Source organism: Vombatus ursinus, unplaced genomic scaffold, assembly GCF_900497805.2.
Source record: "Vombatus ursinus unplaced genomic scaffold, bare-nosed wombat genome assembly UNPS02014893.1, whole genome shotgun sequence".
In the NCBI taxonomy this organism is placed as follows: Eukaryota; Metazoa; Chordata; class Mammalia; order Diprotodontia; family Vombatidae; genus Vombatus; species Vombatus ursinus.
The window spans coordinates 2,818,126-2,880,202 of record NW_020954671.1 but is presented as its reverse complement, the minus strand read 5'-3'; the positions used below and the strand labels follow the sequence as shown (position 1 = coordinate 2,880,202).

The window sequence follows — 62,077 nt, the reverse complement described above, 5'->3', positions numbered from 1 at the left end:
TGTGTGTGTGTGTGTGTGTGTGTGTGTGTGTGTGTGTGTGTGTGTGTACACAGATATATAGATAGATCTAATCTGGATACCCTTCCTGGAAATAAGCTATGAAAGGAGCAAGCACACAACCTTTCTCTAGCTTTTCTCAAGAGGGAAACCAGTCTCCTCTGGAGAGAGGTGGGCCAGATTTCAGAGACATCTATTTATGCCACCTACTAACAGGTCACATTTAGATAATCCATGTGTCCCTACGCATCTCTTATGGGCATAATAATTATATCTTACTTATGATTATGAAGATACGGTATGCTACAGAAAGCTATATGTGATAATCTTTGAGTTCTCTTCTCGTCTTATTGCATTTTCATTAAGAATTTGCTGAATACCCCCACAGATCATTCTCATGATGATTGCAAAATCTTTGACGGGAAAGCAGGCACATTAGTCCATGTATACTAATATTATTTTGGTCCTCATTTTAAAAATATTAATATTGCCCGTGGTTGGTTTTTTTTCCATTTGTAGATGAATTTCCCCTCTTTGAGATATGTTGAAAATAGTTCCCAACACACTAATACATTGTTGGTGGCAAAGTGCTCCAACCATTTTGGAAAGCAAAATTAAGCTTAAAAATTACTAAAATGTTCATACATTTTATCCCAGAAATCCCATTACCAGCCATATACCCTAAGGAGATTAAAGACAGAAAGGATTCATATATACCATAATATTCAAAGCAGCAATTTTTTATGGAATACTCATTAATTGGGAAATGGCTAAATAAATTGTGTTTACAATCATGTGAATGTAATGGAATATTGCTGTACCATAAGAAATGAAGAATATAAAGAATTCAGAGAAGTATGAGAATACATATAATATGAACTGTTAAGGATTGAAGCAGAAACAGGGAAATATTATACACAATGACTATGGCAATATAAATAAAAAGAACAAAAAAGTGAAACTGGACATTATGTAATTAAAATGACCAAGTTTGGTCCTGGAGAAAAGCTGAGAAAATATATCTCCCCTCCTTCTTTGTAGATGTAGACTATTATATAGTGTGATATGTATAATACATTAATGGTTGTTTTTCTTTGTTCTTGAAGAGGACCAAAATGACATCACTGAGCTAGAGTCAAGTTTCAGTGTGTCCGACTGTAGCTGATCAGACCAATATGAGCTTGGAATGCTCTACCACAGGTTGGGCACAAATAGTCCATGTGAACATTTGGGGTGGATTCTCTAAATCTATGCATCTCAAATTTCTTTTGAGCTACTTCAATTCTGCTTTGCTCATAGAGCACACACAGCACCTTCTCTGATGAGGGCAAGCCATGTTGGGCAATCTGTGCCAGTGTCTCCCATATCACACAATCAATTCCAAAATTCTTAAGAGAGACCTTGTAAGTGTCCTTGTATTGCTTCTTCTGACCACCACCTGAGTGCTTTTCCTGTGTGAGTTCTCCATAAAATAAGTCTTTTAGGCATTCAAACAATGTGGCCGGCCCATTGTAGTTGTACTCTCTGCAGAGGTTCAATGACTGATCCAAAGTTGCATAATAGTGTAAGAACCTCCAAACCAGGTATCCTGACTCTAGGTCCAGTGGTCTTTTCTCTATACTACATTACCACTCATACGAATGAAAATGATTTCTTTGTACTTGTGTTTCAAAGGGATAAAAAATTTCAAGGTAGTTAACTAATAGACTCTAAATCACTAGCCTCCTACTTCATTGATAAGACTGCAATCATCTAATAAGGGTGTAATGGGAAGAGCCCTCAGTTTCGAGTCAGATAATTCTATTCAAATCCCCTCTTATAATGCCTTCATTTCCCTGGACCTCAGTTTTCTTCTCTATAAAATGAAACAGTTGGACTGCAGACTTCTAACATCCTTTCCAGCTCTCCTGTAGCCCTATTAACTTCTTCCATTCCTTAAAACTTCTTAACCTCATCACCCATTTTCTCCTCCTTCCCTCTATTCGCAGAAGATGAGGAATCTCTACAGGTCACTAAAGCTAATTCTTTTGCCTGTACTCTCAATCCCATTCCTTCCTGTCTTCTCCAGGATATTTTTCAATTGTTGTTGTTGTTCAGTCATGTCCAACTCTTTTGTGACCTCATTTGAGTTTTCTTGGCAAAGATACTGGAGTGGTTTGCCATTTCAGCTCATTTGACAGATGAGGAAATGAAAGCAAACAGAGTTAAGTGATTTGCCAGGGGTTACACAGTATCTGAGGTTGGTGTCTGAGGATAGATTTGAACTCATGAAGATGAGTCTTCTTGACTCCAGGCCCAGCACTCTATCCACTGCACTCTAGCAGTTTATTGTTCAATTAGCCATCCACTATTTTGGAAGTAGCTTCCTATCTTCCTACAAATAGACTATGGTTTCCCCAATCATTTAAAAAGAAAAAAAAATTTCCCTTGATCTCTTCTGTACAACTACTATCCATTTTATCACTTTCCCCCCTTCACCAATAAACATCTTGAAGAAGTTGTTTAAAAACAACCAGTTAAGATGTGACACGAAAGGTTCTAGCCGAACCCAAATTCCTTGAAAAACACCTAAAAATAAAAATGTGTTACATGAAAACACAGAACTAAAAAAAATACTATTCTCATCTCTTGTCATCTTTGCCAATTTGCCAGTTGTGAAGTGAGACCTCTCAGTTGTTTTAATTTGCATTTCTCTTATTATCAGTGATTTGGAGGATGCTTATATATAGCTGTTAATAGTTTACAATTCTTTTAAGAGTTGTTTGTTCATGTTCTCTGATTGAATTCTGAAATTTAATCCCTTTTCAACTCATTTGATAATTTATAGGCAATCCCTGGATCATGGCCAAGTGTCCAGGGTCCATCCAAAATTTATTCTTGTGCAACTTCTTTTTAGGTCAAAGGCCTTTTAGTACTTAGTATAAGACCTATGTGTTACTGAAACATGTTCTTACCTAGTTAACTAAAGGAGCTACAACAGTGTAAAAAAGAACTCGCTATTTCTCGCAACTGGGATACATGAAAAGAGTATGCAAACATGGAATAAAATGTAGGAGGAGTGGGTCAGAGAGTCTCACTCTGACTTGAAACTGACAAAAAAGGTAACTCACATCTCCTAGTTCTTGGACATCCTGTTCTCTCATTCCCGGGATTCTCAAGAAGTTTCCCTTGGGCACAATATAATTTCTTTGCAGGGGCTCGTTGTTGAGACATGAGACTGGTCTGTCTTTATTTCACTATGTAAATCCTGCCACCAGCTGATCTGAGGATGTGGTAAGGACACCAAAGGGAAGGTAGGAGGTCTAATATCCTCTGGACCCTTCAGAGGAGGAGATCTGGCCAAGGCTGAAGCCAACACCTGCTTTCCCTCCCCCTCCCCCCAGGCAGTTCTTTCTCAGGGATATGTTAGAAAGCCAAACTTGTTCTATTTTTCTGAAATTTGATCCCTCTTCGACTCATTTGATAATTTATAGGCAATTGACGGGTCAAAGTTAAGTTTCCCAAGCCTATCCAAATTGTATTCTTGTGCAACTTCCTTCTAGGATCAAAAGCCTTTTCAGTGCTTAATCTAAGGCCTATGTGTGACTGAAACACCTTCTTACCTAGTTAAGCAATCAGAGGCTAAGATGGGGTGGGGTGGTTTCTATCCTATCATTCATAAAAAGTCATGTCAAGTCAATAAACATTTATTAAACTTTCACTATATGCCTGGAACCAGGGCAAGGGCTGGAGATACAAAGAAAAGTAAAACCATTACCCTGACCTCAAGGAGATCACATTCTAATGGTGGAGACAATATGTAAAAAAAAAATTGTCTACAAACAAGACATATACAGAGTTAATTGGAGGTGATTTCAGAGGGAAGGCACTTAGCATCATTGTGGGGGGCTGGGAAAGGCCTCTTTCAGAAGGTACAATTTGATCTGAAGCTTGAAGAAAGACAATGAAACCGGGAGGCAGAGACAAGAAGGAAGACCACTCTAGGCAAGGGTAACAGTCAGTGAAAAGCTTGGAGTGGCAGGCAGAGTCTTGTGAGAGAAGGAGCAAGAAAGCCAATATTTTTTTTTCATCTTTTTTTTTTTGTTTTTTAGTGAGGCAATCAGGGTTAAGTAACTTGCCCAAGGTCACACAGCTAGCATGTGTTAAGTGTTTGGTCTGAGGCCGGATTTGAACTTAGGTCCTCCTGACTTCAGGGCCGGTGCTCTATCCACTGCACCACCTAGCTGCCCCAAGAAAGCCACTATTGCTGGATTGTCTAGGGCATGCAGGAGAATAAAGTAGAAGAAGGCTGGAAAGTTAGGGAGAGCTCTAAAAGTCAAACAGAATATTTCATATTTGATATTGGAAGTGATAGAGAATCACTGGAATTTATCGAGTAGGGGATGACATGGGCAGTCCTGCACGTTAGGAAGATCACTTTGGTAGTTATGGTAGAGTGGGGAGAGACTTGTGACAGGAAAACCAATGAGTAGGTCATTGCAATGTGTATAGTGTGAGTAGAAGTGAGGGAGGTCAGGGATGAAACTAAGGTTGGGAGCCTGGATAGAATGCTGAGCCTGGAATCAATAAGAGCTGAAATCTGTGATGTATAAAAGTTCAAGAGATGTAGTTTCTGGGTAATCAATCATTATGCTAGTCAATAACTAATAAAAGGGGTCAGTGGCACTCTGGAATGCCAAAGACCCCTCATAAAATCCACTCACTGCTTATGTGCCCTTGGAAGAGTGGGTGTTCCTTGTCAGATCTGAAAACAAATGAACAAAAAGTCACAGAGTTTATGTAACCACTATTAACTCTGAAAATACCACAGAGCTCACACAAGTTATCACAACCACAGTTAACTCTAAGAAACCATATCAAATAAAAACAAAACAAAACAAAAGAGCTAACAGTGATCATAAGCAAAAAGTTTTCTTTATTCCATTGGAGGAGGGAAACAAGACACAGATGCTGGGGCCTCCTCTAGAAGGAGACCCACTTTAGTGAGGTTAAATCTTAATACATATAGCAGTGGCTACACAGTGAGTTGTAACCGTGACAATAAGGGGTAACAGCAACAATGAGACAAGTTTGATTCATAGCAGGACTTATGACTGGAACACAGGTCCTCCTGCAGGTGCTTGTAAGTTCAGGGACCACTTGGGGCTGGTGTGAAATAATTCTGGGATTTTGTGTGGCTAAATTCATCCAGGGGGTGAGTGCAAAGGATTGTTGTCATGCCAACCTCAGGACATAGCTTGCTTGCTGGGCCTTAGCTCTGAAAAACAGGATGTCTGCTAACAGTAAAAAGAGAGGAGTAAAAATAGAAGGGTGGTCTTGGCATGGAAAGCCTGACAGGTGAAAATCAACTCTGATTGGTTAACAAATAATGAGAAAATGAATATTATAATGAGAGGTGGGCTTATTCTAATGAGGGTCTGGAGCACATGACTGATCACTCAGTTTTGGACAAAGAGACTTATTATCTATACCCATACCACCTCATCTAGGGTAATCTAGATAAAAGGGGGAATCTACTTCCACCCAGACCAATTCACCTAAACTAAAATTTCTTTATGTTTTAATCAGATCTAAGTTTTCCCAGTTTCCCAAGATTTCATCTCATTATCAGCTCTGCACTTCAAAGGCTGTCTGAATAGCCTGCAAGCGTTGATTTCTGAATGAGGAAATGGAAGGGTAAAAATCCTGGATCTCCCCAATAGTAAATTGTTATTAATATCAGAGAGAAATATCATTTCTCTCAGTTCAAATCAGATACTTGCTAACTGTGTTAACTTGCTGTTACCCTGAGCAAGTCACTTAACTGCTGTCTGCCTCAATTTCCTCAACTGTAAAAAAGGGATAATAATAGTAAACCTACCTCCCAGGGTTGTTGTGAGGATCAAATGAGACAATATTTGTAAAGCACTTAGCACTGTGCCTGGAAAATTGTAGGTGCTTAATAAATTCTTATTTCCTTCCTTTCTTCCTGGGAAAATGGTGGAGCCATTTGAACAAAGAAGGGAAATTAGGAAGAAGAGATGATTTGGGCAGGGCCAGGGGAGTCAGGGGAGGAATAATGAGTTCAATTTTGAACACGTTGAGTTGAAAATATCTATGGAACATCCAGTTGAACATGTCAAATAGGCAGTAGGAGATATAAGAATGGAGGAAAGGAGAGAGGTTAAGAATGTAGATCTAAGAATCATCTACAGAGAGATGATAAACAAATCCATGGGAAATGATGAGATCACTAAATGAAATAGTCGAGAGGGAGAAGAGAAGGGGTCCCAGCACAGAGCCTTGGGGGTACCCATAGCTAGTGAGTGTGACCTGGATAAAGATCTAGTAAAGGAAACTGAGAAGGAATGGTCAGACAAGCAGATAAAGTAATATCATAAAAACCTAGAGGAAAGAAAATGCCAAGGAGAAGAGGGTGATCAACAGTGTTAAAGTTTGCAGAGGAGTCAAGAAGGATGAGGAGTGAGAAAAGGCACTTAAGAGATCATTTGTACCTGGAGGGAGCAGTTTCAGTCATATAATGAACTCTGAAGCCAAACGGAGGAGTTTAGAAAAGAATGAAAGGAGAGGAAGTGGATCAAATTACTGAAACAAAAAATGAAAAAATGAGAACTTATAACAAGTGAAGAGGAAATAAAACAGAAACTGTTTCACTCAGTTATATTCTAGCAAAACTGATAGCTTAAAATAAATAGACTAATATTTACAAAAATATAAAATACCCAGATTAACAAAACAAGAAACATAACATTTAAATAGCCCAATCTAAGAAAAATACATTTAACTGGCCATAAATGAATGGCCAAAGGGGGAAAAACACAACTCATGTCCAGATGGATGCAAAAATGCATTTTATTTATTACTTTATTATTAACATATTAATTATGTTATATTAATATTATGTATTCTATTGAAAGACATTATATTAATATGAATATTATAATATTATTTTATTTATTTAATGCTTTTAAACATTCAAAGGCCAACTAATACCACATAAATTGTCTGCAAAAATAAAGAAAGAAGGAATCCCAACAAATTCTTATGAAATAAATATGGCCCTAATACACAAACTGGAGAGACATAAAGGACAGCAATAAAGCACAATATCTCTAATAATAGCAACTAGCATTTATACATAATACTTCAAGTTTTGCAAAGTGCTTTGCAAACATTACCTCATTTTTTTCTCACAACAATTCTGGGAGATCTACATTCTACAAATAAGGCTGACAGAAGTTAAGTGACTTCTGCAGGGTCACACAGGTAGTAATGGGCTTTGAGCTCAGGTCTTCCTGATGGTCTTAACCTCTCTTCTTTCCTCCATTCTCATATCTCCAGCTGCCTATTTGACATCTTGAACTGGATATCTTCAACTAAATATGTTCAAAATTGACCCTAGGTACTGACTCTAGTTCTAACCCATACATTCTGTCCACCTTCACTTCAGTGGTTTTTCGTGACCATATCTGGGGTTTTCTTGGCAAAGATACTGGAGTGGTTTGTCATTTCTTTCTGTAGTTCATTTTACAGACAAAGAAACTGAGGCAAACAGGGTTAAATGACTTGCCCACGGTCATAATGCTATTAAGTATCTCATGCCAGATTTGAATTCATAAAGATGAGACTTCCTGAGTCCGGGCCCAACATTCTATCCACTGTATCTCTTAGCTGCTCTTCTATCCATCTAACTGCCTCTACTATATTGATGCAAAAATATTGAATAAAATATTACCAAGAGACCAAAACAACATATTAAAAGATAACTAATTATGGTAAGGTTAGTTTTGTATCCAGAATGAAGGTTGGTTGAATGCTAAGAAAACTATAAATAGATCTTATTAATAACAAAAATAATAAAAATCTCATTATTTTATCAATAGATGCAGAAAAAGTCTCGAACAACATGCAATTCTCATTTGTTAAAAATACTAGAAAACATAAGAATAAATTCTTGGACAGCATTATCTACATTTGGAAAGCACTAGAGTTATTTCCAATAAGTTTAAGGATTAAAGCATTGCTGTCCATTGTCATCACTACTCTTTGATATAGTTTTAGAAATGTTAGCTATATCTAAAAGATAAGAAAAGGAAATTGAAAGAAAAAGCATAGGCAAAGAGGAAACAAAATTATTGCTTTTTGCAGATAATATGATTACTTAGAGAACACTAGATACTTAGCTAAAATTAATGGAAACATTCACTTCAGTAGAGTGGTGGAATATAAAATAAACCCACAAAAATCCTTATCATTTCTGTATAATGCTAACAAAACCCAACAGGGAGAGATAGAAAAAATAATATCATTTGAAATAACAACAGAATGTTTAACATATCTGAAAGCACACCTACTAAGACATAGTCAGGACATACATAAATAAGACAAAAAACATTCTTTAATGAAATAAAAAAATACTTAAATAATTGAGGAGACATTAATTGCACATTTTGGATGATGCCAGTATGATAAAAATGATGATGCTACATAAATTAATTCATGTATTGAATATCACACCAATTAATTACACAAAAAGTTATTTTATAGAACTAGACAAAATAATAACAAAATTCATCTGGAGGAACAAAATGTCAAGGAAAATACTGAAAACAAGTAGAAATGAAGGGGGCTTAGCAGTATCAGATCTCAAATCATATATTAAAACAATAATAATTAAAATTATTTGTTAATGGTTAAAAAATAGGAAAGTTTATCAGTGGAATAAACTAGGTAAACAGGTCCCAGAAGCAATTGAACATAGTAGCCTAATGTTTGATAAATCCAAACTTACCAGAATACCAAATACTAGGGTAAGAATTCCTTGTTTGATTGGGAAAACTAGCAAGCAGTTTGGCAGTAATTAGGCTTAAAAAATATCTTACATCATATATTAAAACAAATTCCAACCAGATACATGGCCTAAATGTAAAAGAAATCATGAAGAAATTAAAAGAGGTGATACCTTTTATACTTATGTCTTTTTTGATTGTTCAGCCATTTTTTCAGTCGTGTTTCACTCCTTGTGACCCCATTTGGGGTTTTCTTGGCAAAGATACTGGAACGGTTTGCCATGTCCTCTCCAACTCATTTTACAGATGAGGAAACTGAGGCAAATAAGATTAAGTGACTTGTCCAGGTTTATTCAGCTGATAAATATCTGAGAGCAGATTTGAAACTCAGGAATATGTTATGGCTAGGGAAAATTTTTTTAACCAAATAAAGGATAAAAGTATTATAAAGGATAAAATGTGTGGTTTGATTACTATAATAAGGGAAAGGTAAATTAAAACGACTCTGAAGTTCTACTTTAGACTTTTAGATTGGCAAAGATGAAAAAAGTTGATAATAGCCATTTTTAAAGATGTCATGGTATGACAAGCACTGTAATACAATGTTAGTGGAGCTGTTAATTGGTTTAAACTTTCTGGAAAATAATTTGGAAATATACCCTCAAAGTCACTAGGCTACAAATATATTTTTATTCAACTCTACTTCTACTAGGCCCATCACCCAAAGAGACCAAGGACAATGAAAAGGGACCTGTACTTAACCTAAATATTTATAGTAGCAAAGAAATGGAAAGAAAATCAGTTCCTCTCAAATGGAAAATAGTTAAATTGTGATACATAAATACAATAGAATATTAATGTTTCCTAAGAAATAGATATGGAAAGATTTTTATGAACTACTGCAGAATGAAATGAGCACAATGTAGTTAGTTTTCACAATAATAGTGTAAAGAGAAACAACTCTGAAAGACATCGGAACTCTGAACCAAAACAGTAACCAGTTGTGACTTCTAAAAACTATTTATGGAACATCTTTTGGCAGAGAGATTTGCTTGTTTTTCAAAACACCAAATCTATATTTACATATAACATACCTTGACTAAACTGAAATTTATCATAAATTAAATAAGTAATGTCTACTGTTTGACAAACTTAAGTTTTAACAATGAAAAGAAATCAAACTGGAATGAAATAAATATGAACAAAAATCCAACAAATTGTATCTCTATGTAAATGCATTGTAATCTTAAAGGAAAAAATACAAAACCAATAGTATCCTAATAGTTAATACTGATGGGAAAAAAAAGTTCTTTGATGTACAGAATTGTGGAATTATGACATTTGTTAAATGTGGTAAAAAAAAAACCCTGAAAACTTCTGAAAATTGCAGCATAACATGAGTTGATAGTTTTCAAATAGATTTGGTAAATTTCTTTTTTTTTACAAGTTTAAATTTCAGCCCTCTGTCACAAACCCCTTAATATTTGAATATCCTTATGGCATGCATTCTGTAAGATTCAGTAAATCAACTATTCTCAGGCAGAGGGACTAGAGATACAGAATGGACATGAACAGTGTTCTAATTTGTTTTGCTTAACTATATATATTTGTTATATGTAGAAGGGAGGGCTTCTACTTGGAGATGGGGGGTGTGATAGGCTGGTGGATAAGGGATAGATTTGAAAAAAAAAGAGCATTGATACAACACTACAAAAAATCAAATGAGATAATATTTGTAAAGTGTTTAGCACAGTGCCTGGCACTGGGTGCTATATAAAAGTTAGCTATTATTTATTTATTAAATGCAGTGCAAAAAACAAAAATAAGTGGATAAAGGGACACAAACAAATACAGCAATTTTGTTGCTCCTGCTACACACACATGCACATATAATTCTTCAAAAAAAAATTGTACAAATAGTTAATGACTTTTTGGTTCTTTGTATTTAGGGTTAGGGGTATTGAGATGTTTGTGGATTTTTAAGTTCACAATAAAGAAAAGAGAATATTTCAAATTATGAAAAAGAAAAAAAATTGTCTAAACACGCTGCCTTTATTTCTAGGTTCTCCTCTGCCCTTCTTGTTTAGCTGTCCATGTCCCGTTCTTCCCCACTCTCCCCCACTACTCAATGTCTGTCAAATCCAGTGGCCTTTTTATGTTCTTCACTTTTTCCTCCTTCTTTAAGGCACTTGACTCTCCTGACAACTTTTGCCTAGTGAATACCCCTCCTCCTCAGACACAGAGACACCGCTTTCCTGATTTTCCTCTTATCTCTGTAACTGCCCCTTTTATGCCCCTTCATTAGATCTTCACTCTCTCCCTGTTCTCCTAAAGTGAGTGTTCTCCAAGAGACTGCCCTTTGCCCTTTTCTGTCTTCTGGTCAATCTCGTTCTTTGTCCAGCTTGTTATCGCCTCCGTATGACTTCCCGGACAATACCTCTAACCCTGACATTTCTTCTGGGTTCCAGATTTACAACATTCTCATGATTCCTCAAATGCATTGTAAATTGGAATTTTCAGAATTAAACTTATTTTCCTAAATTCCTCCTAACTCCACTATTTCTGTCAGCTCCCTTTGTTTCCTTCACCTCACCTAGACAGTTATCAAGTCTACCTATTCAGCCTTTTTCAGGGGTCTACTGTGTTACTATTTGCTGAGGATACAAAGACAATGAAAAAAGCAAACAAACTAAAAGGTTCTGCCTGCTCTCAAGGAGCTTACATTCTATTATATTATTTCATAGCAAAGTTATTTTGTTATGTCATTTTCTAACTAGACAATAAACTCCATGAGAGCAGGGACCACATGTAACCTAAGCTTTTTCCGCTTACTGAGTCTCTGGCACAGTACTCTTTAGGCGGTTGACGCTTAATAAATGTTTATTGATTTAATAATCATAGCTTTTATATAGCTCTCTAAGATTTACTCTTAGCATTATACTCACATTATCCCATTTGATCCTTACAACAACCCTGGGAGGTAGGTGCTATTATTATCCCCTTTTACAGATGAGGAAACTGAGGCTGAGAAAGATCAATGGATTTCTCTAGGGTTACAGAGCTAGAAAGTGCGGTGAGACTGGATTTGACCTGCTGTCTTCCTGACTCCAGGACCATCACTCTGTCCCACTTGCACCCCCTGGCTGATTTGAGGTGCATGTCATCTCCCCATTGAAGGGTAAACGCCTTTGAGCACACACCCTTTTATTTCATCTTTTTATTACCTGTGGCTAAGGTTTTGCACATCATAGATGCTTATGGATTTTGATGAATGACAATGAATTAACTTAGAGTTTTCAGTTGTTCACTTGAAGTGGTGATTTATTTAGTCTTGTGAACAACAGATAATTTTAAAATTATTTAATAAAACAATCCTTGCTGATCTAGCACTTTTGGAATATCGTAGCTCCAATAAAATATCTCAAAGAAAAAAATAACCTTCCTGAAATCTTGCCCTGGGTCGACTTTTCCCAACTCGCCCTCCCTTTTCCGGCCTTTCTTTCTTTCTTGTTTGGTTTTGGTGTTGTTTCCCCCCCATCTTAATGAGGCGGAGTTGCTTTCTATTTTGCTGCTTTTACTCCATCCTTCGCGTCCCTGGTTTTTACTTTCGCAATGGTCCTTGTCCTACTTCTCTTCCCTTCACTAGATCTTAACCCAACATTCATTGCCCGACCCTTTTCCCCTATAGGATGTCTGAGATGACGCCAGAGCTTTGACCCGGTATGCCTCCCAAAACTTGCTTCAGCGATCTTCCAAGCGCAAGCACACACACACAAAAAAATCCTTAATTTCCACTAACGTATTGTGGTTGGTGTGGAACGGAGCGTTTTACTCATTTTGGCTCAAAAACAAAAACAAAATTTGCAAGGGGGAAAAAAAAAGTTGATGACTCATGTATACCTATCAAGAAAGCAAAAAAGTACCCACCTTCTAGGATTGCCCGGCTAGCTCAGTCGGTAGAGCATGGGACTCTTAATCCCAGGGTCGTGGGTTCGAGCCCCACGTTGGGCGTGAAACTTTTTCCATCGCTTCCATCTCAAGAATTCCCTGAACAAATCGAAAACAAATCAGGATTCCGTGTGTGTTAAATTTAATTTAAACCGGGTGAAAGGAAAGCTTTCCTGGAAGGTTAGTTTCATTTTGCAAACAGGAAGGGCGGAAGTTTTATTGCGCATGCGTATCAAAAGCCACAGTACCCCACCCTGCCTTTTTTTTTTTCTGGCAAAACTTGAAACCGATTATTTAAAACATAACACAACGCAGCAAAACAAGAGAAAAAAAACAAAAACCCAACCTTTTGAGAATATAAAGTTCACTCCCGGAAAAATTATATTGTTATGCATGATCGCTGAAAGGGGTTTGTTTGCAAACAGAACGCTGAATCCCCGATTGTTGCGGTGGCGGTTCTGAAATCCAGAGCTCCCGCGTTAGCTGTTCGGGGACGCGGAGAACAGAGGTCCGAGACTCACCTCATTCATTCATTCATTCATTCATTCATTCATCTACTCATCCATCCACTCGTCTCCTTCCTTCCTTCCTTCCTTCAGTAGTCAGACTGAACTGACAGGTGACACTGCCTCCCTAAGGTGGGTTTTACTTTTTCCTTACTCCCCCATTTTCACTTTTTAAAAGTGAATAGGAAGCAAAAGAAAACTTGGCACAGTAGAGAGATCAGAGATTGGGAGAGTGGATGCATGTCAACAGAATGGTGGCAGTCTCCATCCAACATTGATGTTTTTTACTTTTCTTTTATCTTCAACGTTTAGCAACGTTGTGCCTGGTACATAGTAGGCTCTTAATAAATGCTGTCAGCAAGCATTTATTAAGTACCTACAATATGCCAAGCACTGTGCTGGGGATTAAAAAAAAAGGCCAAAACAATCCCAGCCCTCAAGGAGCTTACGTTTTAACGGGAGAAACAACATACAAACATGATGCACACACACATACATACATACATACATACATACATACATACACACATAGGATGGCTTGGAAGTAATCTCAGAGGGAAGGCACTAGCATTAAGCGGGGCTGGGAAAGACTCCTTGCAGGAGGTGAAACTTTAGCTGAGAATTGAAGGCAGGAGAAGAGGGAGAGAATTCCTGACGTGGTGTAAGCAGTAAGCAGAATAAGCTAATAGATCTTGCCGTACAAGGTTAGGGATTCAAAGACAGCAAAGCAATCCTTGTATTGTTCTCTGAGGGAAAACAACATCAACAAAGGTAAATCAATACAAAATACAGGAAATTTCTGGGTGAGAAAACTTCCTCTACCGAAGCCAGTTATCACTTTCTCTGCAATTTCCCGTTTTTGCCTAGGGCACTGAGAGGTTGTGACTTGCCCAGGGTCTCACAGCCAGACTCGTGTGAGCCAGTTTTTGAGCGGAGGGGTCCCGAGCTCCCCGCTATCAGACGCAGTGAGTGCGTAAAGCCAGCTGAGAGCCTGACAAAGCGAGGAAGACCGGGCTGAATGAAGTCCGTATACTGGCTGTGTGACTGTGGACAAGTGTGGGAGGGCCAGTAAGCAAACAAACAGAACTACAAAGCAGAAGAGATGGAGGCAGTGGGGGAGCCCTTCGCTTCTGGAGGATTGGGGCACTTTCCGTGGAGCTCAGCCTGCCCTGGCCCCTTCCTGTGGACTTTAAGGTTGGGCCACTTTGAGAAACACACGTGCTCTGGCCCTAGTTTCTAAAGGGCACTTGAAACCGGAGACTCCCGGTCTTTTGTGGGGGAGGGAGTTTCCAAAGGATTTGGCACCAACTGCTTACTCTGTAGGCTTCAAAGGAGAGGCCAAAGTCCCTTTCTCTTTTTCTTTCTTTTGAAGGAGTGGCTTGAGATTCCAACAAACTTCCATGAAAGTTGAGGGGAAAACCTCTCTCTCCTTTCGTCTTCCTAGCAGCGATTATGGCTGCCTAAGCACATTGCAGGAAGAGCACGTTTGTCTAGATGAGCTCATACTGAAACTTAAGTCCTTCCCTGCTTCTTCTAATTTCTATTTCTTTCCCTGAGTGAGCACAAGTGACCAGCGATCCTGAAAAATGGCTCTTTTTAGTCTTGGTGGCTGTCTCATGAACTAGAGAGGTCTCGAGTCCTTAAGAGGTTCTGGGTTGGCGATGCTTCCTGAAGATATATATTCTTCTAAGAGGAGAAAGTGAGCAGCACCTGGAGGATGAATTATGCATGTTCTGTCAGCCTAAAGATGTGGACTTGAGTGAATTGCTCAATACAACTACAATGAAGGCTGAAGTTAAAGTGAAATCTATTCACAAGTCCTTTAGGAATCTTTCCTGCCTCCCATGAGAATATAATAGTAATTATGGGTTTTTTTATAACCAATTATTTTTAGTTTTCAACATTCACTTCCATAAGATTTTGAGTTTTCAGTTTTCTCCCCCTTCCTCTCCCTTCCGCAAGATGGTATGCAATCTGATATAGGCTCTACTTGTACATTCATATGAAACATATTTTCACATTAGTCATGATGTAAAGAAAAATTAGAACTAATGGGAAGAACCACGAGAAAGAAGAAACAAAACAAAACAACAGAAGAAAAGGAGAGCAAATAGTATGCTCCCACCTGCATTCAGACTCCAAAGTTCTTTCTCGGGATGTGAATAGCATTTTCTGTCATGAGCCCATCATGAGTTGTCTAAGATTCTTGCATTGCTGAGAAGAGCTAAGTCTATCAAAGTCAATCATCAATTATGGGTTATTGTTTTATATATTTGTCAATGTATGCTTCTATGTACTCTTGACCTCTTTAAATTCATGAAGCTGCCTCCAAAATTGAACATATCTATCTCAGGATCACTGTTTGTACCCAGAGAAGAAAACACAAACTGGAAAAGACAGCCAGGGACACAAGGTCCTAGCTCAGCTCACCTACCCAAACCCTTGCTTTTTATATCACAATTTTGCATGCCACTTTGGGCAGGGACCATGTCAAATTTTATTAATTTTCCTTTTCAAATATTTTTATTTCAGTAAATATTTCCTAATTACATTTTTAAAAATTTTCAATTATTAGTTTTTTGAGTTCCAAATTCTCTTGGGAAGGCAAGCAATATGATGTCAGTTAAACATGTGAAGTCATGCAAAATGTTTTTTTCATATTATCCATGTTGTTAAAGAAAACACACACACAACAAGAAAAAGAAAGTGAAAAAGTATGCTTTAATTTGCACTCAGAGTTAATCAGTTCTCTCTCTGGAGGTGGATAGTATTTTTTTTTTTTATCATGGGTCCTTTGGAATCACGTTGGATCATTATATCGATTAGAGTAGCTAAGTGGTCCACAGTTGATTATCATTACAATATTGCTATTGCTGTGTACAATATTCTGGTTCTGCTCATTTTACTTTGCATCAGTTCATATAAGACTTTTCAGGTTTTTCTGAAACTAACGTGTTCATTTCTTATAACACAATAATATTCCATCACAACAATCATATACCACCATTTGTTCAGTCATTCTCCAATTGATAGGCATCCTCTCAATTTTCAGTTCTTTGCCACCACAAAAAGAGCTCCTATAAATGTTTTTGTACAAATAGGTTCTCTTCCATTTTCTTTTTTCTTTTCAGGATACAGACCTAGTAGTGGTATTGCTGGGCCAAACAGTATGCACAGTTTTATAACCCTTTGGGTATAGTTTCAAATTTTTCTCCAGAATGATTCGTTCACAACTCTACAGACAGCACCAAACTTTGTTAATTATCTGCTGTAGTATTGAATTCTTTCTCTCCACCTTGTAGTCACAGCAACATCTTGCCCACAAGATGTTTTCTCTTGGAAAGTCAATCTGACATCTTGAATTTCATTGTCCTTAAGGTGATCATAGACATTTGACTTCTTAGTGCCTGAGGCAACTAACTAAGCCTATGAATTATGGAGAAACTGAGGTCTTCAGTGAGACATGCTGAATTTCCCAAACAGATGAAATCACAGTTTTGTAGCATCCCTTGGTCCCTCTTCCCCCCAAAAAATGTAAAGTAGAAACTTTTTATAGTTAGTTAAGCTAAGTATATAATTCAAAGTCTAATCTTGAGTGATATTCTTGAGAATAAAAGCTGGTAATCAATTACGTAAATATGGATGAGCAACATTAGATTTTAGAGAAAGTAAGTGTGGTATGATGATGTATAATAAACAGGAATACATAATAAAAGTACTAATAAGTAAAGGTCTATACACAGCTTAGTAAGACTTGTTGGAATACTACAGCTAATTTTTGGTTGAATTCTATAAGGGGCTGAGGTAAAATTAAAAGAACTCAATGAAATGATTAAGAGGCAAAATTTCGATCCCCTAAGGAAGGTTCTACTTTTTTTTTTTTTTTTTCCACCTAGGCAATGGGATTAAGTAACTCGCCTAGGGTCACGCAGCTAGTTAAGTGTTATGTGTCTGGGGCGGGGTTTGAACTCAGGTCCATCCTGAATTCAGAACTGGTGTTCTATTCACTGCGCCACCTAGCTGCCCCCGCTGTGCCATATAGCTGCCCCATGGAAGGCTCTATTTTAATCATTCCGCAAATGTGCAACACATTGTCCTAAACTCTGGGAATATAAAGACAGTAAGTAATCCACAAGCATTCATTAAGGCTTACTGCGTGCCAGGTACTGTCAACAGTGAATACAATGAAAGGTAAACAATAGGGGAGATAATACATACATAAATAGATACAGGATATATACAGAGTAGATGGTAATCTTAGAGGGAAAGGCATTAGAAACTGGGGGGACCAGGAAAGTACTTTTGCAGAAGGTTGGATTTGAACTGAGTCTTGAAGGAAGCCAGGAAATAACTAAGAGTTCTGAAGGTGAGGGGGCCCAGGACTCCAGGCATGGGAGACAGCTAGTACAAAGTCATGCATATTAGAGATAGAGTGCCAGGTTGGAGGAAATGGATTGGAAATTGAATGGAAGGAGAATGAAGTGTAAAAATATGGGAAAGGTAGGAAGTCAGATTATAAATAGCTTTAAATGCCAAAAAGAGATCTTAATATTTGATTCTGGAGGTAAGAGAGCACCATTAGAGTTCACTGAACAGGATGACATGCTTTTAGAAAGACTACTCTGGCAGCAGAGGTTGGATTGGAGTGGGAGAGACTTGAGGAAAGGAAACGAGGTAGAAGGCTATTTCGGTAGTCCATGTAAAAGGTAATGAGGGCCTGAATTAGGCTATATGAGTGGAGAGGAGGGTCCATACATATATGTATGAGAGATGGTGTGAAGGTAGAAATGATGAGATTTGACAATGGATTGGATATGTGGGATGAGAGTGGTAAGCTGAGGAAGACACTAAAGTTACAGGTCTGGGAATGGGTAATAGAGAAGGAATAGGAATAGGGAATTTGGGAAGAGTTCTGTTTTGAATATGTTGAGCTTGAAATGCCTATGGGATATTCAGTTCAATATTCAAAAGGTCACTTCCTCTCAGCACTGTTGTGGACAGTCCTGGTCCTGGGCCTGGCTAGGTGCTACCCTATTCTCTTTCTTCCTCTTGCCTTCCCTCCTTACCATAACTGGAGACCTTGATGGAGGATGCTCCTTCAGCACTGCCAGTTGGCCAGCTCCCTGCCCTTCCTCTCTGTCCAGTCCTGGTGTAAGGACCAGGGCTTCTTGGAGTGGCCCAAGCTGCTGCCCAGAAGGAGCAGGAGCAGCTGCAGGAGGTCATCAACAACCCCATGGCACAGGTAGACCCCAATTACTTGCATAGGGTGCATGTGGCCTGTGGTACATTTGGCCTTTATGGCATCATACCTTGTAACTATTTCTTTTTTTTTTTAAATTAAAAAAAATTTTTTTTTTAGACAATTGGGGTTAAGTGACTTGCCCAGGGTCACACAGCTAGTAAGTGTCAAGTGTTTGGTCTGAGGTTGGATTTGAACTCAGGTCCTCCTGACTTCAGGGCCGGTGCTCTATCCACTGCACCACCTAGCGGCCCCTCTTGTGACCATTTCTTAAGCAGTGCCTGTCAAGATGGCAAATCTATGTAGCACCAAGGAAATACAGGAGACTGCACTGGGACATTTTTGGGTCATAAGGGTGCTCTATGGGTTGCAACATTGAAGAGAGATGCTCCAAAAGTAGCTACAGCAGCCTCAGATTTTATAGGCAAAGCGTGGGATGCTGTTTCAAGATGAACATTATTAGGTGTGGGTTTTACTTAGGATAACACCTACCTATTGACAAGTGGACAGGATATAAACTCCTATGCACATGATTTGAACAAACCTGAAGCAGGACCTAACTGGTTGTCACATCTCTGGTATTAAAAAGCTTTATGGTACAGAAGATAGATTGTTTCAGCTGGTAATAAAAACTTTCTGCCTCTGCATATATATGCTAACTGAATATATGGAATATATTCCTGAAGAAGAGATTCTGGTAATTACACATGGGAGATCTATGGCTATTAATAATGTAGTAAGTCTGGAGTCAGTTAAATCCTTTGAAGCTCCTGCTCCAATCCATTCTGTATCTTTTCACTTACAGAATTTGTTGTTGCAGGTAGTGAAGATTTTAAGCTTTATAAACATTATAATAGTGGAGATCTGAGCAAGGACACGTTGGCCCTTCTACTGTTTGAGATTTAGTGCTGTTGGAGAACTGTATGCTCTGAGGATGAGAAATGGAGACCATGGCAGACTGTGGTAGGGAAAAACATGTATCCTTTGGAGATTTCATTTCCAGAGACAACAGAAGTGCTGGAAGATATTGGCTCATAAAATTCAGACTGCATCTCAATTGTCAACTCCTAACGTTAAGGCTTGAGCGTCTGTTGTATACCACAGATGTTATGCAACATATGGACTAAAACAAACAAGCAGTAATTAGCATAAGCCCTTTTGGAGTTAATCTCTATGTAAGGCAAACATAGGCATCATTCGATGGGGAACGTGAAAGTGAGCTCTACTGTTGGGACTAGCTTTCTTTAAGTGAAAACTGAGACTATATGTGTGTGCATGTACATACACGTACATGTGTACATATATATACACATATGTGTACATATCATATGTATGTGTATAACAGCAGAATTGTGCTCATTTCATCCACTATTGTACTGCCTTCTTGAATGAACACGTGCAAGCCAAAATCCAATTTCTCTTACTGCAATTACATTTTTTAACCTTTATTATGGAGAAAAATGTAAATGGCCTATTTTATTTTTTTATCCTGAAAACGGAAAGTCTTTTGCTTTAGCTGTAAAGAAGGGAGTATGGAATAAATTATTTACCTTGATTTCTCTTTCACTGCTTCTGAATAATGAATTGTTTTCAGTTGTCTAGATAAAATGCTTCTATAATAACAACAACAACAAAGGCGCTTGGAGATGTGACTGCAGTTCAGCAGAGAGACTAAGATTGCATGGAGAGATCTAGGAATCATCTGCACAGAAATGACTGAACCCACAGGAGCCGATGAGAGACCAGATGAGATAAGTCTAGAGCCAAAAGAGAAAAGGGTGCAAGACAGGGCATTGGGAGATATCTATGGTTAATTGGTGTGACATGAAAGAAGAACCAGGAAAGGAGAAAGAGAAATAGGAGAGAGCAGTACCACAAACATCTTGAGAGGAGAAAGTGTCCAGAAGGCAAAGATAATCGACAGCATCAAATGCTGCAGAGATGTCAAGGGGATGAAGACTGAGATTTTTAGATTAGTTTTTAGATTTAGCAGTTAAGATCTTGATAATTGGTAACTTTGGAGAAAGTGGTTTCAGTTCAACAGTGAAACTGGAAAAAGAAGAAAAAGAAAATAATGTGTAGTACTTTGTTTCAAGAGGTTGCCAATTTTGTAGGGGAATCAAGGGACAAAAAATAATTATGACACAAATTAGAGTAAGAGGTACATATAAAGTGTAGTACTTATCTTCAGAGAAGACCAAATAAAGAAAATACAAGCATAAATTTCAGCAAGATCGTTTATACTTAAAAATTATGACGCTAAGCACATATTTAAGGAAGTATGAAAAGGAATATTTGGTATGCAGAGTGTAAGATTGATGAAATGATCAGCAAAAGTCCTTTTAAAAACTGGGGTCTGGCAAAAAAATATAAATATGTGCTCCATCAAAAACTGCCTCTGTTTCTTCATCCTGTCATATAGGTAACCCTGGGTGTATTAAGACTATGTGACTCATGTAAGATTTGGCAAGTTGGAGGCTTAGGGTAGGGGCCTGGCAACAGATAATTTGTATCTTCTTTTGAGTACTAGACTAAATTCAGAAAGTCTTCTCACCAAAGGCTGTTTTTTTTTTTTTTTGGTCATAGAAATTTAGGAAGACCCTGTATTATGACAGAGCAAGATGGTTATTTGTTACTATTATTCTTCATTGTGAAATTAATGCTTGAGAATTTTCATATTTTATATACAGTAAGTGCTCAAAAAATGTTACCTTATATTTAAGATAATATTTTCAGCCAGAAGGGTCAAAGATATTTTAATTTACCTAAAAATCTAATTGCTATAATATATATTAATAGATGCTGCCCACTGCCCGAATCATGAAAAAATTCATAATTTACTGGCCACAACAAAACTTTTTTTGTATATATATACTTTAATATTTGAAATAACTAGTAATATTTAACATTATTCAATATTCAAATGAATAAACATTAAACATTATGACATTTTCAACAGACTCTCCAAAGGCTGGAATGGGTGTTAAAAACTGCAGGGAGAAAAAACTGTTACCCTTTTCTTGTAATAGACTTTCTAACAAACTTCCAAAATTAAACTGCTTTGTAAATACTATTTATATAAATACAGCAAATCTCACAAGGGTCACTTACTGAAGCTCCTTAAGAAAAACAAAAAGGTCAGAAAAGAAAACACAAATTTGCTTTCACTTACACTTAAGTTAACTATAACACAATATCCTATATACTTTGTGCAACACATTTGTAATTGGGTTGTGATGATCTATTCTACGTATAATTGGATCTTTTCTCACGTCAAGTGCAGCTGCATTTCATTCAGGCTTTTATTTTTCAGTGGAAAATGCTCTCTTCATCAGTGGGGGTGGAGCTTTACCCACATCAAACATCATTTCCATAGGGGGGTTATTGAGTGAGCACCAGTCAGGAATTCGGCCTGTCTGATTATAATACTCCTTTGAAATGGAACGACTCCCAAGTATGTCCTGCAGGGCTCCAAAAATAGCACCTGAATTTTAAAATGATAAAAATCAAAGAATATGGTGAGTGAAAATTGTGAGACATTTAAAAAAGTTTTTACACTCAGAATATTGGGAACTCCTGGTTTAGATTTTTCTCTTTCAGATTTTATTTTGCTTCATCCCAGAAAACAAAGCTCTGAGTGATGTAAGGCTTCATCACCAGGCACAGCAACTAAACAGATTAAGAGTAAAACTGCAAGCCCTATTTAATTTAGAATGTAAATTAAAAACACAAAAACAAAAAAACAAAAAACTAGTTTAGATACTATGGACATGATACTTTTAAATTTTGCTACATCAATATTCAGTGATACATAGTCCCATACCCTTGGTTAACTTTTATGTACATTTAGAAATAATTTGTTCCTAATTTACTAAAATAAAAGATGAGATTCTACTCCATCACATATGATGAAATACATATATATATTTCATTTTTGAAATAAACATATATATATATTTCATTTTGAAATAAACTTTTGTTATAAGTAGCTGTAACTGGATACAATCAACAACACTCTTGGTTTTTGTAGTCCTATACTTCATTAATGAAATTGCACATCACTTCTAACTACTGAAGCCTCATTATAGTTTTGTCCTCAATGTATATACCTTATGCTAATTTGTACTAAGTCTACAAATCATAATGTTTTTGTTTTATTTTATTTTTAACTTTGGCAGCTAACCTGCCATGGACTGATACTCAAAATACCTTAACTGAAATATTCAGTGATTTATATTTTCATAGCACTGCGAACATAGCCTGCTCTAAGACTCTATGATTCTACCATTTTATTTTCACAATAAATCTTCCAAGTTTATGTCCATGTTAAAACACTTTCCATGAAGTATACATTTGCATTTTTAATTTAAAAGTTACAAAACTCAATTATTTCTCATTTCAGAATCTCAAAATTAGTTTCCTCTCCACGTATAATTAAATTTTATCATTATCATTTATCAATAATGCAATCAATGGTGTCATCTCTGACCAGAAGAGTAGCAATGAAAATATAATAGATTCTAATACTTGCTCTGTACTTGTATTCTGTATTTGCTTGTACTTTTGTTCACATATACATTTTTAGAAGAAAAAATCAAGAAAAATGTTTCCCTTCATAAAAGAGGGAATTACAAAATTTCAATTTTTATATTATGAAATTACTTTGTAAATGAGACTTCTAAAAAAACACCAGAATTTATAACGACATTCATACTGATGCTCCCTCACACAATCTAACCTCTATCAATGTTCTCAAATCTCATATCTACTCCTCCAATACACCTCTGCTTACCAATGGTCACACCCTGGATCTCACCATTACCCATAAGCATTCCATTTCCATGATCAAAACCTCTGATATTCCTCTATTTGATTATAACCTCCTATCAATTCATTTCTTCCTATGCCATATTCCTCTCAAGCCTATTTTAAAACTGTTATTTGCCCTCACCATGACTTTTTATCACTTTGTCCCCAAAATTTTAAGAAAAAAATTTTTAATTATGAACTTGAAAAACATACATAAAATTTCTCTATTTGTATAGCTTGCTGCTTTTTAAAGGCATATATTAAATTTAAGTCAGTAGGTCCAATAATACCTGGCTTGTCTATGTCCCCTTCTGAGCTCCTCTGTGTATTTTTAAAAATGTTTCACTGATGCTCTTCCTTCTTTTTTTGGGTGTATCGAAATCATTTCTTTCATACTTCTCCTATCTCTCCCCACAAAATAAAAGCTCTTTTCTTGGCCCCTTTAATCCATTACCTCTGCCAGGAGGTCGGAAGCATGATTCATTATTAGTCTTCTAGAGTTGTGACTGGTCATTGCACTGATCACTATTTTTAAGTCTTCACAGTTGTTTTCTTTTACATTGTTTCCTTTACTATTACATTTTACACATGTACTATTTACATTTAAGTACATTTACACTACATTACAGTAATCACTGTAAAAGCTTCTATGGGCTCTGTTCATTTTAGTCTAGATCAATTCATTAAGTCTTTCCAGGTTTCTCTGGATCTTTTGTTTTTCATAATTTCTTTTGGTATATTATTAAATTATATCCTTAAATCACAATTTGTTCAGTCATTCTCCAACTGATGGTTATCCATTTTTTTTTCCAGTTCATTGTTACCACAAAATATGCTGTTATATAGATATTTTTGTGCACATGGGTCCTTTTCCTCTTTCTTTTATCTCTTTGGGAGTACATACCTAATAGTATCACTGTGAGTCAGATGCTATTATATATGCACAATTTCATAATATTTCAGGTATAGCTTTAAATTGCTTTTTAGAACAACTCGATCAATTTATACTCTATCAGTATTAGTGCACCTGTCCTCCCATAGTGGCTCCAAAAATAATTTTCCAACTTTGTGAATTTTGTCAATCTAGTGGACGAAAGGTATAACCTCTGGGTTGTTTTAATCTGAATTTCTCTTATTATTATTAGTGATACGATTGTTAACAGCTTGCATTTCTTCTTTTGAGAACTGCTTATTAATTTCCTTTGACTACTTATGGATTGAGGAATTGTTCTTGTTCTTTGTATTTATATCAATCAAAGAAATGTGATGCAAAGATTTTTCTCCCAGTTAACTTTCGCTTTTAATTCTAACTTAATTTTGCTTTTGCAAAAACTTTTCAATTTTATGTAATTAAAATTGCCCATTCTGTCTCCTGTGATCCCTTCTATCTTTTGTTGGAACATGATCCCTCTCTTACCATATTTGTGAAAAGTATTTCTTTTTGTGTTCCTTTGTTTATAATACGATGTTTTACATTAGACACTGACTAGCTGAGTGACCACGAGCAATCACTTAACCTGTCTGCTCCAGTTTCATAGCACCTACTTCCAGGATTATTGCAAGGATCAAATCAGATGATATTTGTAAAGTGCTCAGCACAGTGCCCAGCACAGAGTAGGCACTACACAATGCTAGCTATTATCATCATCTAGGTCACCTATCTGTGTGAAGCTTATTGTGGTACGTGATTTGAAATGTTGGTCAAAACCTAATTTCTGCCAGATTCCTCTTCAGTGTTCCCAGTAGTTTCTGTCACATAGGACTATCTGAAGTAGCTGATTCTATCAAACATTATGCTACTATATTTGATTGTTTCTGGGTCTCATGTACCTAATCTGCTTCTATTGATCTACTTTTCTATTTTTTAAATTGAACCAAAGTTCAAATTTTGATGATTACTGCTATAGAGTATGGTAATATCTGGTACTGCAGGGCCTCCATCCTTCTTATTCCTCCCTTCTCCCCCATTTATTTCCCTTGAGATTCTTGACTTTTAGCTCTGCCAGGTGAATTCTGTTATTTTTTTGTCTAGTTGTATAAAGTCACTCATTTGGAAGTTAGTATGGCACTGAATGTGTAAATCAATTTAGGTAGTATTTTCCCTTTTATTATATAAGCACGAATCAATTATTTAATTCTGCCATTATGTAGAGTGTTTTGTAGTTGTATTCATATAATTCCTATATGTTTTGGTAGGTGGACTCCGAAGTATTTTATACATTCTGTAGTCATTTTGAAAGCAATTTCTTTTTCTATTTCTTCCTGCTGGCTTTCTGTTAATAATATATAGAAATACTCATGACTTTTATATGCTTATTTTATATCTTGCTACTTTATTGTTTCAATTGATTTTTTGGCTGATTCTCTAGGGTATTCTCAGTAAACTATTAAATTATCTGCAAAAAATAATAATTTTGTTCAGTCTTTGCCTATGCTTGTTTCTTGAATTTCTTTTTTTTATCGCTATATCAAATAACGGTGGTGTTAATGGACATTTTTGCTTTATCTTGATCTTATTGGAAGGATGCCTTATAGCATTACACTGTCTCTTTGTTTTAGACAGATACTGTTTACCATATTAACAGTGTTGTTGAGTCATTTTTCAGTTGTGTCTGACTCTTTGTGATCCTACTTGGAGACTTCTTGGTAAGGATACAGGAGTAGTTTGCCATTTCCTTCTCCAACTCATTTTATAGATGAGGAACTGAGACAAACAGGGTTAAGTGATTTGTCCAGGGCTACATAGCTAATAAGTATCTGAGGCTGGATCTGAACTCTGAAGAGGAGTCTTTCTGACTCCAGGCCTAGCACTCTAACCACGGTGCCACCTGGCTGTTTCATATTAACAAAGGATCCATTTATTTCTACACGAAAATACTTTTAATGTAAACGGCTGGCATGTTTTGTCAAAATAATTTTGTTTAACTACCGATATATGATTTTTATTGTCTTTGTTATTAATGATTTTTTGATTATGAATAGGATTAATATCTTTGTTACTAATATGTTTATAGACTTCTTAGTACTGAGCCAACCAACTGTACTCCTAGTATAAATCCAACCTTGCCATAGTGTACAATCCTTTAAATAGATCCATACTTTACAATGCTTACACCTGACTCCATAAGCTCCAAATGATTCTCTTTTCTTTCCAAGATAAAATATGAACGACTTTGGTTTTTTAAAAGCCTTTCAAAATCTGGCCCCAACCTATATTTCCAACCTCAATTATATATTATTTCTCTTGTATTCTATGGTAACACGAAATTGACCTTTTCTCTCTTTCTCACATGCAACACTCTATCTCACTTCTCTATTCCTTTCTAACAGCTGCCCCTCACACCTGAAATGCACCCCCTCCATTGCTGCTTCTTAGAAGCCATATTTTCATTCAAAGTTCAGCGTAGGTGACATCATCTCTTCCTTCTACCTGCCTTCCTTTATTCCCCAATTGTTAGTTTTGGCTTTTAAATGAGTCTAGTTCTTTAAATAAACCATGTTACTTTATACCTCATGCCGCCCGTTGAATGACAAGAGAAATAAATTTATTAGACAATTGTTACTAATTAAACATTCAAAGTAAAATATGTATGTATGCATTTTTATGGCACACTTAATGAACAGTTCTGAATAAAGAATTACTATTGTAGTTTACCACGTATCAACACCATTAAAAACAGTAATGGTTATTGAATGAACAAGTATCACCAATACAAGAAAAAATTAAGTTCTGAAGATGTAATAATTTGTAAATTTATTTTTAACATTCTAAACGTAGAATTTTAAAATTAAAGTCTTACCTCCCAACCAGGCCACACAATTAGGCTTTGCAGGTGGAGTATGAATTCGGAATGTCTTAGTGCCAAGTGCTTTTTTGTATTTTGGCTTTTCGACCAAATACTTGATTTCTGCCATCAATCTGTGCAAGAATCCTGGCAACATAGCAGTGCCACCTATGACTACCAAGTTCTCTGCCAGCTGCTTCCTTGTGTCTATTGGGCACTAGTATTAAAGATAAAGGAAAACAATTTATTTTATGTATAGGTACAACCTGATATTTAAAAAAAATGATCATAATAATATAAGAATTCTCTTACATGATACAGAATATAACCCGTCCATGATTGCCCATTTTGTATGTGATCATTTGTATTAAGAAATGATTATGTGATTTACAAAATCTTTCAGTGGAGATTTCTTCTCACAAGTGATGATAGTTGGAAAAAATTATGACACTATATATCAATTTTTCTCATTAAAAGAGAAAATAAAAGTAATTTCCTTGAAACATTCCACTCTAAAAATGAGCATGTGCATCTTTATTTATTCATAGGTGTTACAATAGTAACAAAAAGTACTCTACAGAAAAGGGATCTAAATGCAAACACTATTCTCTAAGGCAGTGGTACTCATAGTTTTGTGACCCTGAAGTGAAGCGTGCAATCACCATTATCTGATAATATAATATTGATAATATTCTAATACAGATATACGAAGTCTTACAGAGACAAAGACTCCTTGAGAAACAAATTGTATAGGGTGCTACTATCCTTCTAGTCACCCAGGTTTGTAACTTCATTACCTTGACTCTTCCTTCACTCTCACCACTCATATTTAAACAGCTGCCGAACCCTACTGATTCTACCTCCACATCTTGAATCTATCTCCTTCTCTCATTCACAGTACCACCATCCTAGTTTAGGGCCCTATTACCTCTCACAACTCAATTTTCCACCTTCTTTGTACATAAGCCATTCCCCAAGGACCTTGCTCCGTTGCTGTTTCTCAAAAGCCATTATCTTCATTCAATGTTCAGCTAAGGTGATATTATCTCTTCCTTCTCCCTGCCTTCTTTCATCCCCCCCAATTATCACTACCCTTCCTCTCTCAAATTACCTTGTATTTAGGCAGTTGTGAATATGTTTATCCTCTAGTAGAGTGTTAGTCTAAGTTCCTCAAGGGCAAGGCCTCTTTCATTTTTGTCTTTGTATTGCCAGCACCTAGTACGATACCTTGTAGGTAGTAGGTAATTAATGTTTCTTGAATGGAATTGAATGAACAAAATAAAACCAGAGTATGTGGGAATTTACAATTTCTGCACATAGTACGCTCTTTGTAAACATTTGCTGAATTATATTTGTTATACTGAAATATATCAGTTCATTAAAATAATAGGAATACCTGTATAAGCGAATCCAATATTAAAGTGGCTACCGATTTCTCTTCATTATCTTGCTCAAACAGAACTTCCACAACAGAATCTCTAGTGAGATAAAAAGAAAACTCTATTAATATCATAGCAATTACTGTACTGAATATAATATAGAAATAATTCTAAAACGACACAGTATAATTCAATGACAAAACAGGTTATTAAATGGATTTAGAAATATTTATGATCTCAATGATTTAAGAATTCTCTTACATGATACAGAATATAACCCCTCCATGATTGCTCATCTCGTATGACTCTTGTCTGTGTTTTCCCACAAGTCTGCCCCGGGAGTCTGCCCAATGTACATTTTAAGGCTGCCAATGGAACACTAGGGCTGTCCACCTGGCATTTCTTGCTCTGGCTACATGTCCAGCCCTGTCATACAATGGCTTGATGGTGTCCTTTATTCCTGTTCTTTGGAGTTCTTCACTTGCAGGAATACTGGGAAAATATTAGTTTTGAAAACAAACAATAAGTCTTTGCTTTCATGGAAGCTTTGAGGCAGTAAAAGAGCTTTTCAGTTTTCTGAAATCAATCGAGCCCATTTTCCTCCTGTTTAATTTTGGGTCCAATTCATTGTTCATCAGAACTGTCTGTTCTAGATATAATAATACATAAACATTCATACAGTAAGTTAAGGTTTGCAAAGTGCTTTAATATTCATTTGATCCTCACACCAACCATGTGGACAGAGTAAATACTATTATTAATCTCATTTTACAGATGAGAAAAATGAGGCAGGTAGAGGCAGACAGGTCAAGTGATTTGTTCAGAGCCACTGCTAACAAGATTTGTCAGGTCTTGATGACTTCAAGTTTCACAACAGAACCTAGTTGCCTCAAATATATTATACATATGCACATATATGCATACATATATCTGAGCATAACTATATTTACCTCAGGTAATCCTCCAAGGCCTTCATATCATCCAGCCTTTGCTGGAAGACCTCCAGTGATGGGGAGCTCACCACCTCCCAAGGCAGCCCAGCCCAACTTGGAAGAATTCTAATTGTTAAGAAGGTTTTCCCTTGACAATGAACCCAAATCATCCCCTTTGCACCTTTCATCCACTACTTCTGGTTCTGCCTTTAAGGACCAAGCAGAACAATCTGGATCCCTCCTCAGCATACCAGTCTTTCCCATGTTAGAAGACAAATTTATGGGTGAAGCCTGTCATGTTCTCCTTCAGTCTTCTCTGACTAAGAGAGGCAAACATGATCGAAAGGATGGAATTTTCTCAGTAGTGTTTAACAATTACTAGACTATTTTAATTCTAATATGTAGAGATTATGAAGCTTTATAGATTTGCTCATCGAACTAAGAGATGTCTCTTTAGTAGAAGTGGAAAAGGGGAATTGTAAGTGAAAAATATTATGGCTTCCATAGGAACGAAAGGATGCGATTTTCTCCCAAGTTGTTTATATTACTTGGATTCTTTTCATTCCAATAGGTAGAGACTGCGAGGCTTAATGCACGAAATGGAAGACCTTAGAAATATCTCTTTAGCAGAAGTGGAATTGTGGAAATGTAGCTCAACAGTACTCTGGCCTTTCCCATCTTCAATGAACAGTAATATGGGCAAATACGATCGAAAGGATGGAATTTTCTCAGTAGTGTTTAACAGTTACTAAGTAAATATACACACACACATACTATTAGATAAATTCTAAAATCTGAGCTATGGGCATTGGATTTGAAAATGCCATGTGTCAAACTATGTTGTCCAGAACATGACAACTCTTGATGGTAAGAATCTACATTCCCAATATAGACAGTTCTTGTTCAAAACAAGAAGCTCTTTCAGCAGGTGTTAGTTGCAGTAATCATAATTTCCCTTATTTTCCCCAGATGCTGCTAGCGGTTTCCTTCAATTCAATTCAACAAACATTTATCAAACACTAGGCATAGTTACAAAACCAAAAGCAAAATAGCCCAACTCTGTAAGGAACTTACATTCTTGGCCCCTGATCAGTATGACATGTTCTTAACTTGCCCTTGTGTTCTTTTTATGTTCCAGAGCCTGCCCAGGTGGACTAGGCTTCTCCTCACCTCCACTGTCATTGCCTTCAACCCTGAAAAGGGGTTTAATCTGACACTATTCCCACTCAACTCTACATTTCAAACAACATCCCTTTTCTTGGTGCTCTTGTCCTTTAACCTGATTTCACCACCTAGCAAAAAGGGCAAAAATACAGTATAGTGAAATGGATTCAGAATTGGTTAAATGGCCATATTTAAAGACTAACTGTCAACTGGACAGGAGACTTCTAGTGTAGTGCTTCCAGGGATATGTGCTTGGCCCTGTGTTGTTTTGAAATTTTTATCAATGACTTGGAAAAAGGCATAAATGGCAAACTTATCAAATCTGCAGATGACACATAGGAATAGCTAACACGCTGGAAGATAGAATCTAAAAAAATCTTGACAGGGTGGAGCACTAAGTTGAATCTAATAAGATGAGATTTAACAGAGATTATAAATGGAAAATTTAACAGCTGGGTTCAAAAACTGACTTTACAACTACAAGATGGAGGAGGCATGATTGTCTGAGAAAGATCAGTAAAGTAAGCAATGTAAGTCAACAGTGAGATATGGCGGCCAAAGAAGTTAACTTGGCCCTGGGCTGCATTGAGAGGGCAGAGCTTATAGAACTAAGGAAGTGACAGAACTTATACAATCTTCTCTGTTTAGACTACGTCTGGAGCACTGTTTTGAGCTCTGGATACCACAATTTGGGAAGGACATTGATGAGCTGGAGTATACATGGGACAAGCAATCTGATGAAGGGCCACGAGCTATATATGCTATATAAAGAACAATCAACCAACAAGCATTTATTAAACATTTGTGTGCTGAGCACTCTGCTAGGCACTAGGAATTCAAAGATAGAAATGAAACAGTTCCAGCCCTCAAAGAGCTTAGGTTCTATTGGTAGAGGTAACACAAACATATGTAAGCAGAAATAAAATATCCAAAATGTATAAATATGAGTTAATTTTGATTTTCTTTTTTTGGGGGGAGGCATGTATAGCTGGGAAGTTCAGGAAAGGTTTCATATAAAAGGTGGTGTGTGGGCTGAACTTTGAAGGAAACTAGAGTTTCTAAATATTGGAGGTGTGAAGGAAGGAAACTGCAGGCAAGGGGGATAACCTGTGTAAAGGCATTGAAACAAGTGAACGAGCAATGAAGAGACGGATGAGTAACAGCCAGACTGGCTGAGAAAGTGTGTGCAGGGAAATGAAGTATATAATGAGGGGGAAAGGTAGACTGCAGCCAAGTTGTCAGGGGCTTTAATTGTCAAATAGAAGGGGTTGTAATTAGTCTGGAGAGATGGTTATCCTGGAGAAGAGAAGATTCAGATTGGATATGGCAGCTGTCTGCAGATAAGGGTTGTTCTGTGGAAAAGGGATTAAACTTGTTCTATTTGGCCCAGTGGGCTGAACTAGGGCAAATAGTGGATGCAGAGAGGCAAATTTGGGCTCCAATATCAGGAACAACTTTCTAATGATAAGAACTATGGGTTGCTTTGGTTTTTAAGTTTTATTGATGTTTTTACATTTACAGATTACCCCAACTCCATGAGGAGTGAAACAAAGTGAAACATATAATGCAGTGACCTCCACTACCTCAGGAATTGCCTGAGGAAGCAATGTGACCTTTCCCATTGGAGGTTTTCAAGCAGAGGATAGGTGCCCATTTATCAGGTACATTGTGAGGATTCCTTTCCAGCTATTAGGTGGACTTGTTGAGGTCTGAGGTTCCCTCCAATTAAAAAATACTGTTACAGTGTCACTCTCTAATCCCACTGCCAGGGTAAAGGAAAATGAATTCCGCCTATCTCAAGGTGGAAAGCAACATGTTTTCTCATGGAAACGTACTATTTGGCTGGCTAGGCAGTAACAATCATACTAAATATGCCTAATGAATGGTAGGTAAGTTCTAGAATGGTGTTTCCAAACTAATTTTTCCATGGGCTTAAAATATTCTCAGAGAAGTCATAAATGCTGGTCAAGAGACCACTGTGATAAGGGTGAGCTGAGTACGCTTCCTCCCTGTCCCACTAACTCCCTGAAAGTCACGTCTTGTCTAGTGAGGAACTCAATTTCCTTCTCACCTTAGGATGGGAACACAGTGACAGCGGTGGAGGAACAGAGTGAAAAGGCTTGTAAGTACCTTCAGATATACTGTCCAAATAGTAAAAAGTCATATTCATATATATGTTACAACTCTTTTACTAATGACAGAATACTGTTATGCTATGAGAAATGAGGAAAGAGATGATTTAAAAAAGATATAGACTTTTATAAAACAGCTCAGAGTAAAGTAAGCAGGTTAGAACAATTTATACTGTAACAGCAATATTATAAAAATGAACAATTTTGAAGACCAGTATAAACTGATGAAGAATAAAATGAGCAGAACCAGGAGAACAATTTATACAATAATAACTACTGTAAATCAACAATTTTGAAAGCTATAAGAATTATGATCAACACAATGACCATTCATGATTCCAGAAGACTGATGATGAAACATGCTATCCATGACAGAAAGGTGATGGATATAGGGTATAAACTGAGTCATTTATACTTTTGCATATAGTTACTGAGGGAATTTGTTTTGTGTGACTGTGTATTTGTTATAAGGAATTTGTTTTTTTCTTTTTCCCCCCAATAAGATGTGGGCTATCAAGGAGAGAAAAGGGTATGGGAAGGGTTTAGGGTGGAAGGCATCACAGATGGGAATGTTGCATGCTCTTTCAGATGAGGTCACTGCATTATATGTTTCACTTTGTTACAAGAGACTTCTCATGGAGTTGAGGTAATGTGTAAATGTTTATAACGTAAAAACACATCAATAAAGCTTAAAAAAAGCAAAACAGTAAGATATCAACCACTGTCCCGAAGAACAGGGAAGGAACGCTTGTCTTTAGGGCATAGCAGAGCTCATCTAAGGAAGGCTTACATTCAATCAGTTTCCAATATAATATAATAATGAGATAAGTATAGTATAAGGTCAAAAGGAAAGGTATTACCGATTTAGAATCTTTGGCAGGGTTAGGTCTTACTCTGTTAATGGCAAAATTCTCTCATGGAACACTAGGGGTCTACGGAACAGGGAAACAAACTTCAAGTGCTATACTTCAGGTACATTGTAGGTTTCTGGGACTAAGCATGAAACTTAACCACCATTTATATCAGTTTATGGGGAAAGTCTATTCTGAGTTCCAAACAACTTTTAGAATGCAACCATTACTTATTAGACTTATGTATAGGCAAACAATTTATGAATAAACAAGAGACAGAAAGTGAAGTTAAGTGTAAAATGGATCATTTTGATTACATTAAATTGAAAAGTTTTTCTACAAATAAAACATATGTAGCCAAGATCAGAAGGAAAGCAGAAAATTGGGAAAAAATTTTTATAGATAGTTTATCAGATAAAGGTCTCATATCTAAGATTAAGTATAGAACTTTGTCAAATCTCCAAGAATATGAGTCATTCCCCAATTGATAAATGGCCAAAGCATATGAACAGGCAATTTTCTAAAGAAGAAATCAAAATAGTTTACAGTCACAGAAAAAATGCTCTAAATCATTATTGATTAGAGAAATGCAAATTAACAACCTTGATATATTATTTTACACCTACCAGACTGGCTAACATGATAGAAGAGGAAAGTGACAAATGTTGGAGGGGATGTGGAAAAATTGGGACACTAATTCATTGTTGGTGGAAATTGTGAACTAATCCAAACATTTTGGAGAGCAATCTGGAATTATGCCCAACGAATTATTAAACTACGTATGTTCTTTGACCCAGCAATGCCACTACTTGGTCTATTTCCAAAGATAATTAGAGATAAAGGAAAAGAACCTGTATGTTCTAAAATGTTTACAGCAGCTTTCTTTGTGGTGGCAAAGAACTGGAAATTGCAGGGATGCCCATCAATTGAGGGATGGCTGAACAAGTTGTAGTATATGGTTGTGATGGAATACTATAATGTGCTACAAGAAATGATAAACTCAATGATTTTAGATAAACATAGTAAGACTTGAATGAAATAATGAAGAGTAAAATGAGCAGAACCAAGAGAACATTGTACACAGTAACAGCAATACTATTTTCAGAATAATTCTGAGTGAATAAGTTATTCTGACTACTATAAATACCCAAATTAACTACAAAGGACGTATGAAGATAGATACAACGTGAATCTACAGAAAGAACTGATGAATAGCTGTATAGAATAATACCTATTTGTATCTAATGGTAGCCATCTCTAGGGTGTGGGGAAGGGAAGGATTAAAAAAAAAAAGACATAAGATAATTTTGCTGTATATTTGAAAGGAATAGCAAATTATGCATAGTAGACTTACGGTTTCAGATGCAATCATCTCTTTTATTGTCCTATGTTAATGGAAATGTTTGTTTTATTCCATAAATCAAAAATAAAATTAAAAAGAACATAACCATTCCCCAACTAGGGAGATTACCTAATACTGTTAAGCTTATAATGTGAGGGTAAATTCTGTCTTTTAATATAAGAATTTTAAAAGCTCTGCTGTCTGGAAATATCTCAAATGTAATGTTGGACCATTGGTTGGAGGAGATATTAGCAATCATTTGTAAATTAACTGGACAGAAAGTGTTAACAGGTTGGTTTCCCTAACTCATAATGTAATTTTCTATACTATTCACTGCCGTTGCTGTTCGTCCTTCATTCTTGAAGAGGTCTATGACTTCAGGGAGGTGATGCATGACATGCAAGTGAACTAGATTTACGTGAGGGAGGGCTGTGCAAAGTCACCAGCCTCACTTTTTCCTCCAGAGCCATCTGGGTCCAGTGGCCAGATATGGATCAGGACAACTGGAGATGGCCCAAGATGCAGTAGAGATCCTTGGCCTTTTCAAGCTAAGGTCTTTAACAGGTCTCAGTTTGACTATTCACTAGCAAAAAAGTGAATCTCGGTTAAATGAAAAAAATTTATCCTAAATCATTAACAAAAAAAAAAGCATACATGAAACTACAAACTTCTATTATTTACAGTTTGCTTTTAAAAATGTATATGTAACTTTAAAAAGATAGTTACTGTAAAATACTTTACAACTATCCTTTTGTCTCTTTTCAAATTCCTACTTCTCTCTGTATTTTCTGGATTTTGCTTTGGTTCAGTTTTCTTCACTCTGTAACATTTAATAAATTATTCCCATATTTCTTATAACACATTTCTTATGGCTTCAGGCAGTAGGGAAGGCACTAGAGTGGCTTGGATGGAAACGCCCAGTTAATTTTTAAAGCGTGTTTTCTTATTCTGTATCTGAATACTCAATCAACAGAGAATGTATAACTGTGTATATAAGTGTATAAACTACATGTGAGATTAAAGAGGCAAAATGGACAGGGGAGAGAAGAATAAAGTTGACTATTAACAAGATTGTGTTTAGAAACAAATATTATACTTTTAAAATTATAATTAGTTGGTTCCATCACTCAATTGGTAGAAGACCAGTGCCCAAGCTTATACTTTCACCACAGATCCTATGGCTACAGGCATAGGAAGTATCTATTCTACAGTGTCACCAATCTCAAAAAACAACAATGGCTAAGTCCTCTGTTAGTACTGTGGCCCTACACCAGGTCTCTAGCAGATGGGATCTGATCCAGGACTACGACCTCAGATACTAGGCTTGGAAGCCAAGTACAACCTCTATGTGAGGTATATCTTGGGGGTAGTGTGTCATCTTTCAATCAAATCTAGCCCTCTACTGTACATTATTCTTCATTCATATCATTCATATCAATCTGTGACAAGATTATTAGTATATTACAGGATTTGATTTTTTTTTATTTGAAGAAACATTTTATGGGAGAAATGACCCTTTTGAATGCTGGAAAAAATGTTGCATTGAAAGTCTGAAATATCTTTGACAGTCTAATTTAGGCTATGTATGTATATACTGATACATTTTAAAGAACTATACAAATTCATTTTTAACATTCCAGTGTGGTTGCAGTTTTTAGTTTAGTAGCCACTGAGTACTGTTAGTAAAGAACATCGTTTCAACGGAATGCCTTATATTTAAAATGTTTGTAGAGCGCTGATTATTTTTGACATACAAGTAGTGACCAGAGAACAATGCATTCTCTTAACTCAAAAATTTTGTCAGGTTTTCATCTAAAATTTTTTCTTCCTAGAAACCTTATGTATAGGAAATGGTGTTCTGGGGTTTTAAATTTTTGTTGGGAGCTGTGATTTTCTTGGGATAGGGAATTTTTGGAGAAGAAATTCCTTCTACCAATGCTTTTTAGTAACTCTTTTGCATTTTAAAATCTTAGAGAGTTGCCTGGAAACTAAGACATTAAAACATTCACCCAGAGTCATACAGTCAGTATGTGTCAAAGGTGGGACCTGAACCTAGGCATTCCTTCTTCTGATTACAGCTCCATGCTGCCTCTTAGGGAAAAGAGGGTGAGAGGGTGGGGGGGGAGAGAGAGAGAGAGAGAGAGAGAGAGAGAGAGAGAGAGAGAGAGAGAGAGAGAGAGAAAGCGAGGGAGAGGGAGAGGGAATGCGTGTGTGTGTGAGTGTGTGTGTGTCTGTGTGTGTTTTATTTGGTGAGACATTCAGAAGAGATTAACTATCTTTTTGCAGGTAGTCTTCTTGAAAATAAAAATAAATCTTCTGATTAAAGGAAAAAAAGATTCTATATCTCATACCTTACATCTCTATCCATCTACTGGCTATACGAAGATAAACTGTTTCCCCATACCATTTAAAAAAAAAAAAACAACAAAAACTTTGCCATCTCCTCAAACTATCATCCAGTTACCCAGGTGTGCAAGAAATTTTTTCAAAGCCAAAATCCTAAAAAAAGTTTATACTTGTTGTCTTCATTTCCTTGACTCCCATTTACTTCTCAACTCCTTTCCACATCACTTCCTCTACTGATTCTTTCTCCAAGGTTACCAATAATTTTTTAACTTCTGACCCAAAAGCCTCTTCTCAATCCTCAACCTACTTGACCTCTCTGCAGCTTTTCATATTATTGATCACGCCCCCTATTTTCTCCTTCTTTTCCTAATATCTCCTTCACAGTTTCTTTTGCGGTATTATTATTCATCTCCTGTTCTCTAAGTGTGGGGCCCCCTGAGACTCTCTCCTGAGCACTCTCTTTCCTCTACACTCTCTCTGGTGATCTGATCCACTGCCACTGTCCAATGACTGTTCTATGCAGATGACTCTCAAATGGATACATCCAGGCTCCATCTCTCTCCTGAACTCTCTGAACTGTCTTCTTGGACATCACCACCTGGATGTTTTGTAGGCACCTCAAACTAAACATGTCTAAAGTAGAATTCGTTATCTTTCCCCATGAATCGACCCCTCTTCCAAACTTCCCTGTCCATGTAGGGAGCGTCACCACCCTTTCGGTCATCCGGACCCAGCCTAGAAGCCTTCCTCAACTCTTCACTTTCTTACTGCCCGTGTTCAAGCAGCTGTTAAGTCTTACTGATTCTTCCTCTAGAGCTTCTCTGGCATCCACCCCCACTGCCACCCTAATCCAGGCTCTCATCACCTCTTACCTAGACTGCTGTGATAAACAGCCTCCCTGCTTCCAGCCTGACTCCGTTCTACCTGTTCTTCACACAGCTGACAAAACAATCTTCCTGAGGCACAAGTCAGGACTTGTTACTTTCCAGCTCAAAAATTTTCAGTGGCTATTACCTCTGAGATAAAATATAAACTAGTTACTTAGCTTGGCATTCAAAGTCCTTTATAGTCCATCTCTAACTTATCTTTCCAGATTTATTTCATAATATTCTCTTTATGTTTTAGACCAGTGATTCTCAAGCTTTTAGGTCCTTTTGTAAAGGATCCCTTTGCATTCTTAAAAATTATTGAGAACCTTCTTAAGAGCTTTTGTTATGAGGGTTATTTATATCTATCCATATTTATTATATTAGAAATTAAGACGTCTTAGTATTACTAAGAAAAATTCTGACTTCATGGATCTTGTTTAAGGGTCTTAGGGACCCCAAGGGGTCCATGAACAACCCTCTGAGAACCACTGTTCTGGACAAAATGGCCTACCAGTTCTGGGCATTGAGCACTGCAAATCCAAACCTTCATTCCAGACTGTTCCTCTTCCCTAGAATGCAATCTCTCTACACTTCTATCTGTCCTAATCCCTGGTTTACTTCAAAAGACTTAGCTTGGGTATAGCTTCCGATGAAAGCTTTTACTGAAACCCCTATTTTTTATTGCTCTTTCCTTTTTCTAATTAATTTAGATTTACTCATCACTGTATACAATGCAGTTCCTCAGTACAATATAAGGTCCTTGGGCACAGGGAACTGTTTCATTTTTGTCTTCAGTGTTCAGTACAGAACTTTGCACATATAGGCACCTGATAAGTAGCCACTTGCAGAATTACTGAAATCTAAAATATTAAAAGTTTGCATGCCACTATTAGAAAATAAATTTAGTGAATAATAAAGAGTAAACTCAACCATGGGTTATTCCCACAATCCATCCTCCTCTGAGTCTCTTGTGTTGCTGAATGGAGCTGGTGCAAGTTATGCAACTGTGCTAACTGGGTCCACTACAAATGTATATCATCTAATCTCAACTGGGTCCTCACTCTGGGTCCCGCACCCACCCCCAATCGACTCTCTTTTCCACTCTATGACAGCTGTTCTAACCTCTTCCTCTTTCCCTTAGCCTCCCAGAGCCAGCACCATCCCCTCACCCTCTCAGCTAAGGTCCTCATTTCAACTTCATCAAAAAACTGAAGCCATTCACAAAGAGCTCCTTCTTTCTCTTTCCTCATCTCACAATTCCTGATGTCATCCCTCAGTATTTTCTCATTTATTCTAGTTTGTAATAAAGAGGTAACCCTTCTTCGTGCCAAAGCCAACACTTACTTACAACCTTGAGCTCATTCCCTAATGTCTTTCTGAGAATACTATTTGCACTCTCATCCTCATTCTCTCCCTTGTCTTCAACTTCTTCCTATCAACTGTTTAACACTCTCCTGTCTCCATTATACTAAAAAAAAAACCCCTCACTAAATTCCATTATCTCTAACTATATTTTTTATCTCTCTTCCTTTCTCATTCAAGTTCCTTGAAAAAGCCATATATATTTGGTATCTCTAGTTCCTTTTCTCTCATTCTTTTCTAAACTACCAATCTGGCTTCTGACCTCATCACTCAACTTAAAATTATTTTCTCTAAAATTATTAACGAGTTGGACTAGATGCAACCAAGGTTGCTTCCTGCTATAAGATTCTGATTCTTAAAACAGTGTTTTTTTTTTTTTGTTTTGTTTTGTTTTTGGCTAGGCAATGGGGTTAAGTGACTTGCCCAGGGTCACGCAGCTAGTAAGTTTTATGTGTCTGAGGCCGGATTTGAACTCAGGTCCTCCTGAATCCAGGACTGATGCTCCATCCACTGCACCACCTAGCTGCCCCCTTAAAACAGTGTTGGTAAAAGACTGATGTTAAGCTAAATTATTATAAAAAAACTTATAAATCAAATTCTTATGAAAAAGTATGCGAATAAAAATTTAATTTAAGCTTGATTCATTTTTCTGCTTAGGAAAAGAACATCCAACCTGATCGATCCAATTACATGCAAAATCTTCTCTCCATCTAATGGGTAGTCTACATCTGGGGGTGGCGAAGGTCGCTGAAAATATAAACAACAGAAGCGTTAGGTGAGATATCATGACTTCGAATCTTTGAACAAGTGATTAATGTGTAATTCAAGCTCACCTCAGCACTGCCATCAATGTTGAACTTTGCTGCCTGCATTTTTAGCCCCCGCTGTAGATCACTCACAAAACAAGTACGTACTTAACAGAAAAGAACAGTTTGATGGTAAAAATGGTGAATAAGCTTTGTGTTTTGAGATAAATCAAATACAGACAAAACAAATAAATCATTTACTTGAACTCTCTACAGACATGTCTGATACATTTACCTAACTGTCTTATGTTTTCAGTACTTTTGTATTTATCATTTTATTCTCCCAACAACAACCTGAAGGTAGTTTCAGATAATGTACTATCAGTGAAAGGCCCAGATTTAAAAAAAAAAAGGCTTTAATTACAGTTGGCGATCAATCACGCACTTTGAAAATTTAAAACAGGGTGTTTTGGAAAGACACTAGATTTGGAGCAGACAACTGAGTTCCAGTTCTGTTACTAGCTGTGTGAACCTGAGCAAGTCATTTAGATTCACTGGGCCTGTGTCTCTTCCTTCATAAAATAAGAAGTTGGACTAAATGAACTCTAAGATCCCCACCTCCGTCATATTATAAGAAATAACATAGGTATGTAATGTGGTATGGCTGGGAGTCAAGAAATAGAGTTAAAGCTCTACCAACTAACTAGCTATGTGATTTTTTTTGTTAAGTCACTTAACCTCTGGGGTTTTCACTATTTTGGTACAGTGGGAAGAATATGGGCTCTGGAGTCACAGAACCTGGGTTCAAATCCGACTTCTGACGCTTACTGTCTATGTGCCCTTGGGTTTAACCTTACTGGGCCTCAGTTTCTTCATCTGTAAAATGAGGGGGATGAACTAGATGGCCTTTGAGGTCCCTTCTAACTCTAAAATCATCTTATGTTTCTCACCTGTAAAATGAAAATTTTGGATTAGATTTTCTATTAAGGTCTCAACTATCCCTAAAATTCCCTCATTCTATGATTACCTATGCATTTAGTATATGTCTTATTATATCCTAGGTCATTCATGTTAGTCTTCTATAAAACTTCCAAATATCTGTGATTGCATCAACTCGAATACTCTCTCGACTGTTGGAGATCAAAAGTCCTCCATACAATAGTAGTCTTATTTCATAAGCTGTAGCAATCAGAGTGAATCTGCCACCTGGTGGCCAACTTTGAGGTGATGGGCCTCTTCCAAAACGCGTTGGCATTTGGATGGCAATCTTTGGCTAGGTTCTATTTGAAGCCTTGCCATCCTGATAGGACATGACAAAGCTTGAGATCTGCTGGCACAGTCTTCAAGAATCTAGGGCCCTTCTACAACATGATGAGGCATTGTCGTACACAAAAGATAAATTATTTAGAAAAAATATTTTACCAGCTTACATTTTTTGGCGAATTAATGGCAAACAGAGAAAAACTGGGAACATTCTGATAAAAACGCACTATTAATAAAACTGAAAGTTAAAATAATTTTCAATATGTTGGCAACAGCAAAGTAAGAATCTACATACTTGGGCTGAATCCCATAATTCTTGAATAGAGAGCCAATCAAATTGACAGTATACAATTCATGTAAGGTATTATACTAAGTCAATAAATGTAAAACAAAGAAAAAAAAATACCAAAGTCCTAAACAACATTAATATAATGCTTTAAAAAACAAACTGTCATTTCAAGTCCAGTTCATATCTTGATCCCTATAAAAATATTTGTTCTCTAAAGAATGCATAATAGTAGAATTCTCTCAGTAAAATACCATGAATTACTGACACAGGCCCCTACAAATCTATCTGTAAAGGAAGAAGAAAATATTTTAAAATGGCCATATGATTCTCGAAATGGAAGATGGACAGTACAAATGCATTGTGAAAAAAGATGGAGTGCTCTGTATAAGGAACAGAGAGAAGGTTAATTTGGCTGACTTGCAAAGTGTGGGAGAGACAGTAATGTCCAGTAAGGCTGGAAAAAAAGGGTGGAGCCAGTTTTCAGGCTTTAAAACCCTAACTGAATTTATATTTGATCTCAGAGGCAATGGGAAGACACTGAAGTTTATTGGTTATGGGTATTACATGGTCAAATTTGTATCTAAGGAAATTTATTTTGGCAATGTATGCAGGATGGACTGGAATATTGAGGTGAATCTGAGAGACCAATGAGAAGCAAAGTACTCTTCTTAATTTAGAGTTTTAATAAATGTTTTTTTTTAAAGGTAGTATACATTATACTGTATACATTAATCTTTTCCCTAGCAAACTACACACACATAAATTTATTTATTCATGTATTATGAAACTTGAAACAAAATTAACATTTTAGGAGGGAATGAAAAAAATCAGAGTTTAAACAAGTATAAAATATTACCTTTAATGTCTTCTAAAATAACTTCTGGAATTGAGCCTAAGAGAGAAATTATGTTTAGAATAAAGAATTATAATAAGTAAAATTACAATAGGTAAAAATAAAATATATTAATATTTCTATACAAATAAAATAACTACAAATGTTGTTAAAAAAAAAAAGAGAAATAAACCAAGTGGAAAAAAAATAACTATTTTGGTAATAAAACTGTGCATGATGATAAAAGGTACTTGCTACTTTTTAAAATTCATCAGTCATCAGCCCTAATGCCCCAGCAGACATCTGATGAAACTGTCTTGTGATGCTATACTTGGTAAATTATTATTAGAGACTCTTAATACTTCTAGTGCCAATTTGTACTACATTGCAGAGAAGCCAGTTTATATTTCAATCTGGAACTAAGGAAATTGCATATCAGTCTATATCAGGGATTCTTAACCTTTTTTTGTGCCATGGATTTTTTTGGTAGTATGGTAAAGCTGAAGGACCCCCTTCTCAAAATGTTTTAAAAATGCATAAAATAGGAGCAGCTGGGTGGTACAGTGGATAGAGCTCTGGCCTCGGAGTCAGGAGGACCTGAGTTCAAATCTGGCCTTAGACACTTGACATTTAAGAGCTATGTGAACCTGGGCAAGTCACTTAACCCCAACTGCCTCACCAAAAACAAAAAGAAATGCATAAAATAAAATAAAATATATAGGGTTACAAAGAAAAACTAATTACATTGAAAAATAGCTATCAAGATATTAGGAAAAAAGTGCATGGTCCCAAATGAATAATCTCAGGTCTACAGAATTAATAGTGCCGTTACCTTACTGGTGATAACAATAAAGAGATACATATGAGAAACAAACATTTTCAACATGCTTAGATTAATTTAAACATTTCTTACTCATTACTGATGGGAGACTCTGTCCTTCAGTTGCACCTATGTCAACAGTACATTGCTCCAATAGCTGAGTTTCCAACTCCCTGAAGTTTTTAAAAATAAAGTTAGTGATACAAGTACACTGTATCCTAAACTTAATTTGAAGTATCTTTTGAACAAAAGATGAAGCAAAAGATCTAAAAAATATTTTATCCTTATGTGTTATACATTTTATTAGAACATCCTCTTGTTTATAAAGATAAGAGCACTGGAAAGGGGGGGATTAAATAGTTAAACAGTTAAAATAATTTCCGTATTAGTGAGCTTTCTATAGATTAATGTCAAACAGCTACACATCTGTTTTTATGTCATCAGAGAACACACAACAGTTTCCCAGAAAACTCACTTGTGAATGGCCTTTCCTCCTAGGGGGAGGGCTCCCCAACAATTCAGAATTGGTATTCCTTCATATATCTATAAAGTAGTCAAGGAAATCTTATGACACTGATAAAAATAAAATGTGATTTGCCTACATATTTCATCAGGATTCTCAACATCTGGCTGAAAATTTTTATTATTCTTGTGAGAGGTAGCAATGATATCATTGTCAGAGGGCCAATCATGAAGTCAGGAAGATCTGATTTAAAGTTCTATGTTGGCCACACACTATCTATATGACCACAGTCAAGACATTTAAATTCTCTGAGCCCTAGTGCACTGCTTATGATTCTAAGTTACAGGGAGCTGGCACAGTTGGATTCCCCTACACAGATGAAACCACAGGTCTACCATTTTTTTTTTTCAAAAGGGGCATATCCTTCCCTAGCTGGGATCCCTCTTTTGATCTCTGATAGCGCTTCATACCTTTCTTATTGCATTTTTACTTTCTACTGAGACTAGATGCTTGTTTTCCCTGCTATAAGCTCCATGATCACAAGGACCAACTTTTTCTTCTTTGCATCCCAAATTGCCCCAGGCATACCGTCTTTCCATAGCAGGTATTCAATGTCAGTGAAATATATGAACAATACCAAGAAGTAAGTCCTTCCTCTTGTTTTCTTCTTAAGAAGCCCAAAGGCTGCCAGCCTAAGGAAAATGTATGCTTCATCTTCTTTAAATATCCTTTTGGGTTTGTAAAGCTTAAAATATGTTAATTTCATCCTTTAAACTAGAAGAATTATAAGATAATCTCTAATGTCTCTTCCAGCTTAGAATCTATGATTCTTTGACCTACAGGATCCAATGAACAAAAGATATCTGTACTCTTTTCCTAATGGAGATCCCTCTTTAGTAAATTAAATATCCTATGAACTCAGCAGTCAATGTTGTTATATTTCCCCATATCATTACACATCCATAAGGTAACTGAGAAGCGGCTGTAGTAAACAATTACAATTAGATAAAAACATATTAACAAACAGCATTTTTGCCCAGTCAATCTGTCTGTGAGTTGGCTGACAACAAAAGATACAGGTAACACCATACTTTCCCTATATCCGCAGTCTAATACCATGGCAGAATTAATCCCAAGTGTAAGAAGAGACATCAGATGACTGGGAGCAAGCAATACAGATGGAACCTAAAGAAAAACAAAAAACCCAGACCGAATTTCAATATGAGGAGGTTTCTTTACATATCAAATGATGTATTTGATAATGTACTATTTTTTACTGTAATTTATACCAAATGGCAAAGAACTGGGAACTGAGGGGATGCTTATCAACTGAGGAATGGCTGAGCAAATGATGATATATGAATGTGATGGAATGCTACGGTGCTGTAAGAAATGATAGTTTCTGAAGAATCTGGGAAGAGTTGTATGAATTGATACAAAGTGAAGTGAGCAGAACCAGGAGAACAATTTATACAATTACAATAATACTGTAAAGATAATCAACTCTGAAAGACATAGTAACTTTGATCAATACAATGATCAACCACAATTCCAAAGTACTTATGATGAAACATGCTGTTCACCTCCAGATAGTGAGCTAATGGAACTGGGAATGTGGATTAAAGCAAATTTTCTTTTCTTTTTTTTTGGACATGGCTAATGAAGGAATTTGTTTTGTATGACTATATATTTTTGTAATGGGCTGTTTTTCCTGCCTTCTCAATGGGTAGGGGAGGGAGAAAATTCAGAACTGAAAATAAAGTAAAACTGAAGTATGATTCTTATAAATTATGTTTATAATAATAAAGTCTTATGCTTGCTTAATTCATTTATATGGATTGAGTGTTCAAAAAAGGGCTATTATAAAGAGGGAAAATAACTTTTCCTGATCTCTAAGTTCTTACCTAAAGAGTAATAATTAAAAAGCATTCTAGTTTATTCTCTGTATTTTTGGGAGGGGAGATGGAATGCAGAAGCAGGGAGATGTATGTGAGAAGGGACATTAAAAACCCTCCATAATATATAGTTCCTACTTGCCTTTACCAAAATTATTTAATATTTAAAATTTTTTGCTTTTTATTGTGAATTTTAAAAATCAACAACAAAAAACACATTTCAAAATACAAAGAAAAGGAAGAGGATTACATAAGAAACTGTGAACTTCTGTTATACCAATTTTTATTAAAAAATAAGTATATGTAAAACCATACTATGCATAGCACTTATCAGTTCTTTCTCTAGAGGTGGACAGCATCTTCTTTCATAGGTCCTTTATAGTTGATTTGAGTATTTATAATTCTCAAAATAACTTGGTTGTTCACAATTACTCTTTGAACGACATTGTTGCTAATGTATATTATAATATCTTGTTTCTGTTCGTTTCACTTTTCATCATTTCATGCAAGTCTTTCCACATTTTTCTAAAATCAACCAGCTCATCATTTCTTATAACACTGTAGTATTCCATCACAATCATATACCACAACTTGTTTAGCCATTCCCCAATTGATGGGCATCCCTCAATTTCTAATTCTTTGCTACCCACAAAGAGAACTGCTATAAATATTTTAGAACGTATAGATTTTTTTTCTTTTTCCCTGATCACCCTGGGAAATAATAGTGGTATTGCTGGGTCAATCAGTATCCACAGTTTTATAACTCTTTGGGTATAATTCCAAATTGTTCTCCAAAATAGTTGGATCAGCTCACAGTACCATCAACAGCATATTAATGTCCTAATTTTTCCACATCCCCTTCAACATTTGTCATTTCCCTCTTCTATCATTTTAGCCAATTTGATAGGTATGAGATGACATGTCAAAGGTGTTTTAATTTGCATTTCTCTAATCAATAATGACTTAGAGCATTTTTATCAACTAAAGGTAGCTTTGATTTCTTCAATGAAAAACTGCCTGTTCATATCCTTTAACCATTTATCAATTGGAGAAATACCAACTTTTTAAACAAGAAACCTACATTTAGTAATTTAATATTATTCTCCTTCACCCTCTTTATGTTCTAGACTATCTCCTGTCTCTGAGTTTCTACGTAAGTTGTCCCTCATGCCTGGAATAAACTTCTTCTTCACTTCCATCTCTTAGAATGCCCACCCTTAATTAGAATACCTTTTTCTACTTTTACTTGAGGAACAATATGCTGCAGTGATAACAAAATTGTGCCAAGTTAACTTATCAAGAGAGGCTCTGAAGAAAGACAACCCCATGAAATTTTAACTGTGTTATTTCAAGTAGCACTAGATTTCTGCTTGCTAATCTGATTAACTGGTAAGATTTATAGCTTTTTGTATCTTAACAAAAAATTTCTCTGAATGCAAAAAGTTGGTAGAATAGCCAGGTGATTTTTTTAAGTGCTTCTAATAATAAATACTTGATATTTCGACTTGCTAATGCAAAAATATCCTCTCAACTACCTAGAAACTTTTACTTTGAGGGAATTAATCTAATAATCAATGTTAACTGGTTTCACTGGTGGTTCTAATTCTGTTTTACTGGGTTTGTAAACATTGTTTAATGGGAAAGGAAGGGAACAAGTATTTATTTAATGCCTACTCTGTGTCAGGCACTATGCTAAGTATATATGTCATCTGATCCTCACAACAACCCTCTGAGATAAGTGCTATTATTATCCCCATTTTATAGATGGGGAAACTGAGGCACACAAGTCACTTGCCCAGTATTTGAAGCTGAATTTGAACTCAGGTCTTCTTGACTCCAGGTCCAGTTCTCTATCTACTAAGCCACCTACCTTCTTAGGTTTGTTTAAAGCTTTACAAAAATAGATATATCAGGCATAAGTTTGTCCTAAAATCATTAATGTATTATAACCAAATCCCTACCATAAAGTCATGAAACCTACTGCAATGTTATTTAGCATTCATTATGGAACTAACTAGTCCCTGTAATGTTGCTGCATTATATTTTCACAGAATCAATTAAGATTATTAGGCAAGTTATCCACATATCCACATAATTTCTGAAATGACATTAAAGCTTAAAACTGCTTCTAGAATATCAAACTAAAAGAACTTTACCTACCAACCAATAAATTTAAAAATAATTGGCAGATGAAGATCTTCAAGGTAAATCGGGTTCAAATGCTCAATCTTTCCTAATAGAGGGCTTAAAAAATCCACCAAAACATGCATGTCCATCACTAGACAAGGAGCCACACTTGTGGTCATTAGTTTTTTCAGCCACAGTAATTCCTGAAGACTGAGGAGGGGACTGCCCTAGTAGAGGGAGTAACCATACCCACTGAAATCTTGAAGTAAGAAATAGTTAGGAGAGTCAGAATAGAAAGCATCAGTGGGTGACATAAAGGCTGGAAAGAAACTCACTAAAAAATTCCAAATGGCTAAATGTTCCTTTTGAATTTGAAAGAATTTTTGAAGTAGGACAATAAAAACTAGCTAAATCAAAAAAATCTGTTAGTATTCCAAATTTTATAGTGTTGAACTTAAAGAGGTGACTGAAAGAATCCTATGGTAATTTTTTTTAAAGCAACATAAGTATTGTTTTCTGAAGGGACCTTCAGTTCATCTCTGTCACCTATCCTATGAAAAGATCTCATTTTCTGAATACACTGTTCAATGTATACATTAAAAAAAAAAATCAGTGCAACACTGTAAGTAGTGGAAAAAACTCACCAAAATCCTCTATTGTGCCGCTTTCAGAATTCTACTTCAAAATAATCTAGGTATTCAATTAAAAAGTAGATACCTCAAAATATTTGAAAAGAACACGGGTGAGTGTTTCTCTGAAGTGGGAAGGACACAGTACAGATTCAATAATCACAACTCGGCGGTCTCTGGGATTCACTAAGAGATGTCTGAAAAATAATGAATTTTGTCAAGATTACAAAAATGCATAGAAAAAGTATTTAAAGATTTTCTTCTGTATTAAGAAATGAAATTTCACTAATTTATAAGACAGTTTATAACTAAAGGAGCCCCTCAGGGTTGTCACACAGAAACTTAGAACACCTTAAAAAACTTTTTGATTACATGTGTGCTTTAATATATAGTAAATAAAAGCAACATGCAAAAGAGCTAAGGCAAGGAAGGCAAGTCCCCACAACAGTACCTTTATGCGGCAAAGGACTTCAATTTTGCACAGCCACAGCCCCCAACTCTATCATGAAGGGAGAAAGGCCCACTTTCTTAACTCTTCTCCAGAGTAAAGTTTGATCTTTAATCAGTGTTCAATTCTATTTTATTTTCCTTCTCTTTACCTTATTGAAGTCATCAAGTCTATTTTGACTGATTCTGCTCATTTTGCTCTGCACCAGCACATAAATCTTCCCAGCCACCTCTGAATCCTCTCTGAGTTCTTTATATCCATAATTTCTTACAATGCAATAATATTCCATTATCTTTATGTAAGACATTTTGTTTTGCCATTCTCCAAATGATTGGCACTACTCTGCTTTCAATATTTTGCTAGGCAAAGTGCTGCTATGAATATTTTATTGTGTGTGTATACACATACAGACATACATATATGTAGAGTTCTGTGTATGACTCTACACACACGCACACACACACATGCATGGACAGACACAGAAAGAACATTTTTGCCTCCTCATGCAGAAATATCAAGTATTTTACTAATAGACATGCCATGCGTTTGTGTGTGTGTGTGTGTGTGTGTGTGTGTGTGTGTAAAATTTTTCAGTGATGGACTTTCTTGTGGCATATGTCTACTGGTGACATCTCTGGATTAAAAGGAATGGTTATTTTAGTCACTTTTTTAAAGAATGATTCCAAAATGCTTTTCAGAATTGTTGGACCCAAGCATAGCTTTGATGACAGTGTATTCATGTTGTCTGTCTACCTGAAATCCCTCAACATCTACTGTTTCCATTTTTTATCATCTCTGTCAATTTGCTGGGTATAAGGTAAAATCTCAGAGTTGTTTTGATTTCATTTTGGTGATTCAGTGCAATTTTTCATATGGCTAATAGCTCGTAGTTACTCTTTTAAGAATGGTTTGGGGGACAGCTAGGTGGCGCAGTGGCCCTGAAGTCAGGAGGACCTGAGTTCAAATCCGGCCTCAGACACATAACACTTACTAGCTGTGTGACCCTGGGCAAGTCACTTAACCCCACTGCCTAACCAAAAAAAAAAAAGGAATTGTTTGCTCCTAACTTTTAAACATTTATCCACTGCGGAATGGCTTTTTTTTTTTTAGGCAATTGGGGTTAAGTGACTTGCCCAGGGTGTGAATGACTTTTGATCTTACATGTTTGGTGATTCCCAATGCATCTTGCATATAAAACTCTTATCAGGGATATCTGATGAAAAGTTATTTTCCTGATTAATAGCTTTTTTTTCTATCTTAGCTGTATTGATTTTGTTTATATAAAGGCTTTTAAATGTCATATAACACAAACTGGCTACTTTTTTTGGGGTATGCTCTATTCCTTTTTTAGGTAAAAATTCTCCCTCTAGCCATGGCTGTAAAAATTACCTGTTCTTTTTTCTCCTTCAATTAAAAATATTTTTTGACTTTTTATTATATTGAGGTCTTATTATTTTAAGCTAATTGTGGTATGTGGTTAAATATGTGGGTCTAAATCTGATTTCTTCTAACTGGCTTTTCCATTTTCCCAAAAGTTTTTGTCAAACAGGGAATTCTTTTATGAGTAATTTATGTTTTCTGATTTACTAAAGTTGGAGTTACTGAATTCAATTGATTCTTCTGATTTCTAATTTGATTTCTGATTCTTGAACAAATCTATTTTCTCCCATTGATCAATTTTTCTATTTTTTAAACCAGCATCAAAGTGTTTTGATGACTGCTTTATGATATAATTTTAAAATTATATTTTTAATTTTGTGTGTTTATATGAGTATAGATATATACAAACACGTATGTATATAGGTTTGCATGTGTATCCAACTTAGTCACAGTGAATAACTTTTTAGCTATATTGTAGTAATCTTTTTGCTAGGACCATTTCACATTTTTGTATCATTATTTATTGGTGATATTGGTCTATAGTTCTCATTCTTTGCCTTATCTCTCCCTGGTTTAGGAGTTAGGGCCTTATTTGTCACATAAAACAAGTCTAGTATAGTATTTTCTTTCCCAATTTTTTGAGGATAATTTATGTAATATTGTTCTTTAAGCATCTGACAGAATTTACTTATAAATCTGGCTGGACCAAGGTTACTTCCCCCTCTCCTTTAGTAGTTGCTTTATGGTTTATACAATTTCATTTCTTGAGAGTGGATTAAGATATCTATTTCATGTTCTTTCAATTTAGATATTTTATATTTTTGTAAGTAATCATCCATTTCTTTTAAATTTTTGATTTTCCAGCATGTAATTGTGTATAATGGGTTCAGTTAATTTTATTTCTTTTCTGTTGTAATTCTGTCTTGTTCATTTTTTAATTTTAGCAATCTGATTTGCTTCTCATTTGATTAACTTAGCTCAAGGTTTATTGATTTTGTTAGTCTTTTTAAAGAAAGAACTTTCCAATTTTATTAATTCTATATTATTTTATTTTCCATTTTACCTATTTCTTCTTTAGTTTTCAAAATTTTCTCTCTTATGCTGATTTTGGGTTTAGTTATTTTCTAGTTTTTAAAAAAAGTTGCTTACTTAGATCATTAATCCTCCCTCTTTTTGTTTTGTTAACATATTAGCAATCTTAGATTTAAAGCTTGGAAGGGACTTCTGAGATCCCCGAGTTTGACCTCCTTATTTTACAGATGAGAAAACATAAGGCATAGAAAGATTAAGAGATATTTTCTCTGAGGACTGCTGCAAAATGGGCTCACTATTACCATTCTTTTACGTAATTGTTTATATGATTTATTCTTTGACATACTCATTATTCAGGATGTCATTGTTAAATTTCCATTTATGTTTGTATCTTTTCCTGATGTTCCTTTTATTAGTTATCATATTATTGCCTTATTATCTGTAAAAGATATATTTAGTATATATACTTTATTATATGTATTTGTGATTTCTCTATGTAAATTTGTTATTTTCAAACTTATAATGTAGAAATAGGATTGTTTATAAACCAGTTCATTAATCCATCCTTCAAGCAAAACAGTCATCCATAAGCCTAAGACATCTGCATCCTCAAGTCCTCTGGGAAAAGGAGAGCTCCTCTGTACCTCCCATCCTACTTGGCAATTCGTTTTACCTACGTGCCACTATAATTTGCAGTTGGCTACAGTCCCTAAGCTGTTAGAGAGATTGAAACCGGGGAAGTAGAAATGGATATTCGGAGGGTAAAGTTTAATATTCGGAGGGTAAAGTTTAAAACCAGTGAATGTGATACAAAGCAACCAAATGTTACTGACAGATATTATGTTCAAGGATTTAAAGAAAGACAACTGATCACAAAAATTGCTAACAAAAGAAAAAAAAAGCACCTCTTACCTGAAATACAATGTGTGGATGAATTCCTTTAGGTAGGCATACAATTCTTCTGTATTAATATTATACTGAACAACTTTAATAGACTGAAAAGATTAAAATGTTATTAGTAGCTTATCTATAGTTCAAAATAATCTGTTTTATAGATTTGAAAGATACTTTCACTTAATCATGAAATTCTTAAAGTTTAATGTGTTCTTTGTTAACAAATATAATTATTTGGTGCTGAAAAACAATGTAAAAATTTTATTAGGTATTTCATTCTTTTGTAAGTCAAAAGTGAAAAGTCAAAGTATTTAGAAAAGTACCAGAGATAAATGCAGGGTTAAAGTGATCTGCCAGTTACTAGTCAGCAGGGTTTCTTCTGTACTACAGTAACATTATAAAGTAAGTAGACTTCTCATGATTTGAAAAATAATTCTATAGGATTCTATTTATTTTTTTATATTATACTACAAATAAATATTATGTTTTTAGCTTATGCAAGAACCACTAGAAACTTAAGAAATTGCTATATGATTTTTAAAAAGTTTTCAAAATCATATTTTTTTCCCTTGGGAACAGGAAATATAGAAATTTATTTGACAATGGTGATAACCTTTTCCAGATTGAAAAAGAAAAGCCTATGCCAAATAATTCTTGGTTATCTACTTTGTATTCTATTGCACTGTTAAGTAATTGTGATAAGCCATGTGGCTTATGAAAGGAAGCATTTCTCAAAAGTTGAAGAGTATTAAATGTGATTATAAAATTTTTCTTCAAAATTCCTCTATCAAGTAGTGCAAAATTTTAGCACAACTGTTACTTTCTGAAGCCATAATTTAAAATATTTTACATAGTTGTTTAAAGTACCTTAGACACTCCAGCTTTCTTGATTACACTAGGTATTATACATCTTGGGCCAGTTTCTCCTGCAAAGCCACACCTGAAAATCATGAATTTAAAACATTTTCAAATATTTTGCATTATTTTTGTACGCTGATCAAGGGAGCTAATTGTGTTTCCCAAAAAAGAAGTGGATGACAATCAGTATAGCGATGCAAGTCAACAATATTCCCTAAAGCCTATAAATAGCATTCCTCTAATAATTTCAAAGAAGCAAGAATCAAAGCTTTTGGATAAAGTAAAACCTTTTACTCACTACTTGGAGTCAGGAAGACCAGGGTTCAAATCCACACTGTTATTACCAAGAAGTGTGACCTTGGGCAAGTCACTTAACTTTTCTGAGATTAATCTTGATCTTCTTTCTAAGTCATTTAACCTGAGCCTCAGTTTCTTTATCTGTAACAGCGACTAAAATGTCTATTCTCTTTGTCTCATCAGTTTGTCAAACTAATGACAAGTGTGATTAAATGAGATAATATATCTAAAATGCTCTGCAAATCTTAAAGAAACATATAAAAGTCAACTATTATTATTAATTACTCAAATTGGTAGAACAGAAATTAAACTAGGTTGGGTTCACTTCTTTTAAGTTGCTTCTTGTACAATAATACTCTATTGATCAACTTGCAAAGGAAACAAAAGCATGTTTATTTTATTTTTAATTGTTCAACAATAATAGTAGATATTATTATCTCTACCTTATACATTGAAGCGCAGAGACACTGACAACTAGATTTAGGGATTTCGGTTTAAACAGTACTTTAACACATTTTAAAACACATTTTATGCATGACACTGTGCTAGGTGTAGAGGATACAGAGATAAAATAAGACTAAGTATTTGCCCTCATGGAGCTTATAATGTAAAAACAAAGACTATATGAATGCAAATAACCACACGAGAATCCATCATTTTATAACAGGTACAACAGAAAGGTCAAGACAAAACAGTTTTAAGTCTCCTAATACACTCTTCCTTCTACCAAACCATGCTGCTTCCAAATAACATCCTGAACTTTCATTTAAATGTTAAATTCAACTCTTTTCCTGACCAGTATTTCAGGCTATAGCCTTTGCTTGGATTTATCACTGTTACCCAAAACTAAACCCTGTCACCTCGTCCTCTAGCCATTCTCATTTTCCTTATATTCCCATCACCCACAGGGGTACTTGAATGCTCCAAATCCTCAAGGTATGCAATTTAGATCTTCAATTACTTTCTTTATGTCATATATCATGGCAATTATTAAGTCCTGCTGCTTTTTTTTTTCAAACTTTTATTATTTATTTATTTTTAACATTCTTTTAAAATTCTGAATTCCAAATTCTCTCCCATCCCTTCCACTCCTCTCACATCCACTGAGAAAGACAAACAATATGATATCAATTATACATGTGTAATCATGCAAAACATATTTCCATATTAGTCATATTTTTTAAAAAGCAAGAAAGATAAAGAAAGTAAGAAAACTATTCAATTGACACTCAGAGTTCATAGTTCTCTTTCTGGTGGTGGATAGCATTTTTTTGTCATGAGTCCTTTGGAATTGTCTTGGATCACTGTATTGATCAGAGTACCCAAGTCTTTCACAGGTGATTATCATTAAAACAATGCTGTATGCACAATGATCTGTTGATTTTTTTTCTTAATATTTCTTGAGTATGTCCTTTCCATAGGGTCATTGCCACTGGGGATAGAGGTACCTCCACTCCTTCTAGCTATTTCTCTTCTCCACTTTCCATAGAAATAAAGAGCATCACTCTCAACAGTCACTTTCACTGTTCATTCAAATTTTATTAACTTACATTATTGTATTAGGGGTTGTGGAGAACTCAGAAACGTACAAGAAAATACTCCCTTCAAGATCTATGGAGAAGGGAAGAATTTAGAGAACGTTATGAAGTGCAAAATAGACAATTTTGATATAAACTGAAACACTTTTGCACAAATAAAGCCAATGCATCCAAGATTAGGAGGGAAGCAGAAAACTGAGAAAGAATTTTTATAACCAGTGTGTCTGATAAAAGCCTCATTTCTAAAATATATAGAGAACTGAGTCAAATTTATAAGAATACAAGTCATTCCCCAGTTGATAGTCAAAGGATATGAACAGGCAGTTCTCAGAGGAAAAAACTAAAGTTATCTATAGTCATATGAAAAAATGTTCTAAATCACTATTAATTAGAGAAATGCAAATCAAACGACTCTGAGGTACCACACAACGCTCATCAGATTGGCTAACATGACAAAACAGGTCAATGATAAATGTTGGTGAAGATGTGGCAAAACTGTAACACTAATACATTGTTGGTGGAGTTGTGAAATCATCCAACCCATTCTGGAGAGCAATGTGGAACTATGCCCAAAGGGCTATAAAACCGTGCATACCCTTTGATCCAGTAACATCACTTTTAGGTCTAGAAATCATAAAAATGGGAAAAAGACCCACATGTACAAAAATATGTATAGCAGCTCTTTCTGTGGTGGCAAAAAACTGGAAATTGAGGGGATGCCCATTAGTTGGGGAAAGGCTGAATAAGCTGTGGTATACAAATGTAATGGAATGCTATTGTTCCATAACAAATGATAAGCAGGCAGATTTAAAAAAAAAAACAACCAAACTTGGACTTACATGAACTGATGCAAAGTGAAATGAGTAGAATCAGGAGAACATTGTTCACTGTAACAGCCACGTTATGGGATGACTGACTTTGAAAGACTTGGTTCTTTACAGCAATGCAAAAATCTAAGACAACTCCAAAAGACTCATGATGGAAATTGCTATCCACAGCCAGAGAAAGAAATATGGAGTCTGAATGCAGATGGAAGCATACTATTTGCTCTCCTTTTCCTTTGTTGCTTTGTTTTATTGCTTCATTCTCGTGGTTCCTTCTTTACATCACGACTAATGGGGAAATATGCTTAACATGAATGTGTATATAGAGTTTATATCAGATTGTATTCTGTCGGGGGAGGGGGAGAAAGAAGTGGGAGGGGGAGAAAATTTAAAACTCAAAATCTTTTGGAAGTGAATGTTTAAAACTAAAAATAAATAAATTAATTAAAAAAAGAAAAAAAGAGAACTGGGAAAAAAAAAAAAAGAAAATACTCCCTTATTCCTAAGTAGTATGGTAAAGTGGAAACACTATACTAGGAGATAGGAGGCTTTAGTTAGACTAAAATTCCAACTCAACTACTAAATGCGAAATACTTCTCATCTCTGGGTCTTAGTTAATCTATAAAATGAAAGACTTGCACTAGATTATTTCTAAGGTCTCTTCCAGCTTAAGCATTTTAGGAACCATTATTATTCTCACTCCCAATTCCTTTAGACAAAGGATTATAGATCCAGAGCTGGAAGTTACTTCAAGTCACCTCATGATCATGGGCTTCAGGCTCTCTAACAATTGTCTCTCCGAACCTCCTCCCCATACTTTTTATATGCCTACCATTAATTTTTCTCAAAAATCTTAAATGACACAGCGGGGGTATACAGAGAGATAATGACAAGATGTTTGCTTTCATGGACATTAAAGTCTAGTTAGCAATCTTTATGTCCTGTCTCCTTAAGTTCCTTGACAGGAAGTAGCTGAATCTTCTATCTAGTTGTATCCTCAGCATTCAGCACAGGTACTGCATGAATATTTGATTACAGTGCTTTCTTTTTCTCCCCAATCAGCAGGAAGTGAGAAGGGGGTGGGGGGTCGAGGTGGGAAAAAAAGGTGCTGCTCAGTATGCAAACAAGCAATCGATATCATCAAGGCATCCTTTTTAAACCAATGCTGAGATAAGGAGAGAGAAAAGCCAGAAACAAAGCAAGCGGTTAGCTTTGAAAGCTACGGGTTGGACTTCTATACCTAAAAAAGAAAATCAGGTTGAACACAACAAAGATCTGCAGTTTCATTTACAATCCTCTTCTGTTCTACCATGTACATAATAATAATCCATTTTAGGGTGTTAAGTAGGAATAAAAATTAACTAAAAAGTAAATATCTGATGAGCAATATCATCATCTAGTATAACTACTCGGTTTTTTCTTTCCACTCTGGAAGTGGCTTTCCTTCCCTCTGCTAATTATTTCCTATCTATGTTGTACGTAGCTTGCTTTTGTTTTATCTATATACAGTCGATCTATGTACGTAGCTTGCTTTGCTTATATTTGTTGGAATACTGTCGCGGTCGTTTGATTGTAAGCTCCTTGAAGGCAGGGGCTGTCTTTTCTTAGCACAGTGCCTTGCACATAGTAGGCGTTTAATAAATGATTACTGAATTGAACTATCAGTTTTGTCATCCCCCTTCCAAATGACTCCGAAGGAACTAATCAGGCCAAAACTGGGTAGGTGCGAGCTGGTTTTCTCGCCACCCTAGAGGACTACGCCTGGTCCTCCTGCCCCGACCTCCAAAGGCCCCCATCCTCGGAGGGGCGCGGGGACCACGGGGAGAAGCAGATCAAAGTGGCGGGGACCGCCCGACTCACTTGGTGAAGGCTTCACCCAAGTCGATCACTACCGCCGTCTTCTCCCCTCCGCTCCCCAGACCCTCGTAGAGCGGCATGTTTGCGGGGGCAGACCCAGGACCAAGGGCCCAAGAAAAGGAACAATGGCTGCCACTGAAACGGCTGCAAGGCAGAGAGGGGAGGGCCTTCTGCTGTCTCTGGCGCAGAGCAGTTGCGTCACTCCCGGGGCCTTTCCTGTCACCGTCGTAGGAAGAGTTCGTATGGCCAGGGCCTTTCCCCCTATTGTAACGCAGCCCGCCACGGAACGTGTGAGCAGCAGCAGGGGGGCTATCTAAGTGCCTGGAGGCAACGGCTAGCGGCTGCCGATTTCCAGATCCCGAGTGTCAAAATCAAGCAGGCAATGGCGGGGGCAGCTGCCTGGCTCCAGAGGCTGAGTGCGGGGGTCACGCGTGGGTGACGTCATTCCTCTCCTCCTGGGAAAGCTCGTGGGAAACCGGGAGTTTGGATCAAGTGGGATAAGGAAATTTCGAGGCTGGGTGAAAGAGCTTTTACAGCGATTATGTGACATAGGGAAAAGAAAGAAATCCAGCATACATGATGATGGAAGTCATCTGTAAAGCACCATACGGCCACGTTTTCTGTTATCTCTCTCTCTCTTTGTATGTGTACGTATATATGTATATATATGTATGTATATACACACAGTGTATATATGTGCATATACATATAGGCAATATAAAATACATTTTTATATTTTTATATTTTATATTTATATGTATATAAACATGTTTTATATTTTATGTATATATTTTATGTTTTGTGCATATGTTTTATATTTATATGTTTTATACTTATATGCATATAAATCATGCATAGCCCCACATTTATTAGGTGCCAGCTGTCACCATTTACACCTTGAGAAGGAGAAACGCCTAAGAGTTGCAGGGCAGATTTGAGGAGCTTGGAAGTTCTCTAGTTTAAGAGAATTACTTATCCCAAAAAGAACACGGCACTTTGTCAGCATCTTGCTACGGTGACTGTATACTAAAAGTTTGTTATGCTTTCAGTGGCCTGAGAGTAGCAGAGGAAATAGCTTTGCTTTCACAAAGAAAATAAATAGCAAAGACGTGGCTTTGCCCAGTTTGGTGCAGATTGTTTCCTAAAGACACTTAAGACATCAGGGCCTGCTATTCAGAGTCTTGAGTTGCTCGGCATGGGTTTTCCTACTCATGTGCCTCCCTGTTAGGTTTCAGTGAGTGTGTGCCCATTTTTCCTCACATCCACTAGGTGCTTTGGTAGGAGAGTGTGACCCAGGTTTACGGGCAAACATTTTAATTATTCTTGCTTTTGCCTTTTATTTAGTAATGATATACATATTAATAATCTCACTTTATTATTAAATAAATGTTTTATTTTGAGTCCATGATATCATGGTGACTGATTTTTGTGTAAACAGGGAAGCACTCTGGTGGGGACTCAGGAGCAACACTGATGTATAGTAGTAATGTATTCCCTCTCTATATCAGTTACTATTAGGAACTTGAAAGGGAGTTTGAGTTATAGCTGAGTGATTGTGAATAGCCATCCTCCTCTGGGGAAATCCTCAGACCAACCAGCATGAGAGTAGGTTGGGTTGAGTGAGCCAGCCCAGAGCAAGAGAGAAGTGGGGTGTGGGTGCTACACACTTGAGGTGTGAATCTGAGGCCATGGTTGGGCTTTATGCAACATGTTAGTTTCAAAGCTATTCTGTTTGTTTGTCCCTGTCTCCCTTTACCTCTCTTCTGTGTGTTTAAAAAACAACTTCAATGACACTCTTTTTTTTCCTGGCATCATTATCACTAGCCCTTTTCTCCCAATACTCCTCCCCCCCCAAAAAGAAAAAATTACTTCCTTGTAACAAATAAACGCAGGTAAGAAAGAAAAAATCTCCACATTGGCCATATCTGAAAATTTGTTCAAACACTTTTAGGGTCTCTGTGCCGGTAGGTATAACTCATTTGTCAATTTCCATTTTATCCCATTTAAAAAAATATGTATATATATATATATATATATGCTATCTTATCCTGTAGCCTTAAGGTTAGTAACACAGTCTTAATCTAGCTAATTTAATGTACATTTCTTTGTTTTATTCTGAGCCTACAGAAGTCTTTTGCTCAAGCCTTTTCTTTGCCCCAGCCCTTCCCCAGTTTTTGTCAAAACCACTATAACAGATTTCCTCCTTTTATTGTAATAGATAAGGAAATGATAGAAAAGATATAAAACTAGAGAATATTACATTTTCCTTTTAGTTATCTTCCAGGCAAAATAACCCCGCTGTCACTTCACTTTGTTACATATCTGGTGTATTTGATTTCATCTCCTCCATCTACACTGACTCCTGTTACGTTTGGAAATAAAGGTAAACCTAAGCATGATCAATTTATTAGGTAGGCTAGCAGTAACCAATAAATTGGATCAATGGCCTCTCTCAATGATCAAATACCCTGAGGTAGGCCTTCCTAGCCTTCATATAGTTTTGGGAGGTACAAGAGAACGAAAAACAGGGTTGCGTAGGTGGGGAAAACAATGCAATTGGTTACAGGTCTGGTAGCATTATGGGGGAGGGTGACATGATTGATTAGAAATTGGGAATGACAGTCTAACAACAACTCCCTCCTGTCCTGTGACTGAGAAATGTTCATTGAGTCCGCTTGCAAGGTTAGAGATAGTGGACCAGACTTTTTTGGGTAACAAACCAGACATCCTTGAAGATAACTTGTTGGTGTAAAAATGCTAGACCAGATTCCTTGACGTCCACCTGCATCCTTCAAGGATAAGATTTCCTTGAGGCAAGAATAGAATAGTGATTAGTTAGAGAACTGAACTTCTAAACTTAGCTCATAGGCAGAGATAAAGAAATGTGGGTTGAGCAATCATACAAAATGGGGTTGTAATACAGAATAGAATTAATTACAGAATAGTCAATTATAAAAATGAAAATTTAATTAATTAATAATTTCTTCACTCTGAACACAGAAGAGTAGGAATAACAGTAAGAGCATCTGTCTCTTATAGGAATTGTATAAGCATATTCGGTTCTTGCTTGGGACAGGTGAATGTGGAACAGCTTTCCCACCATGTACACATTTCAAACTTTTATAAATTTTTATGACACTGTTTGCATAATTTGTTGTCCAGCTTGAGCAGAGATTGAACTGCAACATCAGTTTACCTCTTCTTTTTGTAATGAAATGTGTGATTATTGCTTTGCCACATGGGCTTGGTTTATAATCAAAGTAAAAAGCAAGGGACTTCTAGAAAATTATTCTTAGGAATTCCCAAAGTGTCCAAGCCAAATTTTTATTCACCATAATGATGTATGCCACATCTTATGAAAACCTTATCTCTTCTTCCATCCTGATCATCCATGGACTCATACTCTATGATGTTAGGAGGGGAATTATTTCTTCTGGGCACATTTGATTACATTTATGGCCAAACGTATTTGACACAAAATATTTCAAAGCCTAGGGCCATGACTATCGGCTTCCCTCATTATACATATGTGGGATAGGGTCTGTGGAAAAGCACATTCAACCTTCTTTCGTAGATAACTAACAGGCATCCATGACTTCCAATTAGTTGTATTCTGTCAGTTCCAGAGAACCCAAGAGGCTTATTCCATATAGAATAACAAAATTGGAGACGGGTGGTAATGGTGTAACTTTGGTGTAGTTTTTTTGGGTACTGTGATGGCAAAGGTAAAAAGCCCAGACATTTATATCCAGTGTGACTCAACTCCCAAGCAGACTATGTATCAAACACTTGGGGATTCCTGGCAGTTTGGATCATTTCCTCTGTTTTTGAAAATGAAGGCTATCACTTATTAATACCAGTTTTTAAGATATCATTGTAAAATATGAACTCCTTAAGCTGTACTTCCCCAACAATATCTCACTATTGACAATCCTGGCCCCTCTTTATATTTCTGTTAAGCCAGCTTGGCCTATGGAGATCAATCTGTGGGTTATCCACATCCAGCTGCATGTATGACTGCTGAACAGGCTGCTTTTCATGAAGAACCACTCATCAGCTTGGACAGATATTCACTTTACTTGACATTGTAATGTATGATGTCTTTACTCTCAACTTGCTGCCACATGCTGGAGAATCCCAGACAGGAGTAAATGATATCACACACATTGAGCTCATTTATCCTAAAAGCAGGGCCTTTTCTAATTCTAATCTTTAGAAATTCCAGACATTGGACCAGAATAGCTGGGGAAGACTTAGTCCACACTCTAGTATTCTAAATCTTTCATAGTATAGGTAACCCATTATCATGCCATCATTTGCTCTTGGATTTGGCCCCCAGATACTTCAAGGGGATTAACTTTCTTCTAGAACAGAGGTTCTTAACATTTTGTGTGTGTGTGTGTGTGTGTGTGTGTGTGTGTGTGTGTGTGTGTGT

General features: G+C 36.2%; 1 protein-coding gene, 1 non-coding gene and 1 pseudogene across 2 annotated transcripts; 2 read left to right on the top strand and 1 right to left on the bottom strand.

Moving 5' to 3' along the window:
* Nucleotides 1–12,724: 12,724 nt before the first annotated feature.
* On the top strand, nt 12,725–12,797 carry TRNAK-CUU. Its single transcript has one exon. It is a non-coding gene; the product is annotated as a tRNA-Lys (tRNA).
* Nucleotides 12,798–18,330: 5,533 nt separating this feature from the next.
* Nucleotides 18,331–19,563, top strand: LOC114028600 (annotated as a pseudogene).
* Nucleotides 19,564–21,398: 1,835 nt separating this feature from the next.
* ACTR10 (actin related protein 10) lies at nt 21,399–57,817 on the bottom strand. The gene is made up of 13 exons (XM_027842923.1): nt 57,646–57,817; nt 53,136–53,208; nt 52,287–52,369; nt 48,603–48,711; nt 44,941–45,048; nt 43,876–43,943; nt 43,494–43,573; nt 42,605–42,640; nt 40,284–40,363; nt 40,124–40,197; nt 28,470–28,551; nt 27,089–27,290; nt 21,399–21,963 (listed from the first exon to the last, which is right to left on the bottom strand). The coding sequence occupies exons 1-13, from the start codon at nt 57,720–57,722 to the stop codon at nt 21,782–21,784; spliced, it is 1,254 nt and encodes a 417-aa protein (XP_027698724.1). The 5' UTR covers nt 57,723–57,817; the 3' UTR covers nt 21,399–21,781.
* Nucleotides 57,818–62,077: the final 4,260 nt, after the last annotated feature.

Bases quoted from the DNA above. Each gene is read 5' to 3' on its own strand.
- ACTR10 (XM_027842923.1), bottom strand. From the start codon at position 57,722: ATGCCGCTCTACGAGGGTCTGGGGAGCGGAGGGGAGAAGACGGCGGTA. The intron at 43,574-43,875 runs GTGAGTTTTCTG...TAAAAACTTCAG, and splicing joins GGAGGAAAGGCCATTCACAA to GGAGTTGGAAACTCAGCTAT. The intron at 28,552-40,123 runs GTTGGATGTTCT...TTATCTCACTAG, and splicing joins CATGTAATTGGATCGATCAG to AGATTCTGTTGTGGAAGTTC.